Source organism: Schistocerca nitens, chromosome 9 (genome assembly GCF_023898315.1).
Source record: "Schistocerca nitens isolate TAMUIC-IGC-003100 chromosome 9, iqSchNite1.1, whole genome shotgun sequence".
Classification (NCBI taxonomy): Eukaryota; Metazoa; Arthropoda; class Insecta; order Orthoptera; family Acrididae; genus Schistocerca; species Schistocerca nitens.
Window position 1 is genome coordinate 210,319,039 of NC_064622.1, and position 72,089 is coordinate 210,391,127.

Consider the following 72,089-nt stretch of genomic DNA (forward strand, 5'->3'; position numbering starts at 1 on the left):
CCTCCCTCTTGGTAGTCCTATCCCGCAGAACCGAATGGTGGACTAATCTGGAATCATGCTAATGGAGAGATCATCATGACACTTCTCCTATTACAGGTCACATGTCCTGTTGAAACACACGATTTGTCTTTAATGCAGTGGCTTCCAATGCCTTCTGCATCCTCATGCCATCGATTAATGTTGATTCTTCCTCCTTTAGGGGCAGTTTCCCACCATAAGGGCAAGAGAGTGCCCTGAACCTCGGTCCGCTCGTCCGCCCTCTATGACAAGGCCGTTGCGAGGAGCCTTCTTACGCCTGAAGGCATCAGCTGCTTTTGGTGATGACTTCTATTCACAATATAAGCAGTGGTTTTAATCGAATCTGATAGCCAGGGCGAACGAAAATTGGCTGACATCAAAATAAGTGTCCAAGGAATAGAAAAGCAACTGAAATCGCCCAACAGAGGAAAGTCCACGGGACCTGACGGGATATCAATTCGATTCTACACAGAGTACGCGAAAGAACTTGGCCCCCTTCTAACAGCCGTGTACCGCAAATCTCTAGAGGAGCGGAAGGTTCCAAATGATTGTAAAAGAGAACAGGAAGTTCCCGGTTTTAAGAAGGGTCGTCGAGCAGATGCGCAAAACTATAGACCTATATCTCTGACATCGATCTGTTGTAGAATTTTAGAACATGTTTTCTGCTTGAGTATCATGTCATTTCTGGAAACTCAGAATCTACTGTGTAGGAATCAACATGGATTCAGGAAACAGCGATCGTGTGAGACCCAACTCGCTTTATTTGTTCATGAGACCCAGAAAATATTAGATACAGGCTCCCAGGTAGATGCCATTTTCCTTGACTTCAGGAAGGCGTTCGATACAGTTCCACACTGTCGTCTGATAAACAAAGTAAGAGCCTACGGAATATCAGACCAGCTGTGTGGCTGGATTGAAGAGTTTTTAGCAAACAAAAAACGGCATGTTTTTCTCAATGGACAGACGTCTACAGACGTTAAAGTAACCTCTGGCGTGCCACAGGGGAGTGTTATGGGACCATTGCTTTTCACAATATATATAAACGACCTAGTAGATAGTGTCGGAAGTTCCATGTGGCTTTTCGCGGATATTGCTGTAGTATACAGAGAAGTTACAGCATTAGAATATTACAGCGAAATGCAGGAAGATCTGCAGCGGATAGGCACTTGGTGCAGGGAGTGGCAACTGTCCCTTAACATAGACAAATGTAATGTATTGCGAATACATAGAAAGAAGGATCCTTTATTGTATGATTATATGATAGCGGAACAAACACTGGTACCAGCTACTTCTGTAAAATATCTGGGAGTATGCGTACGGAACGATTTGAAGTGGAATGATCATATAAAATTAGTTGTTGGTAAGGCGGGTGCCAGGTTGAGATTAATTGGGCGGGTCCTTAGAAAATTTAGTCCATCAACAAAGGGGGTGGCTTACAAAACACTCTTTCGACCTATACATGAGTATTGCTCATCAGTGTGGGATCCGTGCCAGGTCGGGTTGACAGAGGAGATAGAGAAGATCCATAGGAGAGCGGCGCGTTTCGTCACAGGGTTATTTGGTATGCGTGATAGCGTTACGGAGATGTTTAGCAAACACAGGTGGCAGACTCTGCAAGAGAGGCGCTCTGCATCGTGGTGTAGCTTGCTGTCCAGATTTCTAGAGGGTGCGTTTCTGGATGAGGTATCGAATATATTGCTTCCCCCTACTTATACCTCCCGAGGAGATGACGAATGTAAAAGTAGAGAGATTCGAGCGCGCACGGAGGTTTTCCGGTAGTTGTTCTTCCCGCGAACCATACGCGACGGCAACGGGAAAGGGAGGTAATGACAGTAGCACGTAAAGGGCCTTCCGCCACACACCGTTGGGGAGTTTGCGGAGTATAAATGTAGATGTAAATGTAAATGTAGATGTTTAGATTATGAGTCAGAGGAGTTACCCCTCTTTTTTTCCCTGATCTAGTCCGTCATCATTCTCGTTATTTGATCTGGGCAGATGTCACCCCCCCCCCCATGAGGCTTGCGTGCCTCAGCGATACAGATGGCCGTACCGTAGGTGCAACCACAACGGAGGGGTATCTGTTGAGAGGCCAGACAAACATGTGGTTCCTGAAGAGGGGCAGCAGCCTTTTCAGTAGTTGCAGGGGCAACAGTCTGGATAATTGACTGATCTGGCCTTGTAACATTAACCAAAACGGCCTTGCTGTGCTGGTACTGCGAACGGCTGAAAGCAAGGGGAAACTACAGCCGTAATTTTTCCCGAGGACATGCAGCTTTACTGTATGAGTAAATGATGATGGCGTCCTCTTGGGTAAAATATTCCGGAGGTAATATAGTCCCCCATTCGGATCTCCGGGCGGGACTAAACAAGAGGACGTCGTTATCAGGAGAATGAAAACTGGCGTTCTACGGATCGGAGCGTGGAATTTCAGTTCCCTTAATCGGGCAGGTAGGTTAGAAAATTTAAAAAGGGAAATGGATAGGTTAGATATAGTGGGAATTAGTGAAGTTCGGTGGCAGGAGGAACAAGACTTTTGGTCAGGTGATTACAGGGTTATAAATACAAAATCAAATAGAGGTAATGCAGGAGTAGGTTTAATAGTGAATAAAAAAATTGGAGTACGGGTTAGCTACTACAAAGAGCATAGTGAACGCATTATTGTGGCCAAGATAGACACAAAGCCATTGCCTACTACAATAGGACAAGTTTATATGCCAACTAGATCTGCAGATGATGAAGAAATTCATGAAATGTATGACGAGATAAAAGAAATTATTCAGGTAGTGAAGGGAGACGAAAATTTAATAGTCATGGGTGACTGGGATTCGTCAGTAGGAAAAGGGAGGGAAGGAAACATAGTAGGTGAATATGGATAGGAGGGAAGAAATGAAAGAGGAAGCCGCCTTGTAGAATTTTGCACAGAGCATAGGTTAATCATAGCTAACACTTGGTTCAAGAATCATAAAAGAAGGTTGTATACCTGGAAGGATCCTGGAGATACTAAAAGGTGTCAGATAGATTACATAATGGTAAGACAGAGATTTAGGAACCAGGTTTTAAATTGTAAGACATTTCCAGGGGCAGATATGGATTCTGACCACAATCTCTTAGTTATGAACTGCAGATTGAAACTAAAGAAACTGCAAAAAGGTGGGAAATTAAGGAGATGGGACCTGGATAAACTGAAAGAACGAGAGGTTGTAGAGAGTTTCAGGCAGAGCATAAGGGAACAATTGACAGGAATGGGGGAAAGAAATACAGTAGAAGAAGATTGGGTAGCTCTGAGGGATGAAGTAGTGAAAGCAGCAGACGATCAAGTAGGTAAAAAGACGAGAGCTAATAGAAATCCTTGGGTAACGGAAGAAATATTGAATTTAATTGATGAAAGGAGAGAATATAAAAATGCAGTAAATGAAGCAGGCAAAAAGGAATACAAACGTCTCAAAAATGAGATCGACAGGAAGTGCAAAATGGCTAATAAGGGATGGCTATAGGACAAATGTAAGGATGTAGAGGCTTGTCTCACTAGGGGTAAGATAGATACTGCCTACAGGAAAATTAAAGAGACCTTTGGAGAGAAGAGAACCACTTGTATGAATAACAAGAGCTCAGATGGCAACCCAGTTCTAAGAAAAGAAGGGAAAGCAGAAAGGTGGAAGGAGTATATAGAGGGTTGATACAAGGGCGGTGTACTTGAGGAGAATATTATGGAAATGGAAGAGGATGTAAATGAAGATGAAATGGGAGATACGATACTGCGTGAAGAGTTTGACAGAGCACTGAAAGACCTGAGTCGAAACAAGGCCCCGGGAGTAGACAACATTCCATTAGAACTACTGACGCCTTGGGAGAGCCAGTCCTGACAAAACTCTACCATCTGGTGAGCAAGATGTATGAGACAGGTGAAATACCCTCAGACATCAAGAAGAATATAATAATTCCAATCCCGAAGAAAGCAGGTGTTGCCAGATGTGAAAATTACCGAACTATCAGTTTAGTAAGTCACAGCTGCAAAATACTAACGCGAATTCTTTACAGACGAATGGAAAAACTGGTAGAAGCGGACCTCGGGGAAGATCAGTTTGGATTCCGTAGATATGTTGGCACACGTGAGGCAATACTAACCTTACGACTTATCTTAGAAGAAAGATTAAGAAAAGGCAAACCTACGTTTCTATCATTTGTAGATTTAGAGAAAGCTTTTGACAATGTTGACTGGAATACTCTCTTTCACATTCTAAAGGTGGCAGGGGTAAAATACAGGGAGCGAAAGTAGGTATTTAAATTCATGGAGAAGAAGTAAAAACTTTGAGGTTCGCCGATGACATTGCAATTCTGTCAGAGACAGCAAAGGACTTGGAAGAGCAGTTGAACGGAATGGACAGTGTCTTGAAAGGAGGATATAAGATGAACATCAACAAAAAGCAAAATGAGGATAATGGAATGTCGTCAAATTAAATCGGGTGATGCTGAGGAAATTAGATTAGGAAATGAGACACTTAAAGTAGTAAAGGAGTTTTGCTATTTGTGGAGTAAAATAACTGATGATGGTCGAAGTAGAGAGGATATAAAATATAGACTGGCAATGGCTAGGAAATCGTTTCTGAAGAAGAGAAATTTGTTAACATCGAGTATAGATTTAAGTGTCAGGAAGTCGTTTCTGAAAGTATTTGTATGGAGTGTAGCCATGTATGGAAGTGAAACATGGACGATAACTAGTATGAACAAGAAGAGAATATAAGCTTTCGAAATGTGGTGCTACAGAGGAATGCTGAAGATAAGGTGGGTAGATCACGTAACTAATGAAGAGGTATTGAATAGGATTGGGGAGAAGAGACGTTTGTGGCACAACATGACTAGAAGAAGGGATCGGTTGGTAGGACATGTTTTGAGGCATCAAGGGATCACAAATTTAGCATTGGAGGGCAGCGTGGAGGGTAAAAATCGTAGAGGGAGACCAAGAGATGGATACACTATTCAGATTCAGAAGGATGTAGGATGCAGTAGGTACTGGGAGATGAAGAAGCTTGCACAGGATAGAGTATCATGGAGAGCTGCATCAAACCAGTCTCAGGACTGAAGACCACAACAACAACAACATATGTCACATGACACCCATTCAAGTTCATCATTGAAAATAGAATACTCTAAGCTACCGTGACGTCATTCTCTAGATCACAGTTTGTCGTATGGAATGATATAGAGCAAATCCAAAACAAGGATCAAAAACATTCTGCAAATAACGCGAACAGATTGCTGAGTACATTAAACTATTGAAGATTAGAAGAAAATATTATTAAATGGTTCCATCAGCTAATGTTTCAGGAAACTGAAATGACTGGAAGATAACTGTAAATAATGGAAAGGATAGAACATTAAAATTTATTATTCCGTCGACTAGGATATCGCTAAATAAGGAACAAAAGCTGAGCTATGGGACGGAAATCTGGTGTTTCCTTTTCAAAGGAACCATTTGGCTAACCTCGAATTCCGGTTGGAGTTTTCATCCGCCACCCTCACAAATGCGAGCCAATTGCCCTGTAACTACCTCACATCACTCGCTAAAAGGTAATCGTACTTTATTGAACACTACAAACAATGCAGTCTTTTAATGTATTCAAGGATTGTCATCCGGCTGTGTAGTAATGGAATTCTCTAACAAGCACTCTTAGGATTTTAGAAAGCTACACTGCAGAAGCAACATATTTACTCCTTCACTGAGCACATAATGTAATCATTCAACGATGAAATATGACGATTAGCGATCATCTGTGGCTTACCGACACCTTTAGAAAGTGTCAGCCTTAATACTCTATTACAGAAATTAAATTTTTCCTGGATTCGTATTCTGTTTAAGAAAGAGCGTTCAGGAAAGTCCAGTAGGATGTTTGAATAACACCGAGACGGACTCCACATCTTCTTCATGGGAAAAAATCGCAGTGGACTTTCGCAAGGCTTCATCTTGGAGCAATTACTGCTTTTCCTCTGCGTTATTAAACTGCCTTTCATTTGAATCAGGAGGCAGACTCATTCCTTAAATAATACAGCCATGGTTGTAAAGCAAGATAAATAAGCACCAACACGGAAGTTAGTAAATTATGTGTGTTTAAAAGTTTATATCTGATATTGTACAGACGGACAAGCTTTGAACTTTGGAGAACAGCACATAGAGTTTCGTACTGTCGAAAATTCTCCACGCACGGTTATTGTAGCGTGAAATACAAGTCACAAACATCTAAATTTTGACTCTGCTTATTGCTCGATACGCATCGGAGAAACCATTTACTAGATCTGATAAAACGTTTATATGTAGCTACTTTTCTCTTAAGAATAAATGCCAAGTTCTTGGAAACGGAAATCACTAAGCTAACTTTTTTCAGATTTGTATAAACCGGTGCTTTACTGGTCAATATTCGAATGTAATTTAATGTTGAAATGTTTTACAAACAAAGGAAATTGATTAAGTTGTAAAGTTCAGAAATATACATTATCATTAATCCGTTTAACCAGTAAGGAATATTAAACACAGCCGGACAGCCCTTTTATTCACTGACGAAATTTATTAACAAGAATCCACTGCAGTTTGGGAGTTATTGAATTATTCACAAAGCCACTATTCGGAGGAGAAAGGGATTTACACGTCCATGTTATGAATCTGATTTTGGTATGAAATGGAGTGAATTACTGTGCTATAAATCTTCGTAACTAACTGCGCACGGAAACAAAACATCTAACCAACAGCAAAAATAGGTGGAACTGTATGTTACTGTTTTTTTGTCCTTAGCGAAACTTTCTTTACAATACAAATTTTTTTTATAGAAATTATTAGTCATTTACATATATGTACGACAGATGTGTATGAAAGTACGAGGGGACTTCTGAAAGTAGGTTAAACATAATTACGGCAAGCCAAATAAATTTTATTGACTGCAACACTACACTCGTTTCCTACATTGTTACCAAGTACTGTACTTGTAAACCACTGTTCGTATGTTCTAACATTCGTTCAAATCCTCGACGATAGAAATCCACTTCCGGGGCACGAAACCATTCGAGACCCGCTGCTGAACGTGCTCATTATTGGAAAATCTACAATTTCTGCCAATCGCTTCCTCAATTGCCTGGACCTGTATCCTTGATACCTTTTCACCCTGTATTTTTATCCCACTCTTCAACCTATCATTTCCGTGATTGCTTCTTCGATGTATAGACTGAAAATTCTTTTAAATGCGAGCACTTCGTTCTTGGTCTTCCACTCTTATTATTCCTTCTTGGTTCTTATACATATTATACGAGTGTAATGGCCGTCGTTTGCTATAGCTCCCCTCTTTCTCTCAGAATTTCGATCATCTTGCATCATTTCCCGGGGCGATATATCCTAAGAACCTGTCTTGATTTTTTTCAGTCTTGCTACCATTACCGCATCGCCAGAACTGCCTCTCTCGTGTCTTTACCTTTCCTAAAGCCAAGCTACACGTAATTTAATAATTCTTGCCAGCAGTTTTTCAGCACGAACTGTTAAGCTGACTGTGCGATAGGTCTTACACCATGTGCCGTTCCTGTCTTCGGAATTGTGTGGATAATATCTTTCCTAAGGCCTCATTCATTCTAAGTACCAACGAGTATAGTTGTTTTGTTCCAAGTCCCCTCAGTGATTTTAGAAATTGTGATGGAATGTTATCTACCTTCTGCCTTATCTGATTTAAGTCTTCCTAAACTCTTTGGAACCCTGATTCTAGCACTAGATCCCCTGCATATTCCCTGCCGACTCCTGTTCCTTCTTCTTTCATGTCGTGATAAAAGTACCAAAAGTACCTCGCAGATGTCTTCAATGTGCTCTTTCCACCTGTCTGCTCTTCCATTTGCATTTGAAAGTGGAATTCTTACTCACTCTTAATGCTACTACCCTTACTTTTAATTTCACCGGGCCGGCCGGGATGGCCAAGCGGTTCTAGGCGCCACAGTCTGGAACCGCGCGACCGCTACGGTCGCAGGTTCGAATCCTGCCTCGGGCATGGATGTGTGTGATGTCCTTAGGTTAGTTAGGTTTAAGTAGTTCTAAGTTCTAGGGGACTGATGACCTCAGAAGTTAAGTCCCATAGTGCTCAGAGCCATTTGAACCAATTTCATCGGAAGCTGTTTTGACCTTTCTATTCGTTTTTCATGTTTTTCATGCTGTCATTACGTCTTACCTTCCTATGTGCCTTGTATTTCTCTATGCCTAAAATTCCCTGAACATTTTTGTAGTTCCTTCTTTCGTCGACCAACTGATGTTTTTGCTCCGTTACCTACGGTTTCTTCGCAATTACCTGTACTGTATCTGTGTTTTTCTTTCCAACTTCTGGGATTTCCCTTTCTAGAGATGCCTATACGCCTTCAACAGACCGGCCTATTGAGCTATTCATTTTCGCAGTATGTGTAGCCTTGGAGAACTTCAAGCGTGTCTCTTCATTTCTCGGTACTTTCGTATCACTCTTGTTTTTGCTTTGATTCTTCCTGACTAGTCTCTTAACCCTCATCCCACTCTTCATCATTACTGAATTGTTTTCTGAGTCTGTATCTGTCTCTGGGTACGCTCGACATTTCTGTTCAATAATAAAATACTTGTTTACGAAAATCTTATCAGATATGGAAAGGATTGAGTTCCTAATAGTGCAGAATCGACTGGTAACCGTCATCCAGTCTAAACAGGAGTCACGTCTGTATTCCTAGTATGATTGATAGGATGGTCACTGGTAGTGACATACTACATAGAAAAGGTAATAATTTGGATTTATAAGCCTACATCTGTTTACAGGCGGCGTAGGTACAGTTGGAGACGTGGATTCTGTAGGGAAATGTGGGTTATCTGCAGTCCATCGGCGCTTCAGTAACAATAAGCAGCGGATTATCAGAATAATTAATGTTAGCAGCCCGCGAGTAAATGAACGAAAAGAATCTACGCTCAGTATTGCCACATGTGTCGCTGTAATAAGTCGCAGTGAAGAAGTATTTAGGAATTTTGATCGCAGCAACTTAAAATGCAACGAATAATGAACCATCTTTCCCTTATTTCTCTAAAATAGTAATTCTGTGTTTCATGGTGAATGTATCGTTTAGCACGCTAGTTGGCTGTTATCGCGAAGACTGATCTCTATAGCTTATGAAATACAACGTTCCTTGCGAGTATCTGTCCCACTAGACAGAAAATACTGTTTATTTACTTGCGTACTTCTGAAATACAATCAGTTCTACACAATCTGAAACTATATCGGAAATTGTTACTACTGAAAATTTAAGATATTCTGGAAAGAAACTACAGTTACGAAACGTAGTTATAATGTTCAGTAGAGATGACGAAACATCTCAGATGGGGAAGGACGCAGAAGGAACCGACTGTGGTCTTGGAGGAGAAAGCATCTCGGATTCGCTAGAAGTGAACAGCGCAAACACAGTCACTACAATGGTAAGCAATTCTCGCATAGCAATTTGCTTTTGGTGTCATTTTTCGTATGCTTTCCCAGATGATCTACCAGTTTTATTTGTGAAGAACGTCTATAAATTATGAAGTGGTGCCACTGTTTCTGATTTAAAAGTCGATTTTTTACCGCTTCAAACTTTTATGTGCTGCGGTACGTAAGGTCATGACTTGTAAATGACACAATTACCCGCCTCGTCCGAGCCTATATTCAATACATGAGAGGTTATCTATCTTTTATATTATTGGGATGTTAAGTTTATTTATATTATATAACAGGGACCGAACAGGAGCAGAAGAGACTAAATTAATAATCCACAGAATACTTCAATATTACTTGATAATTCAGAACACTTCTCCATCGCTGCAAATATTCACAATAGCGGTCGTATGGCTATATAAAGAATATCTTCCGAGCCAATAGACTAAAAGGTCGAGAAGATTGCAAAAGCGTTCATTCGTTCTTCGCCTTCAGCTTATCTCACTTCTCTTAGTTATCGAAGGTATTTGATTAGACACAGATACTGAACGGTACAACATTATAAAAGAGCAAGTGTACTGGAATAGAGTCATTCGGTACCTGTTTCGGCTTTGTGTTGGCAACACGATACAAATGTATCGACGAGAAGGTATCATAAAACCACTATCTTGGACGGAATGTGGGCAATCAGTCCTAAAACTGAATATCCGTCACCTGTGGCTTTTGGGAGTGTGGCCGATGGATGATTCTTCTTTAGTGTTCAAACTGTACACCGGCTTCACATTCGCAGTGGGTGTCTGGAGCGTTGCGGAATGTCTGTTGGCTGTTTACTTCAGTTGGGGCCACCTTGAGGAAACTACTCTGGTGTTGATATTCACTTCGACGTGCAGCTGCGGCATCATCAAGATGGTTTTCTTCGTGCGCAACCCGCGTAGCTACAGCCTCATGGTACGGGAAGTGGCTGGTCTCATGGCGCTACAGAACGGAGCCAGCCCAAACGGCCCTGCGCTGGCGGCCATCCTACACGACTCCCGCAAACATGCGTTCCGCATTACTATGGGCATGCTGCTCTTCATGTTCTCGCAGTGCTTCATCTGGTATCCCATCCCCATTGTTGTGCACGCAGGAGAGCGGCGTCTGCCATTTTCGCAGCACGGGTGGGACAACAACAGTAACTTCTACGAACTCTCCTACACTCTGCAGTGCGTGTCTGGTCTGTACATGAGCCAGATCAGCTTCGGTCTGGACTGTATGTTTGCGTCCGTCATGATCCTCGTGGCTGCACAGCTGAAGATCCTCAGAAGACGAATTTTAAAGTTGCACAAGGAAGTGATGTCTGCCGATGGAAACGACAGTTTTCGTCGGTGGGATCAGATGCCGGCAGATAAATGCTATGATAATATGTACGATAGATTGTGCCTTTGCATCGACAGCCACCAACATATTCTCAGGTAGGCTATAGTAGTTAATTGTATATCAAGAAACGTGTTGTAATTCAGAAATAATCATTCGATTTCATAAATGTCTTCTGCATGAATGATAATAAAATTTAGGTAGGGATTTTAACTTACGTGTCGAAAGTAAAAAATTACTTTGGCGTTGGGCGTACACTGCCATCTCATATGCTTGTCGGTACTGGTGACCCCGAAGCTTTTCGGTCCCTTACTCGTCCGCACGTTCATTATCCAGCGGCCGACGAGTCCAGATAGTGAAAAACAGCAATAAACGGCGTTTCCTGTGTTCTGGTGTTCAGGTCCATTCAGGTAGCTATAATTGTGCTCCGTAATTTTCTTTGGAATGTAAGTTACGTGCGGATCTTGCGATCCAGTGTTTGACTCCTAGGTCACGTGGTCGGACGGTATGTGATATTTGTGGTGGAAATTGTGAAAGACTAGACCGCGTCTACACGCCTCCCTTGCCACGTTAGTAAGCCACAAAGCAACAGCAATGGATGTGGTAACTCCTTACATGCTCGCGAACGTATGCTACGAGTTTTTACTCTCGTCTGGATACTTACCGTGCTTCCAGTGAAGGGCAAGTGAAACATACGTGGAAGCTGAATGAAAACTTTGATCCCAAACAAAACTGATGAGCATTCATGTAAAGGATATACGATTATGAATTAGGATGAAGGTATTTAAAAAAACCTATTCATAGTATTTTTAATCTGCTCCCTGGATAGATCGAATGTAAAGAGTAGTTTTGAAACTAACTAGATATTGCTCCAAACTCAACTATATGATACTTGTGTACAGTTTGAAGGATAATTTAAATAGTCACTATAGCCAAGAGTGATCAAAAAGTGTTCATTGCTGTTGCATATAACCTGTGCACTTAGCTGTGTGGATCAAAAGATGATAGAGCGGCGTATGAGGCTAGAAAAAGATAAATATTGCATTTCTTTGGTACTGTTACAGTGATTTGATGGGTCTGGTAAAAAAGCATGAAAAAAGTTTGTTTCGTATACAACTTACCCTACTTCTCGACCTAGTCTTCTGTGAGGGTATACACAAATTCCAGCAATCCCCCAGCGTTTTCAACCCATCGGAAGAATAGGTGCTGTCAAACACCGCAAAACAGTCGGTGACTATCATTTCCTGATTCGCTCAAAATTTCTTCCCAGCAAGTCATACTTTTAAGTCAGGGAAGAGAAAGATGGCCTTGGGGCTAAATTAGCTCAATAGGGTGGATGAGGTACCGGTCTAAAGCCTGATGCATGCACTTTCGCTATTGTTATCGCTGATGTATGGGATGGTGTACTATCCTGGGGAAAGAGTCTTTTTTGAGTGCCATCCTTGGTCTTTTTCCAGCTAATTCAAGTTTCAAACGATACACCAATGAAGCATAATAGGGTCCAATTATGGTTTTGTCTATTTCCACGTAATTTTTATTGGTATTATTCCTTGGTAATCCCCCCCCCCCCCCAAAAAAAAAGAAAAGGCCATCACTTTATCAGATGAAAAATGTTCTTCCTTCTTCGGTGCACTTCCACCAGCCTTCTTCCTTTGTTTTGACTGTGTTGTGTAATGATGGATCCGGGTTACATCAACTGTCACAAATCGGCGCAAAACGTCTTGCAGTTTGCGATTAAACATTGTCAGGCATTATCTAGAGATGTTGTACCGAATGCGCTTTTGCTTGACTGTGAGCAGTCGCAGTACCCACCTTGCACACATCTTCTTCATTGCCAATATTCCGTGCGGGATATTATAAACTCGCTCATTTCAGGTGTCAACAGTCTCAGTAGCCACAAGAATTTTTCTTCGGCGGTCTGGCGTGGCCACGGATTTTGGTGACCTCAGTTGGACTGCCGGTGCACGTTACGTATCTGATGCTTGTCCAACCAATTCATTAATCCAAAAGTAGATCGTCTTCACTGATGGTGCAGGGCCCGCTTGAACTACATCCATTTCTGTTCTGATTTGTGCGGCAGTCCAGTCCTTTATAAGAAAATGTTAATAACAACACGAACTCCGTTTATTCTTTTTTCAATTGTAGTAGACACACTGATCAATTCAGACGGCTATCAACAATGAACTCTACGCTACACTTTGTTGAAATTCTTTGTAGGATCCTCTGGAAGCTTACCAACAACGAAGGCTAAAAAAAAAAATCCTGTTCCTCTATGGAAATTTACCAGACTTATCAAACCACACTTTTAATAGTAGTAGGTACTGTGTTTCGACAATGAACTGCATTGTTGGGGAGCGAAAATTTACTTTTAAGAATTCAGTGGCAGTGGACGAGCAGTTTACTACAGTCGTGTTACTGTGGTCTACAAGAAGTTGTCATTCACAGTGTAGTACAGAAAATAAACGACTGTGCTGCTGCAAATTTATGTGCTCAGGAAATTCGTTCGGAGAGCTGTGAAAGCTTTCAAAACAGTACCGGTTTGAATCTACATACCATATCATTCGTTCCTTTCGTTGCCTTATCGACACTGCATGGCGTTTTTCCTATTGCTGTGCACAGCATCCATCACTTGCCTTACGGTTTCGGGGAAGAACCGCCTGGGGTATATTTCTGATACGCTGGCGCTGAGCTGTGTTTTGACTAAACTTGTTGGACAGCTACAGCACAGATGTTCAAGGTAAGAAAGCTGTTGTCCACTGAATTACTGCAAAATAGCGTTCGTTAGTAATTTTTACATACAGAATGCTAAAAACTGTACAGATAGGGTGTACAGATAGGGTGTACAAGGGTGTACAAGGTGTTTTAAGAGAAAAACTGAAGATAGGGACCTGTGTCCGGAAACGTCGTCCAACGATGCACCGATCGTCGATGTTCTAGGTACTAACCACCCCTTTTGCAGCAAACGTGACTTTGTCTGTTGACGGATTGCAGAAGAAGCGCCTCACGATGTTGCTTGTTATTCAGTGATCACGACTGAATGCCATAACCGAAAGTGGAGAAGACGCAGGTGGTTGCTTCATAGACAGGTCTTGTCTGTATGAATGCCGTTCTGCGTCGCCTTGGTGGATGATGGATTCTGATACTGATTTCCAACTGTAGTTTATTTTTCTCCTGTATAATGAAGCACATTGGAGATTTTAGATGGTTCCAGGTGAAAAATCAACCGTGGATGGAAACCTGTTTCCAAAACCGCCAAACACTCAAACAAAAGACTATCGCTTTTATAGACGACCAGGCCTGTCTACGCAGCTGCTAGCTCCAACGTCTCAGTTGGCTAACGTGGCAATCAATCGCGAGCACTTATAACAAACAACATTACAAGATGTGTCATCTATGGTCCGTGAATGTGGAAAGTTACGTTTGCCGCTGAAGGGATGGCTTAGTGGCAGGCGCTGTGGCCTGTTACTTCAGAGCTCGGTAGCGTCATTGGATGACAATTATGGGCATGGGTTCCCCTAAAAGTTTGTCGGCATCGTTTTGTAACACACTGTGTATCTATACATCTATTCTCCAGAAGCTGCTTTATCATGCTTGCCAGAAGGTACTTTGCCACCTCCCCAGTTCCTGTTCTACTTGCGAACGATGTATGTGAAGAGCAATTTCTGATAAGCATCCGTGTGCGCACGATCTCTGTAATTGCATCTGGATGGTTATTTCGCGAGATGTGCCAAGGGTGTGGCAGTGTGTTGGTTGACTGTTTTTGGGAAATACACTCTTGTAACTGTAACAGTAAATCACACTGTGAAGTTCAGGCGCACAGTGGCCCTTATGTACGGTTTGGGGTTGTAACAAAGTCTCCATGACGCTTTCATGAATACTAAACGAAGCTCTGAGACGTCAGACGCTGCTATTCTTTGGCTGATATCTGTTTACTCCATCAATTGTATTTAGACTATGCCGCAAACTGGTGTATTTCTCTAGACTATATACTACGTATTTCGTACTGATGCACTTACAAAATTACAAATCAACAGATGGTAAATGGTATATTACCTTTACACTACGGGGAATATGTTGTACTAATCAGTTCACAGCGTAAAAAAAATACCGAAAAATGGTTCAGATGCCTCTAAGCACTATTGGACTTAACATCTGAGGTCATCTGTCCCCTAGACTTAGAACTACTTAAACCTAACTAACATTAGGACATCACACACATCCATGCCCGAGGCACGATTAGAACCTGCGGCCGTAGCAGCAGCGCGGTTCCTGACTGAAGCGCATAGAACCGCTCGGCCACAGCGGCCGGTACAGGCTACCGAGGACAGTAAGTCACAGAGTAAGAGGTATTTAAATTATTTGTGCGACATATCATTATCAAAATTGTGGACTGTACGGCTGGTCCCTGCGGAGATTCGAGTCCTCCCTCAGGCATGGGTGTGTGGGTTTGCCCTTAGGAAAATTTAGGTTAAGTTGTGTGTAAGCTTAGGGACTGATGACCTTAGCAGTTAAGTCACATAAGATTTCACTTAGATTTGAACATATCAAAATTGAGCATTAACGCATGACGCGATGACGTGGAAGCCACGGCGAATGTATTAATATTATTTGAAATTCGCACGTAGTCGGTGATAATAGCTAGCCGCAACCGGCATCGTTCTTCGTGGGGCACGTTGTTATTGGCTCTACCGACCTATCGGCTAGGTCACTGTTCTTCTTCCGTTAGTCAGTAGTCCGCCAGACAAGTCGATGGGCAGGTGAAGTGAATGCCATGTTGATGCCTCTGGTTTCCGTATCTTCTCAACCTATTCCGGAATATTAGACGAGAAACGAAAGCAAGTGAGCGAAATTTTTCCCATTCTAGCACCAACTAGAGAGTAATTAATTTCTGATTTACAACACTGTCTTTTCTATACGATTGGACATAAATAGCTCAGTTGCTAAGATGTGAGTTGGTGTGTATGCTTCTGTCTTGTTTGTAGTTGTCGAGATACTGAATGGTAGTGGTAAAAAGACCGCCACATATGATGTACACAATTACAAATTTAAGTGTTACCTAACAGTGGGGGCAGAAATGATTTCTGAATTGGTTTCACTGCACAATGGAAGATTTACATGTCACTTCATGGTTTGACAAATGGGCATAATAGTGGTTGCAAGTTAGTGAAACTGAGGAAATTTAGGGTGAAGAAAGTTCTCAAATATATCTACAAGATGCATTTTGTGAGGTTATTGCCATTAACATAAAAACAGAAAGTATTAGTTGTGAACTAGAGGTGATTTCAGGTCAAATGGCACATTGCTCTCCTTATGTTCGTAAACTGGCCATTTCTTCTGGCCTCATTATGGAAATAAACTGCTCACTTGCGCTCTTAATGTATATTTATTCATGTTTAAATTACGACCCTAATGTAAACATATCGAAAATTTATGCTCTCAAGTCACGTTTACTTAATTCAGTTTTATGACTGGATTCATTTTCGTACTTCCCTCATCCAGCCATTTCTCTCTCTTACCCTCTCCCCCACTCCTCTAGGAGAATTGGGCGGGCTGTGTTACTAAGAATTCAACCTCACCATCGTTCCAAATTGTGGTGTACCACCACCACTAATATGGGTGTAGGAGCCACCATCGTGAGACAGACATTTGTGCTCCGTTACCTTGATTGAACACCATGAAGAATATGCATCACCATCAACACCAGCAAAGATCGCAGTTTTGGGGCATTTTGTTACAGTTTTGGCCAGTATCATCCAGTATCTCAGATACCCACTTTCAGCTAATTTTGAAGATCGTCGTCCAAAGACACAAGTAGATTATTGTAAATGTTAAACAATTACCACAATGCGTTGTTTAAATAAATACACTTCCATGAACATATTTCGAACTCGGGACCTTTGCCTTTCGCGGACAAATGCTCCACCATCTGAGCTACCCAAGCACGTCTCAGATGGTACAGCACTTACCCGCGAAAGGCAAAGGTCCCGAGTTCGAATCTCGGTACGCCACACAGATTTACTCTACTAGAAAGTTTCATTACTGCTTCTGAAAGGCCGAAGATCCTAAAATTACATCGAAATTACGTACACACATGAAATTAACAGTACACAATAAGTAACAACATTGATTATACGTAATACTTGTACATTACATTGCATCTTACATACAAAATAATTACAGTTCAACATAACCGACGTTAACAGAGGACAGAGAAAGAAAACCGCAAAGAAAGAAAAAATGCATACTGACTTCACTAATCTTTTACAGAATACTAAACGATTAACGATAGTAGATGTACAATACAATAATATACGCTAAATGAGCCCGTTACAACACAGCAATGATTTCTGAAGAGACTGATTATAGTGTCTTCTGATGCGGTGGGCCGGTTCATACTGGCTTTTATAGGAGAGATACTTCAGTCCGGAACGGCGCGACTGCTACGGTCGCGGGTTCGAATCCTGCGTCGAGCATGGATGTGTGTGATGTCCTTAGGTTAGTTAGGTTTAAGTAGTTCTAAGTTCTAGGGGACTGATGACCTCAGATGTTAAGTCCCATAGTGCTCAGAGCCATTTAAACCGTAAGAGAGATGCCTCAGTTTTTGAGTAAACGGTTGCGCGCTTCCTGTGGAAGTTTGCACTTACCAATAACATCTATGTCATTGTTCCAGGTTCGTCAAGCACCTGCAAGTTACCATGAGCCCCATAGCAATGACGCAGTTTGCCAGCAGTGTGGTCATCGCATGCATGGCACTGTTTCAATCGACTTACGTAAGGCCACGAATTTCATGTTTTACAGTATGTGATCATAGGTAACACCCGCTACTAACAACTAAGTACCCTATATCAGCTTACGTATTATTATTTTTGTTTCTGCATGGTCTCTTTGCAAAACCTAAGATATTTACAAAATGTTTTAAAAATTAAATGCCCTTTCGTTAGAATGGCAAGAGGATAAACGAATGGGGAAGTGAAGTAGGCCCATTTTTCTTGTGTTGTAGTTCACGACTTCCTGTTACTTTGTGTTTAGTCGAAATGTCATGACCGCTCTCATTAAAAAACGTAGATGTATGATCTGTATTATGTAAACCACTCGCCACAGCGGAAAGGTAATTATAGTAGTTATTTCCAGAAAATACTGGGCCTCATACTACCGAACACCACAACCTTAAATAGAAACTCATGTTCGATGGAATAAACATTACCTTTTATTTATCAGACAGGCATGGAGATTTTCTCCTCATAAATTTTACGGAGCTTGCTTCAATCCCCTAAGGTGATGAACCAAAACACTTAATCGTTATTATTATTTTTATTATTACCATTAACAGCATTATTAATCTTACTAAGTAACAAATTTCTCTGTGCATAAACCCCTGAACAAAGGCAGAACATGCTCAAATCTTTATGCTTTGAAAGAACTAAAGGTGACTAATAGCAGGTAATAAAATAAAAAGTTTTGACCATTGCCCACCGCAAGAGTGAGTATCGTCCGTTGGCACTGCTGCCACGTGAAGCGATAAGGAAAGTAGACAATCGCAGCAACTACGGATGGAAAATCTGTCCGATGATGATGAGGTCCCATACTTCAAGTGGGGACGGTGCGGGAGAGCGTAATGAGGATGAATGATCATGATGAAGACTACAAAACACCCAGTCATCTCGCGGCAGGGAAAATCTCTGACCCCACCGGGAATCGATCCCGGGACCCCGTTCACGGCAAGCGAAAATGCTACCGTAAGACCACTAGGTACGGATGATGATACGGGCCGAAAATGGGAAAATCCACTGACAGTGTCATTTTCGACAAAACACGGATTGTTGTGGTCCTTGGCATGTTAACGAGCATTTCGGAAATGGCGCAGCTGGTCTGCTGTTAGTGTCCACTGTCGTGACCATCTGTGGGAAGTAGTAGAAGTGTGGTGGAACAACGAGTAGGCAGAAATGTGTTGAAGCCCACCTCTCCTCACAGAAGAGGAATATCAGAGAATTGTCCAGTGTGTGGTAGATCTGACCGCTGCGGTTCAGAGCTCGTGCCGGCGCGAGTGTTCCAGAGCACACAGTTCAACAGCCACTGCTGAACATGGGACATGGCAGCAGACTATCCCTCTGTCTTCACGTAACTGCCCAACGACACTGTGAATTAAATTTACAGTGGGCGTGGATTTATCGAGTCCTGAGTGCGGATCAGTGGAACCTATTCGCCTGTTTGAACCACATTTTCGTTATATCAGGTCAGTTGTCGCGTTCAGATACGGAATCATCCAGGTGAGCGGATGATTGAAACATACTCAGCGCCACAGTCTCAGGACATTGGGTGGCGGTAATATTTTATGGGGTCATTCACTTGGAATTCCTTGGAACATTTGCTAGTAATCCAGGGCATCGTGTTAGTTGAGACTAGATGAATATCCTTGAGGATGCCTTGTATCCCTTCACTTTCGATGTCTTCCCCGACAGCACTTAGGACAACCCTCTGTGTCACGGGGACAGAATAATGCTACAGGATCGTGATGGTGGTCTCGCACCGATGCCTTGGCCACCAAACTCGCCTGATCTGAAGCTGACGGAACATATATGGAACATTACCAGGTGTCAGATCTGCTCACAAACCATCTATAATATCGTGTTCCGTGCGTAGACATCTGACCCCCCTCACCCATAGAACCTACCAACGACTTATCAAATCGTGGTCATACAGAACCGCTGCGCTCTCAGTCTTGTTAAACATATTACTGAACAAGAGCCACATTCCTATTGCTCGAATACTGACTTTTATGTACAAAATACAGGTTAATTTTTGCAGGGAAGTAATAGCAGCCGCCGGCCTCTTTTGATAACTTTATTTATTCACATAAATAGCGTTGTTACCTAATTCTAACTGAAAGATTCTTAATCAGAAGGCATAGTAAGACACATTTTTGTTGTATTTTGCGACACTTTTCAGTTGTTATTCCACCAAGCAGTGAAAGTTCCTTGGGGTGGTTGGGCCCTACAACGAAAATGTGATGCCAGATGTCTGTTCAATTGAAATTGTGTCTTTTAATGATTGTAGACAAGTTATGAAGTGAAAATGTTTTAGTAATTTAAGTCGGAAACCACGCACTATTGCATTGAAATGCTGGTGCAGTAGCGAAGGCTATGAGAAGGACTTTTTCTTTATATACGTACACACAGTGTAAAGCATCACTTATACGTACCAAAAAGTTTTGCCAAATTGAATGATGTATACTAAGATGGCGATATCACAGCCATAGCAATGTCAAAGGTTACGTTCTCGGGGATATTTCGATAAATACATTGATGTGGCATTAGAATTTATAGACTGCAAACATTTCATTGCTTACAATTTATATGAAATTAGGACAGACTGCAACTAAGACAAACAAACAAAGAACCAAATCTGTTACAAAATGTTATTGCAGTGACATTATATGAATATTATGGTGTAAATAATGATTGATGCACGTATACAAACAAATATTTCAACAGTAGGCATTAGACTGAAATATGATAGCTAGTTGAAGGTACGCCGGCCGGAGTGGCCATGCGGTTCTAGGCGCTGCAGTCCGGAGGCGAGCGACCGCTACTGTCGCAGGTTTGAATCCTGCCTCGGGCTTGGGTGTGTGTGATGTCCTTAGTTTAGTTAGGTTTAAGTAGTTCTAGGGGACTGATGACCTCAGACGTTAAGTCCCATACTGCTCAGAGCCATTTGAATCATTTTGAACCAGTTGAAGGTACTGTGTGACTAACCAAGCTTTTAAATTTTATAATCTGTTTCGTGTTGGTTAATATCTGCATATTGCTGTTGTCAAAGGGAGTAGTGTTTATTTTGAACTAGAAAGAATGTGAACGAAATTTTGAATATATGCGAAACTGGCTAACTAGCCCTATTGATTGAGGAGATTTTGTGATGATTTAATTTTATGTACACAGTCCGCCTCGACAGCTGAGTGATCAGCGCGACCGAATGCTCTGCATAGGGGCCCGGGTTCGATTCCCGGCTGGGTCAGAGATTTTCTCCACTCAGGGACTGAGTGTTGTGTTGTCTTCAGCATCATATCGTCCCCATCGACACGCAAGTCGCCGAAGTGGCGTCAACTAAAAGGTCTTGCACCAGGCAACCGGTCTACCCTACTGGAGGCTCTCGCCACACATTTCATTTCACTGTGTACGTATATTTCTCTCTCTACAACCAAATTCATCGAGGTACCTTTCTCAGCTACAGTGCCTTGTATTCCGTATTCGGTGAGAGTTGTGTGCCTTGTAAATGTCGATTTAATATGTTGTTCAAACGTATGGGATCTATATGCTCTTTAAACCAAGTCTCAAAGTTTCTCCCACTTTGTCCTATGTCGTAGGAAATGCAAGTTTGGCTACTGAGTTCGTAGGGTATATGCCTCATTTCTTTGTATGGGATGTTATTAGCCCTTAAGTTGTGAAATACTATCTGCTGAAATTTCCTGTTTTCGTTGGAGATTATCTTAATGTTCGTGTTTTAAAATAACTTGCATGATTCGGCTCACTAAGAAAGGAAGTGAAACATTCTTTATTTTCAGGTGCTTTCTACTGCATCTTTTGTTAATCGCATGGTTGTCTGACGTGAAGATTTCTTGTCTCACGGCTTTTGGGTTTTTGTTATATTTTGTCTGTCATGGGAGGGCTTTATCGATTGTTTGAGTCTATGGTGGACCCTATTGTATGTAATCCTTAAAAAAGTCTAAGGTAAAGAAATGTGACAGAATCGTATTTAATGTAGCAAAGAATTTATGAGAACAGCGTTTTCTTAATGCTATTCACGTAATGGGTGAAAGGGGCTTTTCAGGCCGTTGTAATAAAATGTTTTAGCGAGCAGTTTTCTTCCAGTCTATGAGTATTGGTACCCGTGATATTTTCATTCGAGCAATTGTTGCACATGATATACTCAAGCAGCAACAAAAACGGGCTTCTTGCTCAGATCAGAAAGCTGTTGCTCTCACAGCTGATATAAGTGATTAAGGATATCATACAGGAGAGAACTACACAATAGACGAGCAGCTAGTGTCTCTCAGAGGTCGTAGCAGATTTTTGGAATTTATTGCAAGCAAACCAGGAAAATATGGAATAAACATATTCTGGCCCAGCGACTCTTTGACTCCATTCACTGCAGACGGGGTAGTTTGTTCAGGAAAATATCCACATCATTCTCGTCAATCTAATGTTGCGGCTGATATGGTAAGGGCCCTTTGAAAGACGTTTAGAGAAAGGTCAACCAATATAACGATGCACAACTACTTTAGCAGTGTTTCCCTGTTTCATAATTTATTGAAGGATAAAATTACAGCAGCCGGTACTCTTCACCATAACGAACCACAAGTTTTACCTAAAATGAAACCACCTAAGACACGAGAGGTTGTAGCTTCAACATTCGAATTCAGATGTGATTTGAGCCTCGTGACCTATGTTTGAAAGAAGACTAAGGGTGTGGTCAACTAAGTTTCACGCATCACGACACCCCACTTGATGAGAATCACAGAATGTAGAAACCAGAAATGATTTATTTTACAACAAAACAAAATCAAGTGCGGATTCTATTTGCCAAAAGATATATACTTACACTTTCAAAAGATAGACGAGGAAATAGGTGTTTGATTTGTTGGCTAATGTGGGGGATGTAGCAGCTGTAAAACCTTTCTGTTTATTCACAAATCAACATCCTGAACATCAAAATGGAAAATCACATAAAAGGAGAATTTTATTGACAGACTCGGTCCTATAACTTATTCGACGATCAATGGATTCCAGAGCGAAATATCCCAATTTCAAAAGTAATGTCCTACAAGCAATGGCTAGATGTGGCGTCAGGAAATGAATATCATCCATCAAAGAAAAGTGTACAGAAGGAGATGCTTTTTGCGTCCACATGAACTGGAAAGGGAAATTCCGCAGTATTGTTCAAAATATTTTAACAACGTATACAATGAACATAGTGTGCTTTTTTGTGAAGATTGTCTCCCGTAATGTGTAGGCCTTTATTTGGATATCATGCTGTGTAGTGTAATTTTTTTGTGCCTATTTAATATGCAGCTTAGCCTTTTTGTCTTTCTGTTTTGTATTTGGATGCTCTAGTTATAGCTGCATATTGATTTCTATTAAGCATGTCCTATTGCTAGTTTATAAAAATGCTAATATAAGTGATTGCATGCCAAAATAATACAATTGATAAAGATTACATTGAAACTTATTGTACCGAAATTAATGTCCAAATCTTTTCTTTAATGTTTTACTAATTTAAACACACCACAGAACTATTTTACAAGCTTGTATTGCCCTTGGGGGTACTACATACTGATCGCGCAAGCCCTTAATTAGGAATAGGACTCTTCTTGAGTAGGTATAATATTTTCTCTCTGGATTTCCCCAGTCAGGTCCTCTCTTAGCTTTCGATAAGTAGAGTCATCGAGCAACATCTTACTGTTCTATTCAGTTCGTGAGAGAAGGACGGTCGCGGTACCATGGTCGGTAGGTATAATGTCTTTGTCCGCTCTCATCGATCACATCTTGGGTTGTAGCTGTGGCAGGTGATGGTGCATAGTTCAACTCTTTCTATAACACTGAAACCACTACGTCGTCCAGGATCCTATCCGTGAGATTGAACACAGTGCTTCGACATGGTCCACTCTATTTTTTTAAAAAATTCTTTTTTTTAACCTTTTATTACACATAATAACCCACCACATTATGAAATTAGTGGGTCCCATAATTATTACACTGGTTTTTTGCAGGTTGTGTTAGTGTTAGTGTTAATTACAATGGGCAAGGTACTTCACTATTGATATCTGTCTACTTACTCTAGCGGTATACTTAAAAACTAACCTCTACGCTATGTGCAGCTTTACAGGTGTGCCAGTCGGATATGAACCTACTTGGCTCGACCTTGCCCATCGAGCTAATCCCGGTGGGCGTGCCCCTGGCACTGGGCAGGCCCAATATATCCTGACTATTTCGCTGCAGGTTCCTATTGTTTATTTCCTTATGTCTAAGTCCTACTTACAATATAAACCTAGTCTATGTCAATACCGGTGCGTTGCCTGATTCGGTGTAGTTGTACTCCACTCCCCCTAGCCCTGGACGTGGCGGATTTCAGCTGTAACGGCAGTCGGCCTATCCACGCTCAGGCGGTATGGGATTGGGGTACTGGGATAGAATCTGTTATTAGTCGCTATTCACGGTTGTTCCTCAGATATTCCAAGTAAACATTTTATGATACACTATGTGATCAAAGGTATCCGGACACCTGGCTGAAAATGACTTACAAGCGCGTGGCGCCCTCCATCGGTAATGCTGGAATTCAGTATGGTGTTGGCCCACCCTTAGCCTTGATGACAGCTTCCACTCACGCAGGCATACGTTGAATCACGAGCTGGAAGGTTTCTTGGGGAATGGCAGCCCATTATTTACTGAGTGTTGCACTGAGGAAAGGTATCGATGTCGGTCGGTGAGGCGTAGCACTAAGTCGGGGTTCCAAAACATCCCAACGGTGTGATATACCATTCAGGTCAGCACTCTGTGCAGGCCAGTTCATTACAGGGATGTTATTGCCGTGTGACCACTGTGCAATATTAACAGGTGGTCGAGCGTGCTGAAAGATTCAGTCACCATCCCCGAATTGCTCTTCAATATTGGGAAGCACGAAGATGCTTAAAACATCATTGTAGGCCTGTGCTGTGATAGTGTAACACACAACATCAAGGGGTGTAAGCCCACTCTATGAAAAACACGACAACACCATAACACCACCGCCTCCGAATTTTACTGTTAGCACTACACACGCTGGCAGATGACATTCACTGGGGAATTAGCTATACCCACACCCTGACTTCGGATCGCCACACTGTGATCTTGAATCGTCACATCACAAACGTTTTTCCACTGCTCAATCGTCCAGTGTTAACGCTCCTTACACCAAGCGATGCATCGTTTGGCATTTACCGGCGTGATGAGTGGCTTGTAAGCAGCCGCTGGACCATGAAATCCAAGTTTTCTCCCGCCTGGCTGTCACAGTACTTGCAGTGGATCCTGACGCAATTTGGGATTCCTGTGTCATGGTCTGAATGGATGTCTGCCTATTACACTTTACGACCCTCTTCAACTCTCGGCAGTTATTATGGCCAACTCAGAAGGTCTACTGCCTTCGTCGGCCGGTGTGGGCGAGTGGTTCTATGCTATTCAGTCTGGAACCGCGCGACCGCTACGGTCGCAGGTTCGAATCCTGCCTTGGGCATGGATGTGTGTGACGTCCTTAGGTTAGTTAGGTTTAAGTAGTTCTAAGTTCTAGGGGACTGATTGCCTCAGATGTTAAGTCCCATTGTGCTCAGTGCCATTCGAACCATTTTTGAAGGCGTAAACTGTCTGCCAAACCGACACAGGTATGTCGGATGTATCCATGAACAGTAAGAAATTGGAACAGTCCCCTTGTTGGCTTAAAATACCCCAAAATTAATCGTTCTTTGACATCTGGTAGGTTCTTCAGCCAGTGGCATTAGCTTCCCTTGCTTCCTGCCGCAGCTCCTCACCCCTTCTCTGGATTGCACCCTTATCCTCAGTCTGAATACCCACAATATCCCCGGTTTTCCCAATCTCTCCCTTCTTCACCCACAACCATGCTGCATATTCTCTAATTTCGATATCAAGGGGCAAAGCCCCATTACTGCCAACATGACCCCGCCCTTGGATGTCCTGTAGGCCACAACTGACATTTCTCTGTACCCTTTTCACTATCATGGCAATCTCCACTCTCGTGAGCCTGTGTGTGCAGACTACCGAGCCGTAACGCACTATTGATGTTAATATACTGTTGTGATATAACTTTATTAGTTTGGGGGGAAGAGGGAATGTTTTGTGTCCAGCGCATATAAGTTTATTATGTACTTCTAGGTCTCTTTGTGTTATGGTTTCAATGTTCTTTGTGAAGTTCCACCTTTCCAGGTAACGCACCTTTCGTCGCCGGAGAAGTGGCGGGTACTAGATTCTAACTGCTGGGTTCTTAATTAGTTGTCTTTTCAACACGTGATAGGGTGACTTATTTGGTGATATTTTCGTTTTAGTCTGGTGGCACCATTGTTGTAATATATCCATAGTCATATCAATCTGTGGCTCGATGTCTTCGCGGCTATGGCCACCCACCAGCAGGAATAGGTCATCCGTGTAGGCTATCACCTTCCTTCTCTCTGTTTTAAGCTGTCCAATAATGGTTCCATGTGGATGTGCCAAAACAAGAGGCACAACACAGAACACTGTGGGAATCTCTTTGTTATGGATATCCTAACCTTCTCACTAGGGGATGAAAGCCAGACCTCCTGATCCTCGCAATAGCTCCTCGGACAATCATATAGCGGCCCTGGTCACCCTTTCTCACGTAAACAGGAGAAGAGCGAAGGCCGCCACAGGTGGTCAAACTCGCCACTGATGTCCACGATTATGCCAACGTGTACCTGTATGGGGCTGAGTCACAGATCTCAGCCGCCAGGGCCATTGCGCCAGCCACCGGCCTCCCAGGCCTGAAGCCGATCTGCCTGACACTCATCACGCACAGAACTCGACAATTTCTTGGAAAGGTTTCTGAAGAGGTCTGGCCAACAGACGCTGCTCAGTGTCGTCTCCATACTGAAAGTATATATTGGCGGGAGATAGTACTCTTGCGGAAGATTGTATTTCCACGACGTTGCAGTGACTGTTTGACAGCTGCGAGAGAATTGTTAGCCGCAGTTCTCTGTTCATTTTATTATCGCCGCTGTCGGCTCATCTCCGCTGCTGAATAGCTGCCATGTCGCGGCAGCAAAGGCTATTCGTCAAGATTGGAAGTACGGCTCCTGCAGGCAGAGCACATCTAGTTTCTTCTCCTGCACCACCTTGCGCAGATCGTGTATCACTAGTCTGCTACTGTGCGTATTTAGCTGTCCAGTAGTTACTGTGGTCATTATGGAAAGCCGAGTGGGATTAGCCAAGAGGTCTCAGGCGCTGCAGTCATGAACTGTGCTGCTGGTCCCGGCGGAGGTTCGAGTCCTCCCTCGGGCATGGGTGTGTGTGTTTGTCCTTAGGATAATTTAGGTTAAGTAGTGTGTAAGCTTAGGGACTGATAACTTTAGCAGTTAAGTCCCATAAGATTTCACACACATTTTAACATTTGAACATTATGGAACGTAGGTACATGTGTGATGGTCAATTCTTTCTCCAATCGAGCGCAATTCGCCTATTGGCCAAACCTGATTGTAAGTAAATTTGATCTAGATCAAATTCTTCACCTCTTATTTCGAATACATGTTTGACCAGATCTCGCAGAGCTCCGAAGTCGGAGGGGAGATTCATTGACTTGAGCTGTATTCTGTCAACAGCCTCCGTCACTGAGAAGGTGACTTTCCTATTATATTTATGCCCCAGCCGGACCACATGTCACAATGCAGTGGTTAGGCTAGTCGGCTGCTCCGACCTTGCTAGCTGCATAGCGTGTTCAAGGTTTGGGTATACTGTAACAGGGTCTGCAGGTGGTATTCTATTGGGAGATTACTGTACAGGTTGAAGCACACTATCGCTTGTTACTATATTTCCCTGGGTTGCGTACTGTTCCTCTCTGTGCATATCTCTCCTCTGCATAGCCACTGATTGGGCCACCACCACAGGATGCACTTGCTGCCGTTGATCTTCAGCTGGCCTATATCCCCAGTTTTAGGATGAGGAAGCTTCAGCAAGTGTAGGCAGCTCTGTTTGTATTCCAATGTCAAATATTTATCTATTTTGGTTGCCTAAAAACAGATTTAAAAATTATTTAAATTTTCTTGCCCTCATAGCATTTGTTTGGGGATTTTCTTTTAGGCACCCTGTTCCCATTTGTGGTCTCAGCCATCCTCCACGTAGGTCCATTGATCCCAGCAACGTGATGGACAACATCACGTTCCAAAAGTCTTATTTGAGTCTCAGCTTAAAGCTCCTTCTGAATTCCTCGTTATCCAAGTCTTCAAAGTTCTGACTTTTTATCACCTCATACAGTTCTTCATTTTTCTTTATAGAATGTACATCATATAATATGGACAGGGGATTTCGCTTCTTGGGTGGTTTGCATAATACCACTTTAGATAACTTTTTGTTATTCAACAACTTTTCCTTGTCTTCCGCTGTTACTCCATGTACAATTACCACATTTTTTTCCCATTTCAACCTTGTTAATCTTTGTTTTGTCCATTACTGGGTTTACTACTATTGTAAACTTGCTGTTGGACCTTTCTTATGTCTTGACCGGACAGGGGACTGAGGAAGACCGTCATGTCTGGTGGCTTAGTACCCCTGGTAACTGTATCTTTTGTTGTTCGTGGCTTGGGTGGCGCTGTCGTTGCCAAGCCCGCCCAGGTCATCAGCTGCTTGCGTAGTCTCTCATTTTTCTTCTGAAGCTCTTCAACATGGCATTTGCATTGACAATGGCCCATGCCGCCAACTCGTTTTTGATGGTCGTAATAGCAGCGTATTTCTGGCGGTCCCTGCTAAGAATATTTCCATCTGTCGCCAGCCCCAGCTCGTCCTGTGAGGAGGTATCAGACATCACAGGTGCCTGTAAAGGTACTCTCATGTCAGTTGTCTCTATGTCAGCCACCATGCAGATTGATGAATGGAAATAGGTGGGAGGACATCTCTTGCCCTGGACCAGTTCCTGTGGCATAGGAAGGGGAAGGGGGGGGGGGGTTTCTGATGCAGCTCGCCCACCGACCTCGCCCCTAGGCCAAGGGAACTCCTGAGCTGCCATGTTCAGCACGCTGTCATCAACATACTGGTCCCCTTCAATGGCCCTGTCTCCGATGATTTCACCCAGTATTCCTCGGCAAGTACACCTCGCAGTCCCGAGAAGTGGATACAGCCCTCGTCCTTTGAGCCTACTAGCCCTAGCTTCCACTTCGCGACCAAGGACCCACTTCTACTCAGGTGGTGGGCCAGTCACCCAGTCGTTGAGTGGTCTGGACACAGCCCACCTGGTCCAGGCGATGTCACCACCTCCTGGATTTGGCAGAAGACGCAACGGTCACCCACGGGAGCTGCGAAACGTCCTTGCCGACTCGCGCCGAGATCCCACTCTGACATACAAGGTCGCCAGCATGCAGAGCACCTGTGCTCTGAACAACGATGGAGGGGAACAACAGCTGCCCACGAATCACTCACAAGGTGAGCAACACCACACCCCCAGACCTAGCAGCCCAGCTCAACACTCCCCCCCCCCTCCCCCCCCCCCCCCAAGGGACAGACCTTCGGTCCGTGGACACAGCTCCCCCTGTGCCACGCACCCTTTACTTTTTCATCGGGTTGGGTCACAGCTCTCCCTACTGATGCAAGGCAACATCTGGGTGGGCCCAGGAAATGCCGAGTTTAACGTCTGGCACCACGGGAAAGCGGAAAGAGCCACTTGCGAAGGAGATGCTCTGTATGACGCATCAGTCTCCAATGTGAGGCCTGTCGCCGGCACGCCCGGCCAAGAAGAAGCGATACAGCCTGGTACGAGACTCAGTGCCTCACGGCGCGCCAGCGGCGGGCTGACCCGCACCAAGCGCACCGCACAAGCGACTGAAGATCTGCGAGCTTTCGTCCGTGTTCAGCTCATTTGACCTCATGCCAGACTGCATTCTCTTCTTGCGGTTGGGCCTCACGATGAGTGTACTTTGACATTTGGCGAACCTTGGCTTGTTGTTTACTGCAATCAGCTAGCGCGTCTACCCAATCCCAGGATACAGTTAAGAGGTTAGAAGACTTCATTAGATGCAGTAATAGTAATTTTATGCCTACTATATGTAGTCCTCGTCGTCTATAACGTACCGTCCTCACACTAGGGCTGCACTTGCCTGTCGCTTAATTCTAACAGCGACCGCAGAGTCAATATGGTATTGCAAACGTTGGGATGATTTGCTTGTCATGGCACCTCAATGGAAAGACCATTGTGCACAGCAATCTATCTCTCTTATATACAGGATCTCACACCATTGTGGAAAATCTTATACTGTGCAGACATGCCGAACCGTATAGCAGCATTGTTCTGAACAGCATCGCCATACACGCCTGTAACTACTTCATAAATCAGCAATATCGTAGCATTGGTTGTTCATACGGCATCGCAAGTTTTACGAGAGGACTAAGTTTCATCCTCAGTGTCACCTTTCTTAATTATGCCTTAAGTATCTGCAAGGCGGGCAGTCTTATCAGCAGGGATGCAGCGCCGCCAGAAATCCAACAGTGGCTGCCATTAAATTAAAACAGGAGAAATAAGGACTTCCGATTCATAACCTGACTCAGCGCACTGCTGACATTTAATTTACCTCTTAACGACGGGAGGGTCTGGCAGCACGGTAAAAGCCCACAGTGCACAAGCGAAAGGCCTTTCTGCGGCTCTCAGCAGGGGGCACTAGGAGCGCCGCTTTCCTCCAGCTGCGAGTGTCAAGATTATTGCTTGTTCTTGTCCAGATAAAATTCAACGCTTCTGCTAGATTATTATCAGCCGTGTCTTGCAGCAGTGAAAACAGATAGGGAGCAGTAGTATCGACTAAATATTTTGATATTAGCGCAGTATGATCCGGCTGCAAACCTGAGAAGTATATTTGCAACAGATCCGGCAGAAAACTCTGAAAAGTCATCTGGAATTTAGTGCATCATTTTCGCAACGTCAGATGCATGCTAGGTTCGTGGTTTCTGTGTGAGTGGGGGGGACGATTGAAAGAGGGAAGTTCGACGAGATGTATCTGGCGGTGGCCCTACAGGTGAGATTCCTCTCACAGCACCGGTTTCCCGGCGTCGTGAAAAGTCCTGCAGCCGAGCGCTGCCTTAGCAGACCCCAGGATGACGCTGGCAGTGGGGCACCTTGAGGTACAAGGGAACAGTGTCCGTAGATACGGGGCACTCTAAAGAAATATAGAGGTGGACAATGCCGGGATGTATGACGTTTTTCAAAGGACGACCTCTAAACGCAGAAAAACACGAAAGCATTTGCCAGAAGAGTGCGGGCTGAAAAATCAGTTTCGGCTCTACTTTCTTTTCTGTTTTGTTAGGGCGGAAGGTGCCGGTGTAGCACTGAACCTGGAAATGTTTTGATTGCCCATTTCTCCGTGCATTGGTGTAACCAGAGAATCCAATGATTGGGTGATGTAGTTGTTATTAGTTTCTCCGTGTCAGGATGACTCTGATTCCACAACTGATGCTCAAGCAATGATTTAAGATCACACGATCGGTTTCATTTGATGTTCTATTTCTGCTCCACACCTTTCAGACACACTTCATAAAGCCTCAATATGGAAGCCGAAACCTGTCGTGTCAAACCAATAAAGTCGTAAAAAAGCAACTGGAGAGGCTTTATACTAAATTATAAGTATGTTATTAAAGATTCCATTCGAAAAAAGCAATGGAACTAGCCTGTCCGACTGATGGAGGAGGGTGCAGGAAACCACAGAACCGACCGTTGGCGTCCGCAGGTCGTGGTCTAGTAGTTAGCGCTGCTGCCTCCGGATCACGGGGTCCTGGATTCGATTTCCGACCGGGTCAGGGAATATCTCCACCTGGGGACTGGGTGTTTGCACTCATTATTTCGTTATCATTCGGGAAATTGGCGAGACTGGAATGTGAAAATATTAGGAATATGTACGGGTGCTGATAACCGTGTTGTTGAGCACTCTACAAACGAAACATCATCATCATCATCATCATCGAACTGTCGAACGAAGAAGTAGAGTCTTGGGGTTGATTACATGGTAGGCACTTTTGGCGCAAAGTTGTATCGAGTCCCGGTCTTCATTTAACGCTTTTGACACTTGCTCCGAACCTAGAAAAACCTTCACGCTGGTAAGTTGCGGAGGCGGAAGAGTCTTGAAGATGAGGAACACCTGACCACACCGCATTTAATTTTTGAGGCCGATCCGGTTGCAGCAACGCTTGTCTTCCAGCTTTACTTCCCGTAACACAACTGTAAGATCTATCTTCCGCATGTGGTTTCGAGACTTTGAGGAAATTTTGGCACCATCGTACCAGGGGAGGGATGGGGGGCGATGTTATTCAGTCTAATATCGTCATCCACAAATGTAAATATTAGTGTGGTTCACCAGCGCTCAGTTGAGCAAAGTACGGTGTCTGGGGCTGTGTATAACGTCACAACCAGATTCGAGTACCCACTCTCTGAACAAAGAACTAATGGTAAATTCTGTGGTTGTGTCTAAAATCCAATGTGGTATTATCCATTTGGTGACCAATTACTAGCACAGTGTCACTATACTTATGTTGTACTAACAAACTATATCAATTTTTGTATGTTGTATAATCTCATCATCCCTTTAGGCTTGGTGATGTCAAGTTCTTGTGCCTCGGTTGAACTTACATGAACACCCGTTGAGTAAAAAATAGCGTAAATTTCACTTGACCAGGAATTTCATTAATGCGTTTATAAAATCTGTCAACTTTCGTGTTGTAGGTTTCAAATGCGAGTATAGAGGCACCGACGCTACAATCCAGTTATTTCGGCACATTTGGGTATCGTTTAAGTAATTTATATGTAATAACTGATAAGTGTTTCCGTTAATGAGAGCTGTCAGACTAACGCAGCCCCTGACGGACTAAGCATTTTTACCAAACTGTGGTTCGGAGATCTGTTGGTATTTTCCGAGATATCCTTTAAACTTTTATAAGTAGCTATAGTTTAACGAACTACGTTATCTGGTAACGTGAGCCATATTTTATACAACAAAAACAAGCATAATAATATTGCTGGAACAATGGTTAGTAATTACTTCTTGTTTGGATCAATTGCATTTTACTACTATGATGGTCTCAGATGTATCTGGTATAAAAAGAATCATAGTCTAGGCATCGGCTAAGGTGGAAACGAAAACGATGAAGTTACCATGGCAAAAACTTACTAGAGCGTTGATTTGTGGACGATTTGGCCTTGTGAAACTCTTCTCAAGCAACTGTTTGGGTCAGTGTTCTACATACTCCTTTTATTTGCAGGGTGAGGACATTAGTGCTGCCCTGAAGTGCGCCTCTTACCTTCCAATTCCAGGAGGGCAGGTCTACCTCTACTGCTGGGCAGCTAACAGCGTGACCGAAAACGTGAGTATAACGCCTCACTTTGAATGGGAAAACGCTGTTTTCGTTAACCACATCTCGAATCTCGTACTCTTTGCCTCAAACCACGTTTTTCCATGTGTTGTGGCATGGTGATGACGTTCTCTTTATAATCAGGTGACACCACTCGAACAACTGCAACCCCTAATCGGCAGGAGCTCTCTCACTCAGCAAGAAGGTAGTATCCACTGCACTGCTTATTATTCATTTTTAAGCAGTACCAAAACCTCTCTCATACTGCGTGCATTTACTGTGTATACTCACAGCCACTATGGGGCCACTGCGGAAGACATTCGACTCTTACAGTGAGCGAACACGGCAAGTACAACACTTTGCTCGTGTCTCCGCAGCCTTAGTATCAACTTGGACTCGTATTCGATATGACTCAGGACCCTTACCTGGCTCCTCTTTTCTAGAAAGACTCACTTCAGCTAGCGACACACATGGGTGAGCCCTGTGAAAGATTCTGAGAATAATAAGTACGTATTTATGGCCGCATTTTGGTCGCTGATGACAAGAGTCCTCAACAACCACTGTCATGCATTTCATGACTGGCACGTGCCAGATCATCTGTTTTGTTTGCAGTTCATAGTCACAAGCAAGCTAGGAAGTACTGTGTCGCAGCAGGAATTCCCAGTATTCAGGTATATGACAAAAATGATCATTCGAAGCAAAAAGTTTGGGAAACACGGACTCTAAATGGCATGTCTTAAGGGCTACGAGCACTTATTGAATAGAAGAGATTTGTCTGATAAATCGAAAATAAGCAAGGGCTCATATCTCTTAAAGGTATGCAAATTAGAACCCATATATATTGTAGTTTTCTCTTGTCTGTGATTCATGTCGCCTCCTACAAGCATATGGAAACCAATGAGCTTGTAATAGAAGAGAAGTTTTTCACAGCATCGAAGACGAACAAGTTCTCATAGCCCTTAAGGTACGCATTTCAGTGCCCCTGTTCACCTGACTGATTTGCTTCCATCGATCGTTCCTGGCATAAACGTGAATATTGATCATTCCGACTGGGACATCCCGATATAGACATAAGATATGTTATGAACATAATTCGTTCTCTTCGAATTTTCTAAACCGTTTCACTAATACTGAGGAGAACATTGAAAGCTGAACTCTGGCAACCGCTTATGTTCTAGAGATGTGACCGTTGACACGCTTCTCGACATCAGTGGACAGATATTGCATGTCACTGACCTTAATGATTTGTCATAACCTTAAGAATAACGTTTTTATAATATTCTCCATATTTGGAGAGCGCTGCTACTCGTAAGTATTATGAATAACTACTCTAATTGCTTACATTTCTTTATTTACTCCATGACCGGCTTCATCTTTATACTGAAGATGTACGCTGGTGGAACAGAGCACTGACGTGTTAAATGCCATCAAGCGTTGTCCATAAAAAGTAGTGAATACTTAAAAACTTTAGGTAGCTGGAACGCAGAAGGCCCCACACGATAACTTCCCCGCGCGGGATTAGCCAAGCGGTCTAAGGCGCTGCAGTCATGGACTGTGCGGCTAGTCCCGGCGGAGGTTCGAGTCCTCCCTCGGTCTTGGGTGTGTGTGTTTGTCCTTAGGATCATCTAGGTTAAGTAGTATGTAAACTTAGGGACTGATGACATTAGCAGTTAAGACCCATAAGATTTCACACACATTTGAACATTTTTTTTGAAATAACTTCAAGAGTAACCGTATACACCGTAGGAACAGAAAAAAGGAAATAAGAAAATACACCTTACAAAGCGCTTTGGTAAACCAGAGGCAAATGATTACGAATGTAAAAGTCGCATAAATTTAAATTAATAACACGTTTTACCTTTATAAGGAGTTACATTTGATAAATTCGAAATTGTAAACTGCGTTCTTTACCGAAGAAAAACTAAAGGTAGCTGTTTGGATTTAGTGAAATTCTGACATATTTACAGTGCACTGTGTGTCCAAGTCAAGCATAAAGTCCTCTACCGAGAGTTGGCAAAGTCAGAACACAGAGAACTACAGAGGCACCTTGTTCGCCATGGTCGCTACGTGAACTGCTTACATGGTAATAACGCGATTGTTAAAACCTGAGCGCAGCTGCAAAATTGCAGAAAGACTTTAAAGGAAGCTATGAAGCACGTCTAGGTGTAGCATCCTTGATCTTGAGTTCGAACCACATCACTGCAAAAATCATCAGCAATGGCGGCCAAAAACTTCCGGCATAAGAAGTCATCCTTGTCCTGCCAACCATCTTGTCAAAGAGGGCGGAGGAGCGGACTGTGCTTCAGGGCACTCTTTTGCTCTTGAGATGGGTAACTATCCTAAAAGACAGAAGAATCAGCAATGAACAATGGCATGACGATGAAATGGAAACCACGGGAACATATAGCCTGCAACTGAAAAAAGTTTTATCATAATCTCGCTATTCGCAAAAGATTCCAAATTAGTCCCCCATTCAGACCTCCAGAAGGTGACAGTCAAACGAGATGTGACCATGAGAAAAAGATTGAATGACGAACGAAAGGGTAACGTTCTACAGCACAGGAGTAGAACGTCGGAAGCTTGGAACGTGGTAGCAAAGAAAGGACATCTGATAAGGGGAATGTTGAGACTCAGCCTAGATCTAGTGAGAGTCAATGAACTGGAAAAGAAAGACAATGATTTCTGGTCAGACGAGTTTAGGCTACTAACAACGGCAGCAGGAAACATTACAACGGGAGTAGGATTCGTTATGAAAAGGAACGTAAGTCAAAGAGTGACTCATTGTGAACAGCTCTGTGATAGCAGGACCGACAGCAAACCATCACCGACAACATTAATTCAGGTGTGAATGGAGACGTCGCAAGCCGAAGTGGAAGAGATAAGTTATATGAGTATACTGAGTGGGTAATTCATTACGTAAAATGAAATAAAAATGTAATATTCATGGGTGACTGGGATGTAGTTGTGAGAGAAGGAGCAGGAGAAAGGATTACGGAAGAGTATGGGCTTGGTAGTACGAATGAGGGGATACAAATCCTAATTGAGTTCAGCAATAAATTTCAGCTAGTAATAGCGAATACTCTGTTTAAGATTCACAAGAGGCGTAGATATACTTGCAAAAGATCAGGAGATACGGGAAGATACCCCTTAGATTACATCGTGGCCAGGCTTAGATTACGAAACCAGATATTGGAATGTTAGTCGTACCCAGGAGCAGACATAAATTCAGATCACAATTTAGTAATGATGAACAGTAGATTGCAGTTGAAGTGACCGGTCAAGAAAATCAGTGCACAAAGAACTGAAACACGGAGGTACCAAGGAAAGATGAGATACACTTGAAGTTCTCTTATGCTATAGACACTGCGACAAGATCTCAGTGGTCCATTTAGCAGAAGATGAATGGACGTCTCTAAAAACGGCAGTCACTGAAGATGGAAAGAAAACAATAGACACAAGGAAGGTAACCGTGAAGAAACCATGGTTAACAGAACAAACACTTCAGATGATAGACGAAAGAAGGAAGTACTAAAAGTGTTCAGCAAAAACTGGAATACAGAAATACAAATCGCTTACAAATGTAATAAATAGGTGTGCAGGGAAACTAAGGCGAGACGGTTACATCGAAAATGTGAAGAAGTCGATAAAGAAATGATTGTCGGAAGGAGAGGCTCAGCATATAGAAAACTCAAAATAGCCTTTGGTGAAATTAAAAGCAAGGGCAGTAACATTAATAGTGGAAAGAAATTTCATTATTAAATGCAGAGGAGACAGTGGATGGATGGAAAAAGTGCTTTGAAGACCTGTGTTGCGGAGGCGTTGGCTAATAATGTGATAGAAGAAGAAATAGGAGTCGAGAGAAAAGGAATCCGGTATTAAAAACAAAATTTAATAGAATATTAGAAAGCTTAAGACGAAATAAGGCAGAAGAGATAGCTAACATTCCATCGAAATTCCTAAAACAACTGGGAGTATCGGCCATAAAAAGACTATAGATATTCGTGTGTAGAAAGACTGTATGAGATAGGCGATATGTCATCAGACTTTCGGGAAAACGTCATTCTCAGAGTTCCGAAGATTGCAAGAGCTGAAAAGTGCGAGAACTATCGCACAATCAGGTTAAAAGCTCATGCATCCAAGTTGGTGAATGAAGAACGGGAAAGAAAATCGGGGATATGTTAGTAGGCAATTCGTTCAGTTTTTGAAAAAGCAGCACCAGAGAGGCGGTTCTGTCGTTAAGGCTGGTAATGGAAGCAAGACTGAAGTAAAGTCAAGACACGTTTATAGGATTTGTCGACCTGGAAAGAGCGTTCGACAATGTGATGTGGTGCAGCACGTTCGAAATCATTATAAAAGCAGGACGAAGCTATAGGGAAAGACGGGTGATACATAATATATACAAGAGCGAAGAGGGAAAGATAAGAGTAGACGACCAATAACGAGGTGATCGTTTTAAAACCGGGCAACACAGTTTCGGTGTCTTTCGTCCTAGGGTTCAATCCATACATCGAAGGAGCAATGACAGAAATAAAAGCAAAATTTATGTTTGGTATTAAATTTAAGGTGAAAAGTTATCAATGATAAATTTGGCTTTTGATATTGCTATTCTCAATGAATATGAAGGAGAACTACAGAATATTTTGAATGGAATGAAGTCTAATTGGTAAAGAATATAGATAGAGAATAAATACGAAAGTAATGAGAAGTAGCAGGAATAAGAACAAGTAGATGAAGATAACGAATTCTACTGCCTAGGCAGCAAAATAACGCATGATGGACGAAGGAAGTAGGTTGTCAAAGCAGAGTAGCGGTTGCAAAAAGGGCATTTCTGGCCAAGAGAAGTCTACTAGTATCACACACAGGCCTTAATTTGAGGAAGAAATTTCTTAGAATATGTTTGGAGCACATCACTGTACGGTAGTGAAACGTAGGCTGTTTGAAAACAGGAACTGAAGAGAACGGATGGTGCTCCAGAAGAATGTTGAAAATTATTTGGATTGAAGGCGTAAGAAATGAGGATTCTCTGCTGAATCGCCGAAGAAAGACTACATGAAAAATACTGAAAATAAGAAGGGACGGGATGATAGGACGTAGGCGAAATAATCAGGGAAAACTTCTATGGTACAGAGGGGGCTGTATAGGGTAAAAACTATAGTTGAAGACAGTATGGAACACATCCAGCAAACACACTGAAGAGCCAAAGAAACTGCTACTCCTGCCTAATGCCGACAGGGGAGGCCGAGCGGTTCTAGGTACTACAGTCTGGAACCGAGCGACCGCTACGGTCTCAGGTTCGAAACTGCCTCGGGCATGGATGTGTGTGCTGTCCTTAGGTTGGTTAAGTTTAAGTAGTTCTAAATTCTAGGGGACTGATGACCTCAGAATTTAAGTACCGTAGTGCTCAGAGCCATTTGAACCATTTTTGAACCTGCCTAATATCGTGTAGGGCTCCCGCGATCATGTGGAAGGCGAAACACGACGTGACATGGACTCGACTACTGTCTCAAGTAGTGCTCCAGGGAACTGATACAATGAATCCTGCAGGGCTGTCCATGAATCCATAAGCTTACAAGGGAGTAGAGACTTCTTCTGAACAACACGTTGCAAGGATCCCAGATGTGCTCAATAATGTTCATTTGTGTGGAGTTTGGTGGCCGGAAGAAGTCTTTAAACTCAGATGAGGGTTCCTGGAGCCACTCTATAGCAATTCTAGACGTGGGGGACGTCGCATTGTCCTGCTGGAATTGCCGAAGTCTGTCGGAAGACACAATGGACATGAATGGGTGCTTACGTACATGTAACCTGTCAAAGTCCTGTCTAGACGTATCATGGGTCCTATATCACACGAAGTGCACACACCTCACACACCTAACACCTCTCCAAGATCCCACCAGCTTGAACAGTCCCCTACTGACATGCAGGATCCATGGATTCATGAGGTTGTCTCCATACCCGTACATGTCCATCTGCTCGATACAATTTGAAACTAGATCCGTCCGACCAATCATTTTTCCAGTCAACAACATTCCAATGTCACTGTTGACGGGCCCAGGCGAGGCGCAAAACTGTGTGTCGTGTAGTCACGAGTGGACCCTCGGCTCCGGAAGCCCATAATGATAATGTTTCGTTGAATGGCTCACACGGTGACACTTGTTGATGGCCCAGCATTTAAATCTTCGGCAATTTGCGGAAGGGTTGCACTTCTATCCCGTTGAACGATTCTCTTCAATTACAGTCGGTCCCGTTCTTGTAATATCTGTTTCCGGCCTTAGCGATGTCGGAGATTTGATGTTTTACCGGTTTCCTGATATTCACGGTACACTCTTGAAGTGGTCGCCAGGGAAAATCTTACCTCATCGCTATCGCGGAAATGCTGTGACTCATAGCTCGTGCGCCGACTGTAACACCACGTTCAAACTCACTTAAAGCTTGATAAGATGCCACTGAAGCATCAGCAACCGATCTAACATCGGCACAAGACACTTATGGTCTTACATAGGCGTTGCCGAGCGCAGCGCCGTATTCTGCCTGTTTACATATGTCTGTATTTGAATGTGCATGCCTATACCAGTTTCCTCGGCGCTTCAGCGTAACTGAGGACGTAGTCTGCAAGTGGTACTCTGAGATGAAGAGGTTGGAACAGGAGAGGCGTTAGTTTCGGGCCGCATCAGACCAGTGGAGAAAGTGATGGCTCAAAAAGGAAAAACAAAATATGATGATACGAAATGTATCCAGGTACAGGGTTTCATTAGTGTGCATTGCTCTTTGATCGTGTTTTTCCTTGATGCTTTCAGGTGGGTATAAATATCAGTTTTTCATTTATGTCGGAAAGTATCCCTTCTTTATAGGTCGAAGTATTACAAGGTAGTTTTCGATGCTGAACAACGTGTGACTATTACATCTGAGATCAGCAGCAAAGGCGAATATATTTCCTAAGTTTTACGTTTTTTATAGTGTGTTCCCAGTATCGTGTCTTAAACTTACTTCCCGTTTGATTCTTGCGGCTAGCCTTACAATCAGAACAGTACATTTTGTGTATGTATTCGCTGTGTTTGTGTTAATGTTCTGTGTTATAACACGTAGCAGTGAAGCTTGTGAGTTTACACGACGAGAACATTCTGTTTTCTAAAATATTTCTCATTTAATATGAGACCTAGTCGTGAAAGATGAATCGATGCAAATTGTCACATGGTGCACAGTATCAAACAAATATCTCTTTTATGGTTATTCACAGAATATCATTTTCAGATTCCACTACAAAATAGCTTCCATATGAACTTTGAAACCAGACACGGAGTAACATGAAGAACTTCTTAGCATCTTCAGCTGTTATTCACCAGAGAAAAGACATATTTATACGAGCCTTATTACTTCCTCTAAAGTGTGCCAGTTTGGACACACCAATAATTTGAGCTTCTGTCGGCCCAGCGTGTTATGAACACTACAACAGTTTTTTATATTTGTGTTCACAGGGAGAGTCGATTTCTACGGCGGCTTACAGCTGCTCCTGGGTGGAGTGCAGCGCGAAATTCAAGGACGCTCTCAGAATCCTCATCGTCCGCGCACAGAAACCGCTGGTTCTCACCGCTGGACACCTCTACCCTATCAACAGAGGTGCCTTTCTCTCGGTAGGCATGTAACATGGAAGCGATTTTCATTACCCCTAAAGAGACGAGGCAGTACATTTACACCCAATAAACTGAAGTCCAAAATTAATATTTATCGAGAGAACAGTAAAAGTGAAAGTTGAGTAACAGCTGTGAATGGCTGCCAATATTTTCTGCTATTTATGTAGCAAAGGAATATGTCATGATTTGAAGAGACAACCAGAGGAAGTACATCAGATTCAAAGAGGAACCTAGGTGTCTATAGTCAGACGGTAAATGTGACATTTCAGAAGAATAGTTTATCCAAACCCGCTCTTCGAGGATAATGCCATCTGGTCCTAGGTTCGACGAATCTCACAGCGACTTTAACCCACCGTTTGGAGTGCGTAGCGACATCTCCAGACCTGAATTTTTCATAATATGTCTGGGATGCTTTGAAGGAAACGAACTGCAGATTTACTGAATGCGAATCCCTAATTAAATGCATGGCCATAGACTACAGCAAATAATTTTTGTGATTTTAATGTATCTCACCTCTTCCACGTGTTAACAGCTCTGCCGTGAAAAATACGCAAAAGTTTAGTTTCTTTTTCGAGGTGAAGAAACTTTCAAGTATTGTTCTCTTCCATCCTAAACGTCCGTTGAACCATGAATGACTTCTTACGTACAGGTATGATCTTCAAAGAGCTCAATTTATACAGGTCAAAAGCTACACAATACCTTGTTTGTTTTGCCTGTGAGTGAATGGAACGTAATGACACCGGTACTAATGATCCGGAAAAATAAACTTTTTGTTTAAAATTTGACCCATCAATAAACATCAACGCTACTTATTACTGTTAACGAAATATGAAGTAGCACGAAAATCTACATAACGCAACGGAACATACAAAGCCACCTTTAAAGTACATTAAAGGAAGATCAATTGTAACCAAGAATTACAGCCCGCTTGATATAAAGTATCTGTGTAAGTGAACCTCTTCTATTAGTAAATGTGTAACTGCACACTGTGTGTTCTAAAATTTAACAACAAGAGATTGATTCCATGAAATGCAAACACCCGAAAGCTTCACTGATGGAGTACGTTTGTTGAAGTTCTCAGTACATACTGTATTTAGGTGAAAGTTATATATGAAATAGCTGCTTTCTGAACAGGAAGGCGTGTCGGTCCCCAGCACAAATCCGCCCACCGTATTAGTGTCGAGGTCCGGTGTGCCGGCCAGCCTGTAGATGGTCTATCAGGCGGTTTTGCATTTACCTCGGCGAATGCGGGCTGGTTCCCCTTATTTCGCCTCAGTTACATTGTGTCTGCGATTGCTGCACAAACACCGTTTCCACATACGCGTGCACCATACTTATTCTACCACGCAAACATTTCTGTTTACACACGTCTGGTGTGAGACGTTGCCGGGGATGGTGGGTGGGGGGGTGGGGGGTGGGGGGGGGCACTTCGTTCCGAGCCGCACAATGACCCTGGATTCGGTGTGGGGCGGTGGTGAGATGGGTGGATTGATGTGGCCTGTTGTGGGGTTGTGAACCACTGAGGGCTACGGTGGGACGAAGCCTCTCCGTCGTGTCTAGGTCCCCAGTTTAATACAAACGTACAAACATACATATACACAAAATAGGATAATGTTGTATCTGCTGGAGACAGTTTATCAGAATATTAACTATTGCCATGGCAGCCCATTTTAAATATATTATGCTATTCCTTGATACTAGTAAAAACCAACGATAAATTAACTCATGCACGAATGACTATAAAATTTCGTAGAATTGACTACATGAGGCGCACAGTAATTCGCTGAAGGTATGAAATTAACTGCAATTATTCGTACGACAGGCAGACAACTTAGAAACAACTTACAAAAGTATCCTCTAACCGACCGGGTGTGTGAATACTACCAAAAGAATATATATATATATATATATATATATATATATATATATATATATATATATATAAAACTCCACATTCTTTTCAATCTCCGTAGTAATATTTAGAGAAAGTAACATGAAAGACGACCTATTTTATCTGATGAATCAAGAAAAAATAGGTCTTGATCCTTGCATATTCAAATAAAGACGTGATCCCAACAATGTGCTAACGTTGCCCACATGGATACACAATCGCAGAAGCATGTCTCACAGATGCACCCGAAAATCATGAAAACTGAATTACGCCAATGCAAAACAAGCAAGCAACGGTCTCACCAATAATGCTGGACGCTGCAGCTTAGAAATGCCCATCAAAATAATACAAAGACAAATGTCTGACCTTCACAAACGGCCAGCAAACGATAAGATCCTGACAGCTTCAGGCGGAGACCAAAAGAAGACTGGCCACCTGACTACATGGCCCTTTCAACCTTAGACTTTGCGCCAAGCGCACCGATTGAATGACTAGTCTCTTCACTCAAAGTATGGCGTAAAGACTTGCTTTTTCACTACTCAGCCAAAGATAAGATTTCACTGGGTGAGTGAAACTTGCACTATACCGACTTTTAGTCATCTGACTGTTTTGCAGCTCGCACAATGTTACGTTACATTTTGCAAATTTGGCGGAAAAAGCATGTCAAGTTTAAAAGAACGGAATATCTGCAAGACTGGCGAAATCTTACAGAAGCTCGGAATTTAACGCGTTCTTCAATGCTAGATACTTTTAATATTCTGCATAACGAAACTGTATCTGCAATTTTGCAGAAAACCCAGAGAGATTCTGGTCGTATGTGAAGTACACCAGTGGCAAGACGCAGTCAATACCTTCAGTGAAAAATACCAGTGGTAATGTTACTGATGACAGTGACACTAAAGCAGATTTACTAAACGGGGTTTTCCGAAATTTCTTCATCAAAGATGACCAAGTAAATTTCCAGAATTCGAACGAAGAACAACTTTCAACATGACTAGCTTTGTTTTTAGATACCCTCGGTGGAGCTAAGCAGCTTAAATCACTTAACAAATGAAAGCCCTCCGGTCACGATTTTATAATATTTAGTTGTCTTTCAAAGTATGCTGATACAACTGCTCATTACTGAGCAACCATATAGAACCCCTCGCTCGTTAAAGATGACGACTAACCTAAAGACCGTAAATTTGCACAGGTCACTCCAATACTGAGTAAAGGGAATAGGAGTGGTCTTTTGAATTACAGACTCATATTACTAACGCTGATTTGCAGTAGCATGCTGGAACATATACCGTATTCGAGTATTATGAATTACCTCGAAGAAAACAATTTATTTACAAATAGCTAACACCGGTTCAGAAAGTATCGTTCTTGTGAAATACAACTACCTCTTTACTCTCACGAAGTAATGAGTGCTTTTGAAATGGAATGTTAGATTGACTGCATATTTTTAGATTACCAGAAGGCTTTTGACACCGTTCCTCACAAGCGACTTCTAGTCAGACTGAGTGCCTGTGGGGTATCGTCTCGGTTGTGCGACTGGATTTGTGACTTCCTGTCGAAAAGGTCACATTTCAGAATAATTGACGGAAAGCCATCGAGTAAAACAGAAGTAAAATCTGGCGTTCAAGAAAGATATATTTCAGGTCCTCATCTACATATACTTAGCATCCCTCTGCGACTGCCTGCAGATTTAGCACCTTATAAAGTCATCAGCTGATCATAACCGATTGGATAACGATTTGGACAAGGTATCTGTATGGCGCAAAATTGACAAATGACTCCAAATAATGAAAAATGTGACTTCATCCACTCGAGAACTAAAAGAATATTTGCTAAACTTCGGTTACACAATAAATCACGCAAAAGTGAATTTTATTCAAAGTGGATGTTGTTGAGCTCCGTGACTGTACCTTTATAGCTTGTGGAAAAATTTCCACTACCAGTCACACGATCGGTTTCGGACTTGTACCCATCCCCAGGTTTTTATACCTGCATGTACATTTTTATATTGCTGTAGATCACTGTTTGAATACAAATAAAATCATTTGCTCGTGACTAAACAGATACAAGAGGAACGAACAGTTGTAAGTGGCAAGACTTACATAAGGATGAAGTAGACTATCCTTATTATAATTATGCTGTGCTGGGAGTTTTTCCACTCAGTTGCACATTTGTAATTTTTTTCACGTTAGTGTTTCAGTTTCTTAAAATTTAGCTGCATAGTTCTCAACTGTGTCGTGAACTCGTAATATCACTGTGTTTACATACAAACATGTATGTTATGGTCGAAGAACTTAGCCATAGATGTAGCACACTTAGAAACTTATAAAGCTATTATAAATTTCTAAATTTTTGATCCATATTATTGATTTTTAATTTTTTTTATCCTTATTCATAATGTCGATCACTAGTACACGACATAGTTGTGAAATATACAGTTAAATTAAAAAAAAAACTGAAACATGGACGTGAAAATAGTAACAAATGTGCAAATGAGTGGAAAAACTCCCACCACAGCATAATTGTAATATGGATACTTCATATTTATGAAAGTACAGACGGAGTGACCGCGCGGTTTAAGGCGCCATGTCACGGATTGCGCAGCCCCTCCCGCCGGAGGTTCGAGTCTTCGCTCGTTCATGGGTGTTAGTACCATTCTTAGCATAAGTTACTTTAAAATAGATTGAATAGTGTGTAAGTCTAGGGACCGATGACCTCAGCAGTTTGGTCCTTTTGGAATTCAAACACATTTGAACATTTTTGTAAGTACATATATACTTTCGACAAATGCTGTTTAGCCACTTAGAACTGTTCCACTTGTATCTGTTTGGTCACAAGCAAATACTTCCCTTTGTATTCAAACAGTGATCGCTAGAAATATAAACACGTACATGAATTTATCAAGACTTATGAATCGGCACTAGCCCGAAACCTGTCCTGTGACGAATAAATAATCATCCAAATGTAAGAGCTGTGAATTCAACTTAATACTTAGGGATGACAATTACGAATAACTAATTCGGGATGATCCCACAGATAATGCTGTTGGGAAAGCGCACCAAAGACTGGCATTAATGGGAACAAAATATCGAAAAAGAAACACGCCTACACTACACTCGTATGTGGGATCCGCATCAGATAGGATTGATGTACGACATCGAAAAATTTCAAAGAAGGCTAGCTTGTTTGGTTTCACTGAAAAATAGGCGAGAAAGTGCCGTAGATATAATATCGCGAATTGGGGTGGCAAACACTAAAAGAAAGGCATTTATCTTTGCAGCAGGATCTTCTCTTGAAATTTGAATTACGAATTTCATCTCCGAATGAGAAGATATTTTGTTGTCGCTCGCCTACAAGGATAGAAATGATCATCAGAATAAAATAAGAGGAATCAGTGCTTACACGTATAGATTTAAGTTTTCGTTTCACCTGTGCGCTGAACGAGAGTGGAGTGGTAAAGAAATAGCTTGTATATAGTTCGATGAATCCTCTGCCAAGCACTTGATTGTGAATTGCAGGATCATCATGTTCATGTAGATGTTAGTGGAAAACGCTTATAACAGACGGCTTTCATATTTTCCTACCCCAACGAGAAGGACCATCTCGAATTGCTTTACAGTTTGTCTCTTGCAATGACGTTTACTGTGTTCACCAGCGTTATATTGTTGTTTCTTATTTTCTTACACAAATTTATTCCCTATAATACATAGAAAGTGACTTTTCAGACCAAAAGCAAATGTCACAATCAGAAATCAAAGATGGTTTCCAGACGAAAACTGCTCTTCCATTCTCTGTTGGCCAACGATTTGGTCAACAACTAAAATAACAAAATTTTATTATTAGTAACAGTCTTGTGAAACCGGCTGTCATTGGTGAAACAGCTGATCACACATGAAGGACACACATATGTATGCATAAGACGTCTTTGTTAACGTTAACATGTTGGGTACGTAAAAATGAAAGCATGCCACATACACCAGGTTGAACTGCTAAACAAACCCAGAAGAACTACAGCGTTTCATAAGTTACGACTTCTTTCCAGCTGGACCACTACTGAAACGTTTTCTGCTTCTTGCGATCAACATGTTGAATTTTGATGATGCAGCTTCATGTATCTTTATCATTTCAACATTTTACATATTTATTAGTTAGTTTCATGGTCTTCAGATTTATAGTTTATGAGTGAATGTTTGGGGACAGCCTCGTAAATTTTCGTTTCCACTAAAAATTATATATGACGTTTCGGTTCCCTACATTATGTATGTAATTCTACTTTTTTGTACACATAGAAAAATAGCCCCCTATAAGAATGTGAAGAAATATATAAATTATTTCATTTTGCTAACAGATGTGTGCCTGTAATCAGTTGTTACAAAACAACACATCGTAACAAAATACACGGCAAGTTCGCAACTTTTTCTATATGTATGTAATTAGTTTAGCTAGAATTATTATTATCACCTTCAGTCTGATCACTTCATTCATCCAGCTATCAATGCTAGTCTAGTTTGTGCAAGCTCCTGAACCGTGCATCCATCTTAACCTACGTGCTGTAGTCCGACCTTACGGAGAGGTACATGTGCTGTACACAGTAACAACTTGTAATCAACAAATACTTAATGTGCTGCGTGCACCTATTCAAGCTCCCTTCCATTAACTACCACCATACGCTAGTTCTTCTAAATCAGTATTTCCTCAAGATTTTCTTAAGAGGAAAAATTCAACAGTGACTTTAGGTACATTTCGATTAACGTTGTTAGTAAGAGAGTTGGGACACCTGTAGCAAGACGTCAGGTAGAAATCGTTACAGAATGTATACATAGCAATTGTGCATCGTTTTTAGGATACGCAGTATACAATTTCACCAGTACTGGTGAATGAGGAAATGTAGCTCTGCAGCAAATCACAAATGTAAATAATAGATGATCTAACAATGCACTGAAGTCCATTTTCACGAAACATCGTTTGAACATTTCATCAAGGTCAGTTGTGTTACTGTCATCGTGCAAGCCATAAGTTTCGTGGTAAGATTTGAGCTCTAGAGCCCACAAACACACCATAAACTTCCATAAAGTTCATGCTGATGTATTTAATTCTTTAAGAGCACAAAAGAACCATTGAAAATAAATGAAGGTACTGCCTACGCAGTTACAGAACACATATTTTTATGTTAACAACTCAAAAGCGCCCTGGTCATTCTGCATGCATAAACAACCCCTGCTTTTAGAGATACCTTAAGAATGAAAATCTCATAGTAAAAATATATTTGTCACCGAGCTTGAGACATGGAACTGTGCTCTCGTAATACAGCGCATACTCAAATTGAAAATTTAACGAATTAAACAATTAAGCATAATAATTAAAATAGTAATCAGCTGGAAAACATAATAATTTAGGCATTTATTCAAGAAAATAAGAATGGTGAAAACAGCTAAGAGATTGGGGTATAAGTAGTAGAGATATCTGAATCATAATTCCGAGAGGCAATCAGAAATTTCTCAACGGCGGCTGGAGCTCAAGGTGGCCAGCTAGTGTGCTCGGGGGCAGTTTCAAATGTTGACAGTCTGCATGATGATCTAAGTCTGTGGGATGTGGAAAGTGGAGGGGCACGCAAAGGGATACTGAGAAACGACCCAGAGTAAAAGTTAAAATGTAGTTTTCAATGCTAGAGACCCCTTCGGTGTACAAGCCATCAACAAATCCAGCACAATGGTTCAAATGGTTCAAATGGCTCTGAGCACTATTGGACTTAACATCTTAGGTCATCAGTACCCTAGAACTTAGAACTACTTAAACATAACTAACCTAATCACATCACACACATCCATGCCCGAGGCAGGATTCGAACCTGCGACCGTAGCAGTCACGCGGTTACGGACTGAAGCGCCTAGAACCGCACGGCCACCGCGGCCGGCCCAGCACAAGGGGAAAATAGTCCACATTAAATTTTATTGTGGCAGACAGTAGATAATTAACAGTATTTATTAACATAAGGTTTAGAGTTTGTATCCAGAGCAGTGCTCTGTAGCGTTCGATATTACTACAAACAGAATTGATTGTTCCATACCACCACCACACAACCACTCGCTAGAAGGAAGATCTGAACACAGAGACTGGAAAGTTGCCCAGGTCACAGCAATGCCCACTAAATTACAGGTCCGTATAATTAACGTCAATATTTAGCAGGATTTCGCAACAAATATTGTGTTCGAACATTATAAATTATCTCGAAGGGAACGGGCTATTGATACACAGTCAACACGGATTTAAAAAATATCGTGCTTGTAAAACGCAGCTGGCTCTTTACGCACACTAAGTGTTGAGTGCTATTGACTAGAAATTTCAAATTGATTCCATATTTCTAGATTTCCAGCTTGTAATGAAACTGAGCACTTATGGAATATCGTCTCAGTTATGCGACTGGATACGTGATTTCCTGTCAAAGGTCAAAGTTCGTAGTAACTGACGGAAAGTCATAGAGTAAAACAGGAGGGATTTCTAGCGTTCCCCAAGGTACCCTCTGCTGTTCCTTGGCTATATAAACGATTTAGGACATAATCTGAGCAGCCGCTTTAGGTTGTTTGCAGATGATGTTGTCGTTTATCGTCTAGTAAACTCATTAGAAGGTCAAAACAAATAGCAAAACGATTTAGAAAAGATGTCTGTATGGTGCGAAAAATCACAGTGACCCTAAATATAAAAAATAAAGTATGAGGTCATCCACATGACTGCTAAAGGGAATCCATTTAACTTCAGTTACAAGATGAATCAATCAAAACTTAAGGCTGCAAATTCATCTAAATACCTAGGAATTACAACTACGAACAAATCAAATTGTAAAGAAAACATTGAAAATGTTGTGGTGATGGCGACTCGAAGACTGCGTTTTATTGGTAGAACACTTAGAAGATGCAACAGTTCTACGAATGAGACCGCCTACTACGCTTGTCCGTCTCTTTTGGAGTACTACTGGGTGGTGTGGGATCCTTATTAGATAGAATTAACGGATGCATCGAGAAACTTCAAGGAAGAGCGGCACGTTTTGTATTTCGAGACATTGGGCCGAGAGTGTCACGGACATGATACAGGATTTTGGGTGGGCATAATTAAAACAAAGGCGTTTCTTGTAGCAGCGAGATCTTCTCACGAAATTTCAATCACCAACTTTCTCCTCCGAACGAAAATATTTTGCTGACGCCGACCTGCATAAGGAGAAATGATCATCAAAATAAAATAAGGGAAATCAGAAGTCAGACGTAAAGATGTAGGTGTTCGCTTTTCCGCACGCTGTTAGAGAGTTGAATAGTAGATACTTATTGTGAAGGTAGTTCGATGAACCCTCGGCCAGGCATAAGTGCTTTTTCGGAGTATCCGTGTAGATGATAAACTAAAGTGTCTGACGTCACTGCCACCAAGAATCTTGATCAGTAGGGTGACACACCATTATTAGGGGGGTACAGATCAGAAGTTTTACCAGACGGACGTGCGCTAGTTGTCGCACCACTGGAACTGCTCAATAAGCGTTGCTAATGCTCATACTGTGATACTTAGACACTCCTGAATATGTAGGTTGTGCGCGATGTATTGGCAAGATGTTAACTAGTCAAGTCCTGTGTTATTCTCGTCACATACAATGTTTTGGCTGTGACTAGTAATTTAGTGGAGGATATCTAATTAATTTTTTCTAGATTTTCAGAGTATCTTGGTGGGCTGTGCTAGATCCTGCGTGGCAAAAGCTTTAATTAACTGCTTCTCCGCAAAGTAGATCAGCTGTATTGTAGCATTTATAAATCAGAAATTCTTATATGAGAGACGTTTTGTGTGTGGCCTCCGTGCCGCCAGCAGAGGCACACTTGAAGACCGGTGAATTCTGATAAGTGCCATCTTTGGTTTTGTTTAGATTTAATAACGAATATACAATCACTTATTTTGAGTACACTGAGTATCTACTTTTACCAGAACAGGTGTAGTACAATTATTTGAGTGTAGTTGTGTCGGAAACTTAATTAGACAGATTTCAGATGTAGGAGTGTAGCGTACTAATAACTGCACTGGAGGTGAGTTCGACAAACCGAGGAATTGTGGCTGGCCTTCAAGGACGAAGCACTGGTAAGTGGGCCAGTGTCAACAGAGGCACACACATCCCTGTAAATTGCCTCTTACGGTAACAGTGCTTTATGTCCAACAGCACCACTGTTGATTAGGTTTGGTGTTCCAAGTCATCTTAGAGTTGTTTTGTTAGTTAGTAACACAATTTGTAATTTCAGTTTAGGAATTAATCAGTCAATGACATGATGTTGCAAACGTAAATATTGCGTTTTGATTTTACTTTTGGCATATTAACTCTTGATATATTTGTACTGCATGTACTTGCAGGCACTTCTTGTAATCAGAAATATGGCGTTCGTCTTTTGCAATTAATATCAGTGTATTTTCTGGGTATACATCGCATAATGAATTAGACGTTATCAAGTGCAAATTTATGCAGTCAAAGGTGACCTAGTCCAAGACTAAGACGGAGTTCCAAAACTTACTGCAACCAGTTTGCCGCGCAAGGAAGACACGTCTTCTGTTATTCCTGACGCGTCACCAGCAGAATGTGTTTCGCTTAACAATGTGTTAATTTCATAGTGAGGAGCTGGCACACACATTATAGGATCTGTGCATGGAGCTGGAACAAAAGTTACGCAATGTAGCTTTAAATGCTCGCTGGATCGTTAAGTGGTTCTGCTTCCTTTCAAGAACACAATGTTTGTCTTCCCCATATTACTTTTAGACACACTTCTTAGTTTGTTCTGGATATTTATTTATTTATTTTGGAAACGAATGTCTTGGGTTTACGTGAATCAAAAGTCCGTAGTCTCTTTATCACTGCGTTTGCATTACCTTTCCTTGCATTGACTCGTACATGATGCTATATAGTACACCCCATAGCCGGATGAGTTGTTGATATGCTGAACCTAGCACAAGTTACAAAATGGCTTCCTTTATCACCGCCATCTTGGACCATTTCTTTTTACTAACCCTGATTTTACAATATTTGCATTTCACATCGAGGCGTTGTACAGTACCTCTCGTAATGCACTCATTCGTCCTTCTGAAGCTGATCATCTTGACGGGAGGTGCCACTTTGTAAATGCAACTGTTACACCGCCAGTCGGAGTATTTACTATGTTGTTCTTCAGAAGATCAGACCCTAGAAAAATCACAACAAATATGGAGATTTCTGACTTGTCATCAAATCACCACATGTATCCGAAATAGTGTTTAAATTTTAATGCGTTGAACCTTGTAAGACGAAATAATAAGGAGATTCTAAGCAATATGTAGTAATTTCATCATATTCCGCGCATCCTTCACCTCTGTTCAACTCTGTTACAGCTGCTGAATGCCTCCTACTCCTACTACGCTCTGCTGGGCCAAATGAACAAACGCTAGATGAAGGACTCGGGGCAAGAAAGTTAACTGAGCTGGATACTGCATGGACATCCGTTAACAGTGATTTCCACCGCCGTTTCAGTTATATGTCTGTGATATAGTATCACATGAGAAACGTTTCTAAAAGATTTCTGTGACTTGGTTGATGGAAAAGAAACAATGTTCTTCGCATGATGCATAATAATGAATGTATGCTGTCACTTGACCTTTTTACTAAGTCACAATTACTTAAGTTCTAAAGGTATAGTTACATATCACGTAAAGGTTTACATTGCATTTTATCTTGCATATCAACTGATATTAAACCCAATGAAGATTGCAAGATGTAAAATGTATACCAGTGCTCAAAATTTTGTACCCGATAAAATACGTTCCTTAGCTGTTCACAAGTAAATTGCTTTCATTTATCTACAAGGCCCATATTTCTGTAATGTAACGGTCTAAAGGAATAACAAAAGCAATTTTTGCAGAGATGTTACAATATACGTTTCGACAACCTATGTCCTAAGAGTTGAATAAATCACTATTGCTTACTGTGACATTAACGACGAGACATCAGTGGTGAGTACGAAAAATTAACACAATATCTACGACAACGCTGTTCTTGACTCTCACTGTTGTTGTTTTAAGTCTTGAGACTAGTTTGATGCAGCTTTAATGAAACATGTATCGCGTTCTCGTCAGTTAGCAGGTTTTCAGCCGACTTTAATCCACTTTCTTTGGTGAACGTCTGCTGACTGAAAGGGTTGATTGTCTGAAAGATTCATATAAAACTAATGAGGGCTGAAAACGCTAAACTACAGTGTCTCTATTTGCAATATAGTAATGACCAATGTAACCACTAACACCCCACAAGAAGAAAAAATTATGAATTGTCGTCCTGATGGAGGGACGCGGAATAATAGCTGCTACGCTGACAGACACTGGATGCTCTGGTGACCTATATTAGTCCAAAGCACAAAGCGAATACATAGAAAGAAGGATCCTTTATTGTATGACTATATGATAGCGGAACAAACACTGGTAGCAGTATGCGTGTGAAACGATTTGAAGTGGAATGATCATATAAAATTAATTGTTGGTAATGTGGGTACCAGGTTGAGTTTCATTGGGAGAGTCCTTAGAAAATGTAGTCCATCAACAAAGGAGGTGACTTACTAAACACTCGTTCGACCTATACTTGAGTATTGCTCATCAGTGTGGGATCCGTGCCAGGTCGGGTTGACGGAGGAGATAGAGGGGATCCAAAGAAGAGCGGCGCGTTTCGTCACAGGGTTATTTGGTAACCGTGATAGCGTTACGGGGATGTTTAGCATCTCAAGTGGCAGACTCTGCAAGAGAGGCGCTCTGCATCTTGGTATAGCTTGCTCGCCAGGTTTCGAGAGGGTGCGTTTCTGGATGAGGTATCGAATATATTGCTTCCCTCTACTTATACCTCCCGAGGATCTCACGTATGTAAAATTAGAGGGATTCGAGCACGCACGGAGGCTTTCAGACAGTCGTTCTTCCCGCGAACCATACGCGACGGGAACAGAAAAGGGAGGTAATGACAGTGGCACGTAAAGTGCCCTCCGCCACACACCGTTGGGTTTCTTGCGGAGTATAAATGTAGATGTAGAAGTAGATGTACCAGCGTGACTGGTAGCAGAAGCGTCCAAAAGTGCGCCATAGCTCTCTCGATAATGTCTCGCAAACGCGTAGGCTGTAAGAGCACCTGAAACAGCGTAACGTAGCAGAAGTACTGAACATGATTTCAAATGTTCAAATTCCAGGCAACATACGGATGTACTATCCAAATTCTAGCAGCATAGAAAGATGAGCTGAAAATATATTGCTGTCAGTGGAGTTGAAAAACAGCTGAAATCGCTAAAATCACACAGGACTACAGGGCTCCATAAGTTCCTTTCAGATTTTATACAGAACATTTAATTGAGTTAGCTCCCATTTCAACCACTGCATGACGAAGACCCAGCGAAGAAAAATATGTGCAGATAGACTAGAAAAAAATAACAGTCCATGCCTGTCAACAAGAAGGGTAACATAACTCATCTACAAAATTACCATCTCGTCGCACTAAAGCCCATCAGTTTTTTGAGCACAAACATGGATTTCGAAAACAACAATCTCACGAAACCAAACTTGCACTTCTCTCACATGATTTCCTGAAAGCCACACATCTTGGGAATGAGGCAGACACAGTTGTTTTTCATTTTCCCATAACACCTGAGTCGGCACAACACCAGTATAAATTAGCATGTGTAATATTTTATGAGATATGAAACAAAGCTTATAACTGTGTTGAAGATTCCGTCTTATGCAAGACGCAACATATTACCTTGGATTGAGTCGTCAACAGAGAGATGGGATCTTTGTTGTTTGTGTTTTATATTAATGACCTGACAGATAATATATTAATATCAAACTCAGGCTTTTTGCAGCTGGTGCAGTTACTCGTAACAACATAGTGTCGTAAAGAAGCAGCTGAAATATTCAATCAGATATTAAGTAGATTACAAAGCATTCCATAAAATAGCGACTTGCTTTAAATGTAAGATTATGCGCTTCAGAAAACGAGAAAAATGTCGTGTGGTATGTCAACAATAAAAATAATTCACAATTACCATTGGTCAACTCACAAAACTCTGGATGTGGCAATTGGAGGGAATATGAAATGGAAAGGTCACATAGCCTGAGTAGTTAATAGGCAGCGTGAGAGACTTTGGTTCATTGGTAGGACTCTGAGAAAATACTGTCAGAATAAAAAAGTTACCCTTTACAAGTCTTTCTCTCCTATCCTAGATTACTCCGGCAAAGTGTGGGACCCGAACCAAATAGGGTAACAGGGATGTACAAAGCATACCAAAAAGCGTGGCGCCAGTGGTCGCAGGTTACTTTGGCTCAAACTAGTCACAGTAAAGTAGAAAAACCTGCACGAGTAGACTCCTCAAGACAGTAAGACATTATCCCTCGGAGGCCTGCTCATAAAATTTCAAAATCCTGTATTAAGAGAAAAATACAGAAATATTAAGAATTGTACGTATCACTACCTTCAAGATCGTGAATACAAAATTATACTAAGTGCAGCATAAGCAGTAGTATGAAAGCGCTCATTCATCTCGCGCTGAAGCTTAAACGTGACGAAACACTACTCTATGGTACTGGACAAAAACGTTCTGCCATGCCCTTCAGTTTGCAGAGTATGTATGGTGATGAAGATATACTTGATGTAACACTGAGGATAGCTGACCTTGGCACGTAGGCAAACAATCTGAGGTCGGGTTGATTAAACAAAAAAAAAAAAAAACTGTCCGATGGTCTCTTCACTTCTAACGTAGGAAGTCATCAGTTTTATAGACAAAAGTGTATTTAATGTTGCAATAGTCCGATGGTCTCTTCACTTCTAACGTAGGAAGTCATCAGTTTTATAGACAAAAGTGTATTTAATGTTGCAATAATCCCTTCAATCTTCATTGCATGTGACTGATTTATTTTATTCACTTCATTTCTGTTAACGATAGATAGATAGAGAGAGAGAGAGAATTTTACAAAGTAAATGAATAAAAGGAACGTAGGAGATGAGATTCGTTACTGTTGGATCAAGCTACTGCTGATAAATCATTCTAAACAGTAACAACCGTAAAATGTCTGAGGATAACAACTCGGAACCACCTAAAGCGGACTGACCATATAAAATTTTCTATGTGAAAAGCAGAAACAAGGATGAGATTCTTTGAAAGAATCTTACGGAAACGTGTGTGACTCACGAAACAAGTGGCTTACAAAGCAGTAGTTGGAGCCATTCTTAAGTATTGCCTATCAGCCTGGAACCTTCATCAGAGTGAAGTATAATTGTAGAAGCCATAATGCATTAATATGCACTACGACCGACCCGAGTGAACTGTCGGGTACAAGCGTTCGTCATGAACGTGATGTGCTGGAAAAAAAGCCTACGACTAACGGCTGTAAAGCAAAGGTCGTCATTAACTTGCATAAGAAATTGCGGAAACAGATTATATCGTTTGTCTGGATTTATAGTACAGACTGAAAGGTGGCTACACTGAGCCACAGCGCCAGAGATCGCGCTAGAGAGTATTGTTCCGCCGCCTCCACTGGCAGTGATTATTGAGATGTCGTAGTGGGCAGTGCTTGTCGAGGACTCGTAGTAGTCAGTGTGTGTTGAGATGTGCTAGTGGGCAGTGTTTGTCGAGATGTTGTTCCATGTTTTATGCAGTTGTTTGATGGGCTAGACAGCAGATGGTTCGAATGGAAATACTGTAATGATCAGAGTGCTTTTCGTCAATATATATGAAGGTAAAATATTCCGTGTCTTTTTTTTCATTATTTCAGTGTCTTAAATAATGCGTCATTACAGGTTCAGTCAACAAAGCATCTGGCTTGTGTTCTTGGATTAGAGTGTAATTCTGGTTTTCTTGAGTAATTATGGTATTTCTATTTCCTTTAATTAATTCAGTATAAATGATATTTAAAATTTCTTGTGTTGTTGAAGAAGAACCGTGCCAGATACGTACGTTGAGTCATACTTCCACACACAGAACTTCTGCTTTGGTTTCGTAGGTTTTATAGTTGCTGGGGACTTAATTAATTAATTGTGTTAATGAAAATTTCCATTTCATTCTTTGTTGTTGTTCTATGCAGTCAGATTGCGTAATAATACTAGTCAAGGCCAACCGTTTACGAGACTTCGTAATCGGACAAACAGCTACTAAATCAAAAAATTAAAAAAATTATTTGCATTTTATTTTAATTAAGCCCCCATGCACGTGGCGACCGCTGCTTCGGATCGTCCCTTGGAATTCTTCTGATTGTAAAAATAGTAGACAGTAGTATTGTTGTAGTAATTTGTAGTTTAGTAATTGTAGTCTATTTTGCATGTGTAGATTTGGTAATTGTCATTCTTCTAATGGTATTTTTATTTTGAAAATTTAATTTTGTTATCTTGTATACGGGTTTGACAATTTAGTGCAGTTAGGGAAGATTTCAATTGTTCGTTAATCGTGTTTGAGGGAAACATTTCGTGTGAATTGTATTGTTGGAGATAAAGTGTCATTGTGTGTAATTTTCATATAGTGACGAGTTTTGTATGTTTTGTAAATGTTTACGCGATCAATGAAAAAGGCAAAAATGATGGATAGTCAGAATGACGAAATTGTTAACATGGCGAACTCGCCAACAGAGGAAAACAGTATCATGAATAATGAAGTGGAAAACAATTTAATAAGTCGGGAAAATAGTCCGGAACCATTTCAAAATTTTTCTCAATCAGAAAATTTTCAGAATTCGAGATTAACGACAGAAGTTTCTGGAATAGTATCGAACACAGATAGCTTTACAGCTATGACGAAAGAAGTAGGTTTCGCGGGAAATGTTAGGGGCGAAAAGAATTTCGAACCGGCTATTATGGAGCAGTTGATGGGTGCAATATTAAATCTGGGATCACAAATGGGAGCAATGGAAACACGGATGGGAACAATGGAAACACGGTTAGGATCTGAATTTAATACAGCGATGGGAACTTTGCGATCTGAAATTAAAACTGATATAGGAACAATTAAAACTGATATGGGAACAATGGAAACACGTTTTGACTCACTCGGATCACAGTTAGGATCTGAATTAAAAACAATGGAAACACGGTTAGATTCGCGAATAGGGACATGTTTCAAAAACATGAAGGATGAATTAAAGAAAGAGATTAGAGAGGAAGTACAACCGATTTTGAATGCTCACAATAATAGATTAATTGCAGTAGAGATTAGACAAAGGGAACAGGATAGAGAACAGGAAGAAACAGATCGCGTGATAGTATAAAAATTTTCAGAGTTAAATTTACAACGTGCACACGATAAGGAAGAAATATTTGAGAGAATCGAGGAATCCGTACCAAATGACAGGATAAATAATCTAACACAACAATATGAACAGTTAACTACCAAATGTGTCAACACTGAAACCCGAGTCGCGACACTTACGGAAGACGTAAGTAATCAGAAAGAAAAAATAGGTGACTTATCGGAAAGAGTTGAGGAGATTTCTGATAAATTGACAAATCTTAGTTTACATGCGGACAGATATTCGGATGATACAGCTCCATCGCCATTTGCGGAAACTGAAGAGTACCAGAACATAAATAAACATGTTGAAAATCAGGGAAAATTTAATGAACGCGTTAAAAGGGAAGTTGAGGCATTACGGAAGCAAGTCAAACAAATTGAAGGCGAAATCGTAGGAAAAGACAGCAAAAGAAATTTAGAATCACAGATACCAGGGGGGTTTGAAGAAAGTAATTTGTTTCATTTACGGGATGCAACAAGAGAGCGCCAGACGCGCGAACTTGACAATAATCAACACTGGGACTGGGACAGACGCGGTAGGTCTTTGTCGCCACGAGGCGAAAACTTTGGCTGTAAACACTTTTTGACTGTTCGGAAATTTAAGATCTTCCGCAATTCTAAGAATGACATACACCCATGTGCATGGTTAGATCAATTTATGTACGCACTTCCACCAAATTGGCCACTAAGTCACAAACTGGAATTTATGTGTGGATATTTAGAAAACGAACCGGCGACGCGGATGCGCGCACTCATTAGAGATTGTAATAATCTGAATGATTTTTATCATGCATTTCTATCGGCATATTGGTCCGAAAACACACAAGACAGAGTCAAACATAGTCTGATTATGCAGCGTAATTTTAAACAGTCTGAGTTCTGCACACCGCCAGAATACTTTGAAGACATGATTCGAAAGAATCAGTTCCTGTCCAACCCTTATAGCCCGACTGAATTAATTCGCATTTGTTTAACTAAGCTGCCACAATCCATAAGACAAATTGCTTTAGCTGGAAGATGTAAAGACGACATTGAGACTTTTAAGACTTTGTTACAAGAACTTGAGTATGACAACGACGACGGGACTTCTTGTAACTTTTTCAGTAACAGTAATTACGATAGATGTTCAGAGAAAAGGGATAGTGATCGGAACGGGCGTTATATGGGTAACTTTGAGAATGACTGACGTAACAGACAGGACAATAGATACCAGCCTTATGACAATAACAGACGTTCTAACAGAAATTACACAGACAATTATAATAACGGTAATTCGTACCGGAATGATCAATCATACGGAAACAGTAATCGGTATCATCAAGACAGAAATTATCCATACAGTAATAGAAATTCTTACTACAGAAATAACCAGGGTAGTAGGTCTAACAATAATTTCAGAAGTGACAGTCGAAATTATACAAGAAGTAGTTATGCAGACAGACAGGAAAACAGAAATTTTAATAACAGACACAACCAAGAATTTGCATCTAACAGACAGGAAGGACCTAATTGGCATCCTCCACGTGACAGAAATTCAGAGAGACAAGTGGAAATAGTAGAAATTGATCCGCGAAATGACGGGAATAATCAAAGACGTGACGCAAACAATCGACCATGACTTGCAGCTTCGGCTTCTGGCAGCAATATAGACGGTTCAGAAAGTAATGACACTACAACTTTACACTACGTACGCCTGGAAGATATGAGAGACATCTTGCTAGGCGAAAAGGAAAATAATGTAGATGCATTTTTACATCCTGTTATTGAAGTATGTGTGGGTAAGAATAAGTTCACTGCAGTTTTAGATTCTGGGAGCCCATTGAACGTCATTAGTGAATCAGTTTTTCGTATATGTGAAAGAACTATTGCCTGTCCTGTGTTACCTATGTCTAAAACTACAATTCGAGGAGCGATTTCTGGAAAAAGCGTGGAAGTTAAACAACAGACCAACCTAAATTTCATTTGTCAAGGATACGAATTTTCTGCTAATTTTATAATTGTTCCATTACTCAACACACAAATTATATTAGGTATGGAGTTTCTTAACACACATAAGGCAATTTTGAACTTTAAAGAAGGAAGTGTGGATTTGACTGTTGCCGGAATGCCGAAATGTTTGAAATTTTTCGAGTGTTTAGCAAGATCTGAATCAGATACAAAATGTTTAAGGTTTCTTACTTTTGATGTTTTCGTTGAGCATTATGACGACAGTGTGTTTATTCATGACAATGACAATAGATACAGAGACGCGATGGAGGATGTAATTAGTAGCGAAGAATTAATTAATGTAAAGGTTAAGAAAGCTGAAGTGCCAGATGACGTTGCAAGAGAAGAGCTGCACCACATTTTGACTTCACATGCTACAGTGTTTAGTCATCACACAGGAACTATACAAGGCCTACAATATCTATTTAAAGTTAAAGAACACACACCATTTCGAGGAAAAACGTACGCTATTCCTTTGGCTTACAGAGACAAGGTTAAGAATGAACTTCAATACATGTTGGATCAGGGCATTATTGAGCCAGCAGTCAGTCCTTATACCAGCCCATTACATGTCGTTCTTAAAAAGGATGGGTCAATTCGTTTGGTTCTGGATTCCAGACAGATAAATAATATCATCATTCCTGAAACTGACCGTCCACAAAATTTAGATGAACTTCTTCAAAATTTCCATGGAATTAAGTTTTATCCACGATTGATATGCGCGCAAGTTTTTGGCAAATAGAACTCCACCCTGATTGTAGAAAATATACTGCCTTTTTAGCCTTTGGTAACTGTTACCAGTTTCGGAAATTACCGTTTGGACTTACTGTATCTTCTGCAGCATTCATTCGTAGTTAAAATGAAATTTTACCTGTTTATCTTCGTGACAATATTACTTCATATGTTGACGATATTCTTATTGCTAAACGTTCTTGGAGTGAGCACAACAAAATTTTGGATTCATTATTACGTATTTTTGCACGAGTTGGGATGACAGTGAACTTGGAAAAATCTGAATTTGGTCGTTCTCAGGTGAAATTTCTCGGTCACATTATTTCTACAGAAGGTATTCTCCCTGATCCAGAGAAACTAGACGCTATTCGTAATTATGCTGTTCCTACCACAAAACGTGATGTTCGTAGTTTCCTTGGTGTCTGTAATTTTCTTAGACGCTTTGTTAGATTGGACAATTTGGCCACACCTCGTTTATGTGAACTATCTGGAAAAAATTCTAATTGGTGTTGGGATGAGGAAGCTCAGTCAGAATTTGAACAGCTTCGTGATGCTTTAGTTGCTGCTCCACTTCTTTCACATCCGGATTTATCTAAAGATTTTTGTTTGGCGACCGACTCATCATACAAAGGCCTAGGTGCACATTTATTTCAAGAGATAGAAGAAAACGGCGTTGTAGTACAGAAGACTATTGCATTTGGAAGTCGTGTTCTCTCTAAATCCGAAAAGAATTATTCGATTACGGAACTTGAAGCTTTGGCTGTTGTTTGGGCTTTCACAAAATTTCGCACATTTTTGTTCGGTAGACATACTAAGGTTTACACTGATCATCGAGCTTTGGAATTTCTTATGTCGACAAAATTAACTCATGGCAGATTGTCACGGTGGGCGTTGTACCTACAGGAATTTGATTTTAGTATTGTTGCTGATGCTTTATCACGTGCACCTATGGGTTTGAAACAAAGTGCTGAGGAGGACTGCAAAGAAAACCATTATTGTTTGATGTACATTCAAGGTGTTGCGTTTCAGAACTTTATTTCATCTTCGCTCCAGGACATCGCTAAGGAGCAAAATAAGGATCCAATCTGGAAGGACATTAAGGAGAAGTGGAGGAGAAAGGAAAGCGTAGCGATTAGACAGCATTATTTAGTTTGCAATGACATTCTTTTCAAACGAAAATCGGTCGACAACTCTGTTTGGTTAGTTTGTATTCCTGATGAGTGGGTCAATAAATTGATTTGGTACACACATTTCAGTTATGCGCACTTTGGTCCCAGAAAATGCTTTCATAAATTGCGAGAAAATTGCTACTTCAGTAATATGGATAAACGTATTCGATCTGTTCTTACCAAATGCAAATTATGTCAAAAGGCTAAGCCACCAACTGTTTCTCACAGAGCACCGTTGTTTCCTATCATTCCAGCGAAATTAAAGGACATGGCTGCAGTCGATTTGTTCGGTCCAGTGGTTCGTTCTACTAATGGTTTTGCGTACATTTTCGTAGCAGTGGAATTGACGTCAAAATATGTGTGTTTTACACCTTTACGCAAAGCAACAGCTCGTTCAGTATCTAATGCTTTCATCAAACATTTTCTTAAAGAAGTTGGTCATGTTGATAAGGTTATATCAGATAATGAATCACAGTTTCGCTCTAAAATTTGGCTTCGTACTCTACGGCGTCGTAAGATTAAACCAATTTTTATTTCACTTTTTCACCCTCAATCTAATGCTTCAGAGAGATGGATGAAGGAAATCAATAAATTGTGCCGTCTTTATTGTCATCAGAATCACAGAACTTTGGATCAGTATCTTCATATTTTTCAAAACATTCTGAATGAACTTCCTAATGACTCAACTTCTTTACCGCCTATACTGATATTAAAAAACAAAGCACGTCAAATCGCATTTCTGAAATTGTTCCTTTTCCGCCTTCACGGAAACTGCGGCATTCTGAAGTTGTGAACCTGGCTCTGCAAAATATTGCATCTGCGGCTGCCAGAAGAGAGAAATCAGCTAAACGTCCTGGTCGTTTAAAAATTTTGTCAGTTGGTCAAAAGGTGTTAATTAAGTCTCATCGTTTGTCTCATAAAGGAAAAGGCTTATGTCGCAAATTTTTTCTGCTTTATAACGGTCCATATAGAATTCGCAAAATTATTCATGATAACACTGTTGAAGTAGAAACTCTTAAATCTCGGCGCTCTAAGGGAATACATCACATATCTTAAGTTAAAATTTTTGTGGAATGACATACCTTTGAGACATCAACAGTTGTACGTAAACACACGGAGAATGCACGGATACCGCGCCGTGTTCCGGCGGTGGCAGATACTCAAAGCAACAGTGAAGTCTGCGCGCCGCACAAGGCAGTCGTTGACCGCAAACAATCACTTCCTACGTCACGCGCCTACAGCTGATCGAGCGGTCAGTGCGAATCCACTGACAGACGTAAACAAATACACAGGCTAAATTCTCCGAATAAATTCTGTATAAAGCTATGGTGACTTTATAAATTATGTTATTAACGTTCAGTATTTTTCAGGATACGGTTGTATAAAATATTTAAGAACTTCAGGTAAATTCTGTGCGTGTCCGACGTTAAGACGACTTGCTATGTAGAAAATTTCAGGAAGAATGTAATTTCGAAGAAAAAAGTAATAAACTAAAAAGGGTAACTATTAATTGAGTTTATTTTTCAGGTAACATATTTCCACTTAGGTACGTACTTTAGACGTAATTTGCTGCTTGCGATTACGTGACTCATACATTGTGCTAAATTTCATGTTCTATGAATTTACTTGTGGAGCGACGTGCTTGTGTACATTTGCTGATTTTGACAATTATTGATTAATGAACAGTGTTGTTACTTGCGTATATTATGCATCGCTTGGCTGCTATGCCTTTTCACTGATGTCATATTTTTTTATTATGTGCCTGCTGTGCTTATTTATTTAAATTATAATTGTCACCTGATTAGTTGTGCTGATATGGTTATGTATGTAGGTTACACTTTGTGATTTATCTGCTTGCGCCTTCATGTTTACTTATTAAGATTTCATATGAACATTTATTTGCTTATGCTGTTATGATGCTAATGACTTGTTTATTACGTAAGATATATGTTTGTTGCTGTGCGTATGGATTGCATATTTACACATTTCTGTTTTGTTGTCATAACTACTCTTCAATTTAGAATATAGCAATGCTGATGTACAGTGTACGAACATAGAGTTTAGGTTACACTGTGGTATTAAATATTGTTCGCTTGGCAGAGCCTCGTTGTAGGGATTGTGCTGCATCCTTTTGTTGACATTCTGTTCTCTACTGGTATATTTACTCGCTATTGCTTGTTTTGCTTACGCTTAGTGCCTTATATTTTAAGATAGGAAAAAGAACTGCTATAATCCGACGAACGACATTAGTACAAGAAACTTCATAGAAGTCACATGAGCTGGAGGTTTTATGGAAGCTGTATATATTTATGCTAATTGGAAGGAAGCTAACGACGTGACATACCAACACTAGGTTTAGACCATTGACAGATATTACACTGCATTTTTCGTGCGTAATTGAAATAGGAAGTGACACTCGACACAAGAAATACTCCACATGTTTACTTCTGTTTGCCATAATTTTTGAAGTGGTGTACACACTGAAATATCACGATCATTAACACTTCGTAATCGTACTTAATTACTGAGAGTTATTCGAACTAAGTCTGTTAGAGGTCATGTATGCATTTCTTTTATTTAATGATGGACAAGGAACCAAAATGTATCTTATAATTTATAATGAGTAGAAAATTTGGGTCAGATGGATTACACAGAGTTTGTGTGTGGACACTGTGTCTTCGGATTATATGGGATGCTGAATTGAAGTTGCACTAGGATTTTGTCTGTACTTGTTCGAGGAGACTGAGTAGAGGAAAAGTTCTTATGGAAGTGAAATGATATTGATGCTGAGGTTTATATGGATCGACCTATTGAAGAGGTATTATTGAGGTATTAAGATTAAGTGAAGTTGATGATTATTGGAGTTTTCGTGTACAAGAGGTAAGATAAATGATATTGATGATAAGGTTTATATGTATCGACGTATTGAAGAGGTATTATTGAAGTATTGGGATTATGTGATGCTGATGGTTATTGGAGTTTTGGTGGATAAGAGGTAAAGTAAGTGAGGAGCATATTTTTTTTTGTTGGTCTATACGGAACAAGGAGGATGAAGATGGCAGACTAGAACACTCAAGTAGAAGGAAGATTGTCTACACACACACTTTGTTAAATCACTAAGCAGTATAAACTTTTTTTTGGAGAGAGGAAGTAATTGCATATCTTGGCTCACTGACAGTTGTTCAGCAACTGTACATTTTGATCTGGCTTGGCAAACATTGGTCTTGACATGATGACTATGCTGTTGACTAACTATTATTGACTGTTATACATTGCTGCCACTACTACTTGATACACATGATGAACATAAAATTTTGACAGAATTGCATTTACACAGTTAACACTATTCAATTACACAGTAGCACTAAATGTGGATGAAAGATGAGTGAGTGGGTTTTGTGTGTTTTCCTTTTATAATCCCAGAGAAGTGATCCCAACCTATCTCCTAAATATTATTTTACTTGTTTGTTGTGGCTTGCACTGACACCCAGAAATATTATAGGTTTACTGCTATTTGTGTATTGTAATAGTTAATATGACAATTATCTGATATCAATTGTGTGTTTATTATTATTTGTATGCTGAACTGTCTAATTAGTGATAGTGAATATTATGGACTGTTACCTGCACTTATTCAACATGGTGGATGCCACCTGGACATGTTTAACTTCTGCTGATGAACTGTGTGATTAGTGATAGTGAATATTATGGACTGTTACTTGCACTTTTTCTACATGATTCGTGCCACTAGGACATGTTTAATTTCTGCTGATGAACAGTGTGATTAGTGAAAGTCAATATTATGGACTGCGGTCAGCACCTGTTCAACTTTGCGGGGTGCCACTGGTGGACTGCTTCTACTGAAAAGATGTCACCTGTTGATGTCTGTACCTGCTCAACATTGCTGGGTGCCACTGATGGACTGCTTCTACCGAAATGATGTCACTTGTTGGTGTCGGCACCTGCTCAACATTGCTGGGTGCCACTGATGGACTGTGCATGGGGGCTTAATTAAAATAGAATGCAAATAATTTTAATTTTTTGATTTAGTAGTTTGTCCGATTACGAAGTCTCGTAAACGGTTGGCCCTGACTAGTTTTGGTACGCAATCTGACTGCATAGAACAACAACAAAGAATGAAATGAAAATTTTCATTAACACAATTAATTAATTAAGTCCCTAGCAACTATAAAACCTACGAAACCAAAGCACAAGTATAACTGTTCTGTGTGTGGAAGTGTGATTCAACGTACGCATCAGGCACGGTTCTTCTTCAATAACGCAAGAAATTTTAAATATCATTTATACTGAATTAATTAAAGAAAATAAATATACCATAATTACTCAAGAGAACCAGAATTACACTCTAATCCAAGAACACAAGCCAGATGCTTTGTTGACTGAACCTGTAATGAAGCATTACTTACGACATTAAACAATGAAAAATAAATCAAGTTTCGTTACCTTCAAATATTGAACAAAATCACTCTAATCATTACAATATTACTCCACACCGACTCGCTATTACCACATCTCAACAAGAACTTTTCAGTATCACATCTCAGCAAGCACTCCCTACTAGCACATCCCAACAAACACTCTCTGCTACGAGTTCTTAACAAGCACTGACTACCACGAGCTCTCCCCAAGCACTGCCCACTACGACATCTCAATAATCACTGCCAGTGGAGGCGGCGGAACAATGCTCTCTAGCGCCATCTCTGGCGGTGTGGCTCAGTGTAGCCACCTTTCATATGCCCTTCCTCCACGGGCTAGAATTTGATGGTATTTTTGCATGCATTGGTGGTGAAAATACCACCAAATTCGTCAAAAAAAATACAGACAAAAATAAAAGACAATATTAATGCGTAAATATCATATAACTAGATAAAATTTTGGCTTTGCACTGACCTTTCAATAACCTAATATATAAAATACAGTAAGCAATACAAATTCCTTCATACATGTGACTTTTCATAACAGTTTACACAAGTATTATGTGGTTAAACAGTTCAATCAATAGCGTCAGCAATGACGAGTATGTGCAGGTAAGAGTCTCATAACTTTTCACAAACAGTAATACACAAAAAATCAGTTTATACAAATATTCACATAAACGCTTTCCATAGCCCAAGAAACAAGTAGTTGACAGTTCCAGCAGTAGCACCCGGCAATGGTCAACAGGTGCAAAAACCAACAAGTGACATTTTTTCAGTAGAAACAGTCCATCAGTGGCACCCAGTAATGTTGAATAGGTGCAGACACCAACAAGTAACACAATTTCAGTATAAGCAGTTCCATTAGTGGCACCAGAAATGTTGAGCAGGTGCAGACACCAACAAGTGACATCATTTCAGTAGAAGCAGTCCATCAGTGGCACCCAGCAATGTTGAGCAGGTGCAGACACCAACAAGTGACATCTTTTCAGTAGAAGCAGTCCATCAGTGGCACCCAGTAATGTTGAATAGGTGCAGACACCAACAAGTAACACCATTTCAGTAGAAGCAGTCCATCAGTGGCACCCAGCAATGTTGAGCAGGTGCAGACACCAACAAGTAACACCATTTCAGTATAAGCAGTTCCATTAGTGGCACCAGCAATGTTGAACATGTGCACACAGCAACAGGTGACATCTTTTCAGTAGAAGCAGTCCATCAGTGGCACCCAGCAATGTTAAACAGGTGCAGACACCAACAAGTAACACCATTTCAGTATAAGCAGTTCCATTAGTGGCACCAGCAATGTTGAGCAGGTGCAGACACCAACAAGTGACATCATTTCAGTAGAAGCAGTCCATCAGTGGCACCCAGCAATGTTGAGGAGGTGCAGACACTAACAAGTAACATCATTTCAGTATAAACAGTTCCATTAGTGGCACCAGCAATGTTGAACAGGTGCAGACAGCAACAAATGACATCTTTTCACTAGAAGCAGTTGAAAGGTGGCTACACTGAGCCACAGCGCCAGAGATCGCGCTAGAGAACATTGTTCCGCCGCCTCCACTGGCAGTGATTATTGAGATGTCGTAGTGGGCAGTGCTTGGGGAGAGCTCGTGGTAGTCAGTGCTTGTTAAGAACTCGTAGCAGAGAGTGTTTGTTGAGATGTGCTAGTAGGGAGTGCTTGCTGAGATGTGATACTGAAAAGTTCTTGTTGAGATGTGGTAATAGCGAGTCGGTGTGGAGATATATTGTAATGATTAGAGTGATTTTGGTCAATATATGAAGGTAACGAAACTTGATTTATTTTTCATTGTTTAATGTCGTAAGTAATGCTTCATTACAGGTTCAGTCAACAAAGCATCTGGCTTGTGTTCTTGGATTAGAGTGTAATTCTGGTTCTCTTGAGTAATTATGGTATTTTTATTTTCTTTAATTAATTCAGTATAAATGATATTTAAAATTTCTTGCGTTATTGAAGAAGAACCGTGCCAGATGCGTACGTTGAGTCACACTTCCACACACAGAACAGTTACACTTGTGCTTGGTTTCGTAGGTTTTATAGTTGCTGGGGACTTAATTAATTAATTGTGTTAATGAAAATTTTCATTTCATTCTTTGTTGTTGTTCTATGCAGTCAGATTGCGTACCAAAACTAGTCAGGGCCAACCGTTTACGAGACTTCGTAATCGGACAAACTACTAAATCAAAAAATTAAAATTATTTTCATTGTATTTTAATTAAGCCCCCATGCACGTGGCGACCGCTGCTTCGGATCGTCCCTTGGAATTGTTCTGATTCTAAAAATAGTAGACAGTAGGATTTTTGTAGTAATTTGTAGTTTAGTAATTGTAGTCTATATTGCATGTGTAAATTCGGTAATTGTCATTCTTCTTATGGTATTTTTTTTTTTTTTGCAAAATTTCATTTCTGTTGTCTTGTCTACGGGTTTGACAATTAGTGCAATTATTTCAATTGTTCGATGATCGTGATTGAGGGAAGAATTTCGTGTGAATGATATTGTTGGAGATATAGTGTCATTGTGAGTAATTTTTTCATAGTGACGAGTTTTGTATATTTTGTAAATGATCACGCGATCAATGAAAAAGGCAAAAATGATGGATAGTGAGAATGACGAGATTGTTAACATGGCGAACTCGCCAACAGAGGAAAACAGTGTGATGAATAATGAAGTGGAAAACAATGTAATAAGTCGGGAAAATAGTCCGGAACCATTTCAAAATTTTTCTCAATCAGAAAATTCACAGAATACGAGATTAACGACAGAAGATTCTGGAATAGTATCGAACTCAGATAGCTTTACAGCTATGACGAAGGAAACTGGTTTCGTGGGAAATGTTAGAGGCGAAAAGAATTTCGAACAAGTTAGTACAGAGCAGTTGATGGGTGCAATATTAAATTTGGAATCTCGATTAGACTCACAAATAGGAACAATTAAAACAGAGATGGGAACTTTACGATCTGAATTTAAAACAGAGATAGGAACAATTAAGACAGAGATAGGAACAATTAAAACTGAAATGGGAACAATGGAAACACAGTTTGAATCACTGGGATCACAGTTAGGATCTGAATTAAAAACAATGGAAACATGGTTAGATTCGCGAATAGGGACATGTTTCAAAAATATGAAAGATGAATTAAAGAAAGAAATCAGAGAAGAAGTACAACCGATTTTGAATGCTCACAATAATAGATTAATTGCAGTAGAGATTAGACAAAGGGAACAGGATAGAGAACAGGAAGAAACAGATCGCGTGATAGTACAAAAATTTTCAGAGTTAAATTTACAACGTGCACACGATAAGGAAGAAATATTTGAGAGAATCGAGGAATCCGTACCAAATGACAGAATAAATAATCTAACACAACAATATGAACAGTTAACTACCAAATGTGTCAACACTGAAACCCGAATCGCGACACTTACGGAAGACGTAAGTAAACAGAAGGAAAAAATAGGTGACTTATCGGAAAGAGTTGAGGAGCTTTCTGATAAATTGACAAATCTTAGTTTACATGGGGACAGAGATTCGGATGATACAGCTCCATTACAATTTGCAGAAACCGAAGAGTACCAGAACATAAATAAGCATGTTGAAAATCAGGGAAAATTTAATGAACGAGTGAAAAGGGAATTTGAGGCATTAAAAAAGCAAGTCAAATTGAAGGCGAAATAGTAGGAAAAGACGGCAAAAGAAATTTAGAATCACGGATACCAGAGGGGTTTGAAGAAAGTAATTTGTTTCATTTACGGGATGCAACAAGAGAGCGCCAGACGCGCGAACTTGACAATAATCAACACTGGGACTGGGACAGACGCGGTAGGTCTTTGTCGCCACGAGGCGAAAACTTTGACTATAAACACTTTTTGACCGTTCGGAAATTTAAGATCTTCCGCAATTCTAAGAATGACATACAACCATGTGCATGGTTAGATCAATTTATGTATGCACTCCCACCAAATTGGCCACTAAGTCACAAACTGGAATTTATGTGTGGATATTTAGAAAACGAACCGGCGACGCGGATGCGCGCACTCATTAGAGATTGTAATAATCTGAATGATTTTTATCATGCATTTCTATCGGCATATTGGTCCGAAAACACACAAGACAGAGTCAAACATAGTCTGATTATGCAGCGTAATTTTAAACAGTCTGAGTTCCGCACGCCGGCAGAATACTTTGAAGACATGATTCGAAAGAATCAGTTCCTGTCCAACCCTTATAGCCCGATTGAATTAATTCGCATTTGTTTAACTAAGTTGCCACAATCCATAAGACAAATTGCTTTAGCTGGAAGATGTAAAGACGACATTGAGACTTTTAAGACTTTGTTACAAGAACTTGAGTATGACAACGACGACGGGACTTCTTGTAACTTTTTCAGTAACAGTAATTACGATAGATTTTCAGAGAAAAGGGATAGTGATCGGAACGGTCGTTATATGGGTAATTTTGAGAATGACAGACGTAACAGACAGGACAATAGATACCAGCCTTATGACAATAACAGACGTTCTAACAGAAATTACACAGACAATTATAATAACGGTAATTCTTACCGGAATGATCAATCATACGGAAACAGTAATCGGTATCATCAAGACAGAAATTATCCATACAGTAATAGAAATTCTTACTACAGAAATAACCAGGGTATTAGGTCTAACAGTAATTTCAGAAGTGACAGTCGAAATTATACAAGAAGTAGTTATGCAGACAGACAGGAAAACAGAAATTTTAATAACAGACACAACCAAGAATTTGCATCTAACAGACAGGAAGGATATAATTGGCATCCTCCGCGTGACAGAAATTCAGAGAGACAAGTGGAAATAGTAGAAATTGATCCGCGAAATGACGGGAATAATCAAAGACGTGACGCAAACAATCGACCATGACTTGCAGCTTCGGCTTCTGGCAGCAATATAGACGGTTCAGAAAGTAATGACACTACAACTTTACACTACGTACGCCTGGAAGATATGAGAGACATCTTGCTAGGCGAAAAGGAAAATAATGTAGATGCATTTTTACATCCTGTTATTGAAGTATGTGTGGGTAAGAATAAGTTCACTGCAGTTTTAGATTCTGGGAGCCCATTGAACGTCATTAGTGAATCAGTTTTTCGTATATGTGAAAGAACTATTGCCTGTCCTGTGTTACCTATGTCTAAAACTACAATTCGAGGAGCGATTTCTGGAAAAAGCGTGGAAGTTAAACAACAGACCAACCTAAATTTCATTTGTCAAGGATACGAATTTTCTGCTAATTTTATAATTGTTCCATTACTCAACACACAAATTATATTAGGTATGGAGTTTCTTAACACACATAAGGCAATTTTGAACTTTAAAGAAGGAAGTGTGAATTTGACTGTTGCCGGAATGCCGGAATGTTTGAAGTTTTTCGAGTGTTTAGCAAGATCTGAATCAGATACAAAATGTTTAAGGTTTCTTACTTTTGATGTTTTCGTTGAGCATTATGACGACAGTGTGTTTATTCATGACAATGACAATAGATACAGGGACGCGATGGAGGATGTAATTAATAGCGAAGAATTAATTAATGAAAAGGTTAAAAAAGCTGAAGTGCCAGATGACGTTGCAAGAGAAGAGCTGCACCATATTTTGACTTCACATGCTACAGTGTTTAGTCATCACACAGGAACTATACAAGGCTTACAATATTTATTTAAAGTAAAAGAACACACACCATTTCGAGGAAAAACGTACGCTATTCCTTTGGCTTACAGAGACAAGGTTAAGAATGAACTTCAATACATGTTAGATCAGGGCATTATTGAGCCAGCAGTCAGCCCTTATACCAGCCCATTACACGTTGTTCTTAAAAAGGATGGGTCAATTCGTTTGGTTCTGGATTCCAGACAGATAAATAATATCATCATTCCTGAAACTGACCGTCCACAAAATTTAGATGAACTTCTTCAAAATTTCCATGGAATTAAGTTTTATCCACGATTGATATGCGCGCAAGTTTTTGGCAAATAGAACTCCACCCTGATTGTAGAAAAT

The 72,089-nt window shown here is 40.9% G+C and overlaps 1 protein-coding gene across 1 annotated transcript; it reads left to right on the plus strand.

Moving 5' to 3' along the window:
* The first annotated feature begins 10,088 nt into the window (after window positions 1-10,088).
* Window positions 10,089-51,891, plus strand: LOC126204118 (odorant receptor Or2-like). The gene is made up of 5 exons (XM_049938533.1): window positions 10,089-10,906; window positions 17,479-17,578; window positions 32,807-32,908; window positions 40,369-40,524; window positions 51,797-51,891. The coding sequence occupies exons 1-5, from the start codon at window positions 10,089-10,091 to the stop codon at window positions 51,851-51,853; spliced, it is 1,233 nt and encodes a 410-aa protein (XP_049794490.1). The 3' UTR covers window positions 51,854-51,891.
* The last annotated feature ends 20,198 nt before the right edge of the window (window positions 51,892-72,089 follow it).

Excerpts from the sequence above, each read along its gene's own strand:
- LOC126204118 (XM_049938533.1), top strand. The coding sequence starts at position 10,089 with ATGTATCGACGAGAAGGTATCATAAAACCACTATCTTGGACGGAATGT. Across the intron at positions 10,907-17,478 it reads AGCCACCAACATATTCTCAG|GTTCGTCAAGCACCTGCAAG; the intron begins GTAGGCTATAGT and ends TCATTGTTCCAG. Across the intron at positions 17,579-32,806 it reads CACTGTTTCAATCGACTTAC|GGTGAGGACATTAGTGCTGC; the intron begins GTAAGGCCACGA and ends TTTTATTTGCAG.